Source organism: Diceros bicornis, chromosome 27 (genome assembly GCF_020826845.1).
Source record: "Diceros bicornis minor isolate mBicDic1 chromosome 27, mDicBic1.mat.cur, whole genome shotgun sequence".
Lineage (NCBI taxonomy): Eukaryota > Metazoa > Chordata > Mammalia > Perissodactyla > Rhinocerotidae > Diceros > Diceros bicornis.
In genome coordinates this window covers 42,664,064-42,735,174 of record NC_080766.1, presented here as the reverse complement: position 1 = coordinate 42,735,174, position 71,111 = coordinate 42,664,064, and the positions used below count along the sequence as shown (strand labels likewise).

Sequence of the window (71,111 nt, the reverse complement as noted above, 5' to 3'; positions counted from 1 at the left end):
CTTCCTCAGCAAAAAGAGGAGGATTGGCATCAGATGTTAGCTCAAGGCTGATCTTCCTCACAAAAAAAAAAAAAAAGAAAAAATTCCTTTGCTTAAAAAATGTTAACTAACAAACATCAAATGGACAAGACATTTTGTAGTGAGAGCTGAAACTCAAAAGACACTTAAAGAGATGAGCCATGAGTTAAATCTGGGACCCTGCAGGGACAGGGACATGAGAGGCCATTACTTGCTGAAGTTACAAGTAAGGGAAAGCTATAAGATAGAAAAATGAGAAATAACACACCGGTGGGTAGTGCCTGGAGACAGTGCAGACCCATGGAGGTGACATCAGCCTCACTGATGGCAGAGCCTGACTGACGAGGTCCCTGAAGTGCCCTGGAGCTGTGCCTCGTGCTAGAGAAACAGCCGCTGTCACAGCTCCTCCCGTGGATTCCCAGGAGGCTCTACCACCTTTATTCCTCTATCTTATCTTTAAAATAAGCCCCCATCTCTTGAGCTAATTTGCATCCAAAGACACCTAACACAGAACAAAATGATCACTGTCTTTTGCAGGGATGCTAAGACCGAACATGAGTGGACTGGCAAAATATGAATTAATTGTTGCCTAATTTGGCAAAGCAGAGAGCCAGGAAGGCTTTGGCAGAAGTCTCAAACCAAAGAGGTTTGAGCTGTGGCCAAAGGGCTGTATCTGCTTTACAGACGTATTTTGTTTGATTTGCACAGATTTTTTTTAATAGAAGCTAATAAATCCTGATATCTTACTTCTCTTGAAAAATCAGAGGGTGCCATGAGACTGGGCTTCATTATCTGTGACAACAGGCTTCTGGAGCTGAGAGGCAGCTCCCACTTTAGATGTCACCCCACGTCCCCACGTTCCCACCACTCACACAGAGATCCCCATACGAGCACCAGACACATGACCCCAAGGGAATCCCTTCCCCACCCCTCATTGGCTCTTTTGTTCTAGCAGCAAAATTCCTGAGCTGATCTCGCAGAAAGAGACCTGAATGGGGAATCAGAGACGGTGGGTCCTCCTGCCAGCTCTGCCTCCAGCTGCTGTGTGACCTCAGTAGTCACCTGCCTCTCCAGGCCAGGCTGAGCTGGACCTCTCCCTGGTTGTTTAGTGCTGGGGATACAGAGCCTGTGACGATCTTGAACTTGATCCCAGCCCTGGGATCCTGGGAAACAACCATGGTTAAAGAAATCCCCCCACGATTTGTGTTCCGGAAACAGCTCACTGCAAGGACCCTCTCTACCCCACATGATTCAGACAAGACTCACTGATGCCCCCTTCTTTACCGAGGACAAGGCCAGACACAGACCCTAAATCCCCATTCTTTGCCTCCTACACGATGAAACAAACTTGGTTGAGCTTTTCCTCCACTCCAGGCCCCTGAACTTAGACCTACTCTCAGTCAAGTCCAAGATGAGCTGGCCTCGGGGCAACGCCTCTCTGCTCTACTGCCCCGTTACCCATGCTTCTTCCCACTTCCACCCCGCTCTTTCTGGCTGTTTACTCTTCCTTGGAAAGGAAAGGCCCTTTTCTGCCTGACCTCCCAGAGGCCTGCTGATCCTGCATGGGAGCTGGCCCCGTGGCGCCATAGTGCCCCCCCCCATTGCAATATCCTCCCCAACAAAGTCTCTCCTTACTGAAGTCCACAATTGTTTTCTATGTAACACCTGTCCCTTCTCCCTGGGTCTTCTATCCAAGGGGACACAAAGCAACATTGGGGCGTTTCCTCCTCCTCCCGGAAGAGCCACTCCAACCCGAGCCAGGACGCCTGGCCTCTGGCCACCTCCATGACACACCTCCTGGTTGCCCGGATGTCCCACTTCTCCAGCATGCAAGCATCTTCAGGAGGAGAGGAGCCTCCTGCCTTTCCTTGAGAGGGAACCAGGGTTTCAGAGAGGGACCACGGCACATCTGAGCTCCCACTAGAAGTCAAGTCCATTTCCACCATCACTGAGTTGCGACCCATCCCTTTCCCTTGTACGTGGAGGTTAAACCAAGGCTTGCCTCCAAGTGAACCCAACAGAAGAGTGCTCTAGTGCTGCCACCGCAGAGGCCTGGGCCGCCAGCAACACTGACTCACCCAGGACAGATAGGCCATGGCACAGAGTCCGTTTCAAGACATTTTATTGGTATCCAGTTTCCTGCTCTAACGAGGCCACACCCAGGAGCCAGCCAGAGCCTGTCCCAGGGACGGTCCTCTCCCCTCCCCTAAAACCACATGCGGTGGACCTGCGAGAGAGGGGTGGAAACACCTGTTACAGCAGCTGAGAGCCAGGGAGTTAGCCACGGGGGGAAAGCCATCTGAAAACAGTAACCAGAACCAAGTCGGAGGAATGCTTACCCTGCACAAACACAGAAATGCAGGGTGACGTGCCCTCCTCCGCTGGTGGTGTGTGAAGCAGAAACTAAAGGCCACCCCACACCTGCCATCTGCCCCTCTGCCTGGCCTGACTCTGCTGCTGTTCATGAAGGGGCCAACCTGGTCCTCGGGCATCTGGACAGGTTCCCTGTTCTCCTTTCATCTTATCCGTAGCAAGAGTGTACCCCAAATTCTCCCCATGGTCCTTCAGCCTCAGGCTCCTTCTGAGACCCGAATGTCACTTTACCGTCACATGCAGCTTGGTAATGTAGCTAGTTGGTCCTCAGGACCCCACCACGAGCCAGGTGATGGGGCCTGAGAAGTGGGGTGGGGGTCCGGGGTGCAGGAGAGTCCATCTGACTTCCGGGGGTGCAGGTGTCTGTGTGGAATGCAAGGTCCCAGGAATGTCCTCAGGGCCCTCTTTCTTGTCCCCAACTCATCCCCCCACTGCCATAGGGAATTCCACCATCCACCGTTGTAGACCACTCTCTTGGGAAATCCCAAGTCTTGCCCCTCCTCCATGTTTCTAAATGCACAGGGACACATCAGTCCCCTGACTCCTTTGGGTGGCCTGGCTGACCCTGACAAGGGTCGGCTCTGCATCACGTGGAACAGGGGTCCCAGGGACAGGAGAAGCCCTGTGACAGGTGTCACATGGAAAATAAATGTGGACTTAGGTGAGGAGAGATTTACTCAAGGGATATTGCATCATCTGCAAGAGTAGACAGAGGAAGGCGGCCTGAGCAAGGCTGGGAAGGACCAGGTGTGCCGTGGGTGCAGCGGAGAGACCTCAGGCCAGGTGTGCGGTTGGGTTTGGGTTTGGGTTAATTTGGGCCCAGCCCTCGGGGCCAAATGGTTCTGAGATTTGCTGCTAGGAGGGACCGAGACTTATACAAATCTGAGAAATTGAGCAAAATGCAGGGAGCCTGGGAGATCATTGCCCCTAAGTAGCAAAGCTCAAGGTCCCAAGATCCGGATTCGAAAGCAGCCAGGTGAGGATGGAGGTCCCTCTGCCGCGGGGCAAACGCTATAGACTGAACTGTGTCCCCCCAAATTCATGCGCTGAAGCCCTACCCGCCATGTGACTGTGTGTGGAGACAGGGCCTGTGAGGAGGGGGTAAAGGTTAAATGGGGCCCTGGTCCAACAGGGCTGGAGCCCTTATGGGAAGAGGAAGAGACCAGAGCTCTCTCTCTCAGCCATGTGAGGACACAGCAAGCCAGGAAGTGGTTTCTCACCAGAAACAGAAACCGAATCAGTGGGCCCCTCAATCTCGGACTTCCAGGCTCCAGACCTGAGAAATCAATGTCTGTTGTCTAAACCGCCATATTTTGTTAACGGCAACCCCAGCTGACTAAGACAGCTGGGGATGGGGGCAGGAGGGAGGGTCCCCGGCTGGTGATGGCTCCTCTCAGAACACTGCAGCCCTCCTGGACAAGGGTCCACACCCCACATCCCTGCCCACACCTCTCACTGTCACCGCTGTTCCTGCAGGAGCCCCAGAGCCAAGAGGTGGCACTGGCCGTTGCAGGAAGGGGCACAGTACATCTCCACAGCCCGGGCTCAGTACAGTCCCTTATCCCAGGTGCCCTGGACAATTCTCAGGAGACAGAGCTGTGAGCTCGGGGTGGGTGGAGAGATGCTGGAGCTCCCCCAGGCCCAGTGCCCCCGGCCGGATGACTGATGGAGACAGACCCCAGGAAGACAAGCCCGAGGCAGGAGTCACTCCAGAAACGAAGGACCAGTGCTCAGTCCTGCCGTCTGTTTTTACCCATTTGCATAAAATTGAATTGTGTGGCAGCTTTATACAGTACAAAAATCAGCACTTCTTACATTAGCATAGAACTAATTGCTGTTGGGAGGAAATTTATGGCTAATGACTCAAAGGTGTAAAAGAAAACACTTAAGGCATTGCTAACATTTTGAAAATGCACAGTTCACTCCAGGCCCCTGCTGGCCTCCCTTCCCTGCTTGTAATTAGGGGCTGGAGCCCAGGAAGTGGGGGTCGAGGATGCTCCCTGTAATGGAGATGAGGGCACCTTCCCCGGGGCACCAGAAGCCCTCCCACACCCCCACGGCTGGACCAGCACATGGTGTCTCCCTCTTGGGGTACCGGAAGCCCTCCCCTCCCACCAGCACACGGGGGTCCCTGTGCTGACCACCACCTGTTCTCCCTCCTGCCAATCCTGCTCCTTCCTGCCCCCACACCCCCGTACACCACGACTCTCATTGGACTTGATGCCCATGGTCCTGCCCTGTCCCCTCCCCCTCATTCCTCATTGACTGCTAGCAGGTAAACTCTACTGTAAGCAAAATGACATCAAGAAATCCATGTTTTAATGAAAACTTCTCTCATCTAACAAAAGGTCTGTGCCAGGATGCCTCTAAGTGGTGAGCTCCCTCATCTCATTTCGAATATGGTTTGATTGACAGGAGTGGGTTTGGACTACAGCCCCCTCCCCCACGTAGCATCTCTGAACCAAAGCCTCAATCACCTCCCGCCACGGGGGTCTGGGCAGTAACGGGGAGTCAAATCGTGTTTTACAGGGCCCTGCCTATGTTAGCTATTCAGTGTTCCCAAACCCTTGGGGAGGTGGCATTGGCAACACAACCCCCATCCACAGGTAAGCCAGCACAGGTATGCCAACATTCCCAGAGGGGCCAAACATGACTTTCTGGCCTGAGAAGCTGCCAGCCTTCCCTTGGGGGGTGGGCATGGTAGGTCACAGTGGGTCAGACCCCTTTGTTGGGGAGGAGTGCCAGTGTGTGAGCAGTGACAGCTGGGCAGGTTCTCACTGCTCCGAGGGAAGGAGGAACAAGAGGACAGGTGGCCTGGCAGAAGCTGCCTCTCCCAGACCCTGTGCAGGCTGAGCTGATCTGAGAAGGGCAGAAGGACACTTGCACGTGGCAGTGGCCCCAGCCCCTCCCTCTGCAGTTGAGGGTAAGAACCCAGCCCAAGGAAAGCATGAGAAGGAGGAACCCTGGGCAGCGCTGACCCAGGGCCAGCCGCGCAGCTTGGACGCCCACAGGGAAGGGCTGTCTGGAGCCAGCTGCACACCCAGCAGCCACTCCTGCGGGTAATGGCTGGATGTGTAAGTGTTCACGGGAACAGCTGCAGCCTGGGAGGCCCAGACAGGGACCCCAACCAGCAGGAACTGCTCTACCAAATGTCCCCTGGAGGACATGATAGAAAGGATGCCTAGAAGTCAAAGAAAAAGACCAAAAACCAGAAGACATGGGCAAAGACTTCAAAAAGAATCGATGGGAAAGGACAACAGCCTCTGAAAAAAGGCTTAGCCTCACTAATAATCAGAGACACACAGACCAGCAGACAGGACTGTAAATCTTGGTGCTCCAGGTTGAGCTCGGTGCGCCCCATGACTCAGCAACTCCGTTCCCAGCATCTGTTACCAAACCAGGTTGATTTTGCCTGCCGCATGATTATACCAGTCACCAAGACCACGAGTTTGCAGCAGAGAAAGTGTTTATTCACAAGGCAGTCAAGCGAGGAGATGGGAGAACAGATCTCAAATCTACCTCCCTGAAAAATGGGGATTAGAGATATTTATGGGATAAAGGGACAGGGTGGTCTGAAGTGGGAATAGATGATTGGAGGTGAGAAGTGAGGTGATTGAGGATCTGCACAAGCGCAGTCAAGCCTCATGGCTCTTCATAGGACCCATGTTCACAAAATGGCGGCCTTCTCATGATCTGAGGGTGGAGTTTTCAGCTCCTTGATGTCAAAGGGTCACCTATTGTCATCCGTGCAGGCCCAGTTGATGGTGGTCTTAACCAGCCTGAACTGGAAAAGAGTTGGCTCTCAGTTCCTGAAAAACTTAAGCACCTGTTACCATGGTGACCCAAGCATCAGAGATGTTATCTATAGGGTGGGTTTTAGTAACGCATTATCTAACTACTTTTGCAAACAACTGAGTTTAGTTAAGGCAAGTTGGCCCCCGGTTTCACAGGCAGGAGACCAGAGTCAGGTTCACAGCAGCTTTTCCGTAACAGCCACAAATCAGACACCACCCATGTGTCCATCATCCATAGACTGGGGAAATGGATCTGGGGGGGTTTTAGTCACACCACGGAATACCACACAGACATGAACACGAGTGAGCGACAGCCACACACAATGACAGGGGCGAATCTCACAGACAAGGCGAGGGAGGGAAGCGAGACCATCAGGATGCGCACCGCAATCCTGTTGCCCTGACCTTCCCAAACGGCACCCTGTGCTGTTTAGGTGCACGCAGACCCAGAAACACGAAGGTGAATCGAGGGGATGATCATCACAAACGTCAGAATGCCTTTACCTGGAGGGGTGGCGTCAGGGCCACGGGCAGGGGGCTATGTTTTGTTCACCACGTACCCCAGACACTCAGAACGATGCCTGGCACACAGCAAGCACTCAAAGAGGTGCTGAATGAGTGAGTGAATGAATGAGCAAATGAATGAATGAATGGGATGTGACCACAGAAGGCGCACAGGCAGCTTCTCAGTTTCTGGCCAATGCTCTATTTCTCAATCCGGGAAGAGGCTGCACAGTCTTTAAAGAGTACCTACATATGGTATGTACTCCTCTGTATGGACTGTATATTTCACAATAAAAATGTAAAATTGTTTTAAATCACAAAAACGTTTGAAAAAACCAGTGGTGAAGGGAGAACTTGCATTTATACACCACAGATGTAGGATAACTAAAGCACTGTGGTTTTAGGGCAGAAATAGACAAATACATCAGGAGAAAATGAGTGCAGAAAGTTGGGGGGGAGATACAGAATTGCCGTTTTTTCTTTCCTGAGTCCTAGAAGAGCTCAAGAAACCGAGCTGGATGTCACTACATTTTTTGGCAGAAGTGGAAACACGCCAGGGGCTTGCTGAGGGAGTTGGCACGTGCCCTCTGCAAAATGCGAGATCCTCCCAGACCAGCGTGGGGAGGAGGAGGTTCTGCTAAAAGGTTCCGGCGGCCAAGCTCCCCACAGCGATGGAAGCAAGTTTGCTAATTAGTGTGATTAGCAGATAGGCTGGGAGGGGCCCCTCTGGCTAACATTTCTGCCGGGAGGGGAGGGGAGGGGAGGGGAGGGGAGACACTCTGACAAACCTCAAAAGTAGCCTCATCGAAAAAAAACTAAGATAAAAAAGGAACAAGGAAAGATTATGTCTTAAACATCAGGAAATGAAAATAGCTTTCCTCTTTATTTGGTTCCTCGCCCCAGGCCATGAGGAGAGCCACCCCCAGCCCACTGCTCAGCCCTAAGGGAGGCATGAGTGCCAGAGCCCAGTGGCCGCCCCATGAGGGACTCGGAGGAAACTGATGGATGGCTTGGCTCCGTGTCTGCCAAACTCTAGGATCATGACCCACAGGGAGAAATGCATTTACACTACGATCCAGTTGGCATCGTATGAGCGTTTGTGTGCACGCGTTATGTGACGCTGAAATAAAAGGGTCACGGAACAGTACCACTTTCACACCACTCTGTTCGGTTCCTTTTTTAAAAGGATGCTGGTGGCCACCCACTAAATTAATTTCATAATCCACAAATAGCATGTGACCACAGCTTGGCAAGTATGGTCTATCTAAAGGTTTTCAACCTGGGATCCATGGACGGGCTTCTCGGAGTCCTTGAGCCCCCTGGAGTGTGTGTGTGTGAGTGTGTGTGTGTGTGTGTGTGTGTGTGTGTGCACGCGCACTTTTCCTGGAAACAAGTCTGTACTTTCTGATCACATTTTCAAAGGCACCCGGGATCCTCTGAGCCCACCCAAGTCCATATGTCACAGATGAGGAAACCGAGGTCCAGGGAGGCCCACAGTGACTCAGGGCCAAGCAGAGGCAGAAGTGCCACTTCCCGGCTGAGCCCATCCCTTCTGAGGTGCCCAGTGAGTCTGAGGTCACCCGTGTAACCAGAGAGGGAGGCAGGCCTGTTTGTCTGCCCCTAGAAACCTGAGCTTTGCCTGCACTGCCCCGAGGGTCGGTCACTTGCTGACCACATCTGCCAGGCTGCACCCACCCTAGGACCCTGTGCAGCAGCAAGGGCAACAGCCCAGGTGGACCTCGGGCTAGGGAGGGTCTTGCAAGTGGGCCGTGGGCTCATGAAAGAGCTGAGAAGCCAGCCCTGGGCCAACACCCTCCTTGAAACTTTAACCCTCACCCAGCAACCGTGCACACTGCATAGACCCACGGCAACAGGATACACTGCACCCCCTCCCAGGGGTGGTCTGGGGCGGGAAATGGAGCTGCGGGCTGATGGCACAAAGGACTAAACCAATAAACCACGAGGGCACACACGGCCCGAGGATGATAACGTGATCGCAGTTCAGAGGCGAAAGCGCCTGGGCATGGGAGGCCCCAGTAAAGAACCCCACACGGGGAGAGTCCACCAAGCATGAATATTTTAACAGGTCTTCACAGACAACAGTGCTGGTCACCTGAGCCCTGAGTACCGCTTGCTGGAGGGGCTGATTAATGACTCACAGGCCACGGAGGATGGGCCCTAGTCCCAGAAGAACTGCTGGCTCCTGGCTGCGGACTCGGAAGCTGAGCGGAGTTCCAGCTCTGCCCTGGCCCGGTGGCCTCAGCCTCTGGGATCACATTTCCTGGGGTTTGGAATGGTGACAGGGGCACCTATCTCCCACTGTTCGCCGGGCAGCACTCAGTGGGATCACTCTGTCAGCCCCCTTTCCCCCTCCCTGCTCCTCCTCCATGCGGGGCACCCACGAGTCCTATGGCAAGGCCAGGGGGCCCCAGGGCCCAGCAGTGATGGACCTGCCCCGTCGCTGATCCAGTTTAGTTATTTTGATCACAATTACTGGACGACACAATGGGAGATCCCTCATAGAACCTCAGGCCAGGCCGTCCTAAGCACGGAGTTGCATCTACCGTTGGCCAACGTGAGCAACTACTTCCTTTTCACACCCGTGCGCCAGAGGAGAAGCGTTCAGCTGCAAGTAACAGGAGAGCCAGCCCCACTGGCCCACCCAGGACAGGAAAATCCAGAAGGAGGGAGGAGGCCAGGCACGGTTCCGTCAAGGCCAGGCTCCATTTCTCCAAGGTGCCCCCAGCTCTACCCTCTTCCGCGCGTGGGCTTTGTCCTCACGCTGGCAGCCAGGCAGTGGCAGCAAGCCGGGTCCATCTGCGATGATGTCCGAGAAGGAGGGAGAAAGGTCACTGCTGGACTCGCTCTTCCAAGGGCGAGGAGGAGCCCCCGCACACTCCCCCTGCAGCTCACAGGTCTGGACCGATTACTCGGTCCTGAAACACCAGGCGCTGGCTGCTCATGGCACCCAGCCCTGAACCATAATCAGAGCATAGGGGCTAGGACCCCAAAACCACACAACTACCCTACCATGGGGGAAATGGTGAGATGGAGGGTCCCGCGGACACAATGCCACAATGTCAGAGGAGCATGGACCAAATGATGGTTTCTCACGTTCCTGGATCCCAGATGTCCCAGGCATCCCCAACCTGCAAGACCCTCTGCCCTCTGATGTCCAAATCTCACAATACGGAGGCTACTCATTGACAGACGCCCTGTGGCCCTTGGGAAAGGCTCCCTCTTTCCACGAAGTAGTGCCACAGCCTTCCTGGCCCGTGACACTGCTGCCTCTTGTGTAGGTCACCTCTCAGCATCTGGGGGTCGGCCTCCCTCCTCTCTCCCAGATCACTCTGCACCCCCTGAGGGCACAGCCCCTCGCTGGGTTCCCCTCAGGGGTATGGTGGCTGGAGGAAGCTATGACAGGCCACAGGACCTCACTGAGGCTTGGGTTCTTGGAGGAAAGCTCCACTCGGGGTCTTCAAATCTGACGTGAGGTACCTCTGCCTTCCAGGGGGGCCTTAGCCTCCATCTGCACTGGCAGTCACACGACCACACCAGTGAGAGCTCCTGGCCCGCCTCCCCCTTCCCAATCCAGGCTCCAGCTGCTCAAGGTTCAGACACCTGCTGCTCCCTCACTGCAGGCCAGACCTGCCTCTGAAGTCCTCATTCCCACCCAAAATGTACCCCTTCAGAGGATGATTGGTGGGGCAAAATCAGAGAACATGTGTGAGAACCTCACTCCCCTCCATGGGGGGTGGGGGTGGGTCTTCCCTTGGACTCCCCTAAGATTGCAAAGGTGGAAGTTCAAAACTAGTGCATTTCCCAATGTCTGGTTTACTTATTTGCCCTCTTTTCCTATTTTTTTAATTCTCCTCTCCTATGTCATTTTGGATTGATTAAAAGTACAATAAAATCCCTTATTCCATCTACTATTTTGAGTTATCTCTTTTAATTTCAGCATGCAGGCCTAACCCTCTTCCCTGCTCCGGAGTAACACAAAACCTGGCCCACTTCTTTCCCTTCTGACTGATGCTTTAGATCTGTCTTTTTAAAAACCATCAAATACCAGTCCTGTGTGAGAGTCTGCTGTTAGTCAGCTCTTGGTTTTTTGTAACTGAAATGTCTTATTTTGCTATCATTTTTTCAGTGATGGTTTAGCTGGGTATATAGTTCTAGGTTAACAGTTTTTTCTCTCAGCAGTTCAAATACACTATTCTTCTGTCTTCTGATTGTATAAATTAACAGTCATTTTACTTCAGCACATAGATTTCATTCCATTTCAGGGCTTTCGGTAAAAAGCCCATGGTCTTTACCAAGTTCCTCCAACCTGGTGAGACACAAACTCCGAACCCAGTCTTCCCAGCCCCCGGCCAGATGCTAAAATCTCTGCTCAACTCTTTCCACCATCCATCCGTCGAATTTTCCTGGGCTTTCTGGGGTCCTGCTCTGCATATGCACATTTTGGGGATCAGCCAAGGATTTGAGGGGAGATTGCTCCAGGTTTAGGGGTATCTCCTTATGTGGCTTTTCTGGGATTTCTCCCTACATTTCCAGATGTTCTGGCAGCCCCAAACTCAAGCCTCAGACCTCTCAGCCCAACAAGACTGTTCCTCTGCTGTGGGGTCTGGAGAGGGACCTCAGGAAAAAAGCAGTCGACATGGGGCTCCCTCCTGTGAGTTCATACCCCGCTAAGGTTTTCCTCCTGCTGTATGTCACTTTCTAATGCCTTCAAATAACTATTGTTTCTATTTTGTCCAGAGTTCATAATCAGCAGGAAGATTGGTGAAACAAAACTCCTCCAGAAGCTGTTCTTGGTCAAGTTTATTCAACCTGAAGGGGTAGCACGTGCTCTTCATCAGAGCTGAAGTGGACTCTGCATTTCAGGGCAGTGCCCCACACAGCACGGGCTCAAGGCTGGCACGAAGGCTCCCCCAGGTCTTTTCTCCCAGCCCTTGTCATTCCCCTCTTGATGCCCAGTGCTTGGCAAGGACCAGCTTCTCTCCGGGAAATGACGAAGGAGGAAAGGAACATTTTATGTAAAGGAAACATAACCTGCAGAGACAGATCTGCTAAAACACACCCCCAGTTCACACCGCCGAAAGCTTCAGGGTCTTCCAAGATTAAAACATGGCGCCTGGCTACATGTTTGCAGAGCCACGAGGGGCCCAGAGCAGGTGAACAGTCATCCCCAAACGCAAATGCGAGTCTGTTCTGCGCAGAAGACACTGCCAACAGCTCTGCAGCGATGGTTTCTCGCCTCTCCTCATCAAGGATTTGAGATGTCTGGGGTCCAGTCTCCGCCGGGGCCCCAGGTTTCCCAATTTGTCTATTTCAGCTGCACAGATGATACAGTGGATCTCTCCAACCATGGCAGTAACCTTGGAAGACAACTTAAAAACGTCAAGCTCTTAAGACAGGGTGCATTTCTCCACAGGGTCTGTGTTGTGTGTTGTTATCGCTGCTGTTGTTGTTTTAACCTCTACTTACCCACTGCAGGACAATAGACATTGGAAATTGTTCAACGTACACTTGTTAATTAGCTACATTAATTTTTATGTGAATTTTTCCACCTCCAAATTCCAGCCCGGGAAATAAACATTTCTTGGAGTCAGTCCAACCCTCCACTAGCGAGATGGTTAACATGGCCAACCCCCACAGCCCTGCTTGTGGCAGGTGCACACAGGTGCAGGCCCAGCCACAGGGAGGTCACTACCTGATGGCTGCATCTCCCCAAAGGCACCTGCTCTGGCGGCCCCTCCAGCCACAGGTGTGCACACCCTCGGGGACTCAGGAAGGCTGCTTGTTGGGGTGTCCGGAAACAAGTGTGAGCCACGGAGCTTAGGCAAGTTCTGAGATCAGAGGACAAATAGATAGTGATGCCATCACAGGCAGACTGCCCATGGGTCAGCCAGGCCTCCCGTCCCTGTGTCTCCCCCGATGGGGGTGTGCTGAGGATGCCTTCCTGCCACTCTCAGATCCAGAGAGAGCAACAGATGCCTCACCTGGGAGAGCATCTGGACTGCACAAGGGCAAGCCCATCCCTCCAGCACTGCAGGAGGAGAGACGGGAGAGTCCAAACACAAAGGGGCCCCATGAGTGATGGGAATGGAGTGACCTGGACATCCCGAAGAAAGCAGGGTCACAGAGGACGGGGGTAACGTGGGAAGGTTCCTCACTCTGCCTCAAATGACTGTTGCCATGTCCACTGTTCCCACTGGGCATCCCAGACATGCTTTTAGTCTTGACCGTGACCCTAGGTCATAATACATAGGAAAGGAACTAGATGCCAACTGCCTGCAGGCCCATTCCACATGAGTGCCAGTGTCATGTTACCACTGGGTCCTCTTGATGGTGGGTCCCCACTGTGTAGTCTCTCATGGATGGCTAACACCGACAGCACTGTCTGGGTGCAATTTATGTCTTTAAAACATCATCCAGGGGCCGGCCCGGTGGTACAGCGGTTAAGTGCGCACGCTCCACTTCTGCGGCCTGGGGTTCGCGGGTTCGGATCCCGGGCGCACACCGATGCACGGCTTGTCAAGCCATGCTGTGGCGGCATCCCATATAAAGTAGAGGAAGATAGGCAGGATGTTAGCCCCGGCCCAATCTTCCTCCGAAAAAAGAGGAGGATTGGCATCAGATGTTAGCTCAGGGCTAGTCTTCCTCACACACACACACAAAAAAACATCACCCAGCGTGGCACCACGTGCAAACTGAGCCCAACAATTGCTTCTTGACCATGGATGACCACAGATGACCAAGGGCCTTGACTGCCCCATCTTCAGCAAGTGTAGCCAAAATAACCCGCCTCTCCTGGTTTAAAAACGTTGGTGAACATGATGTAGTCCATGCAGAAATAGAAGTACAATGATGTACACCTGAAATTTTTACAATGTTATAAACCAATAAAAAAAAAAAAAAAAAAAAAACATTGGGATTCTATGTTGCGTGATCAGTCAAGGGCTCACCAGGAAAATCTCCAGGCTGTCAGTGTGGAAAAGCTTTCCAACTTTCATTCGATGTGGAAAAAACCAGCAGGGAAGTATCTTTTCTTGGCTTTTTCAGGCAACCTCAGAAAATGTAGCTGAAATAATTCCCCCTTTAAAACATGCACCATGGAGAGCCCGCTGTCTTAATTTGGCTGCCTCAATGATTAGTCAAACCGTGCGAGCGCTCGCCCTTCCCAAGCCGTCCTCACCTCCGCCTGTTTGCATGCTAATTTGCCAAAAGGCTCCAATCGTATTTGCATGTTTTTCCATCTAATTTAGCGTGATCACAATTTAGAGCAGGTGCAGCTCCTGCAGGCGACTTGAGTGCTCTGCCAGGTCCCTCGGTGGGGTGCACAGGAATCCATGCAAAGGGCCTTTGCCTGTCTGTGGTGGGCACGAAGCGTGCAGTGAGCTCATCCATGTGGACACATGAGAGTGAGGAACAAGGACGCACACCCACCACTGTTATCCCCATCATCACTTCCGCTTAGCGGGCACTGGGCACTGAAGACCCCTGAGGAACTATGAGTGAACCAGGGGACACCCTCTGCCTACCATGAGCTCAGGCCCGGAGTTCCAGTTGCCACCGCTGGCAACGAAGCCACGGTACTCATGCGCTGAGCTGTCCCCAGAGCCCCGGGGCCGCTGCCCTGGCCTGGCACTAGAGAGCCACCAGCAAGGCCTTGGAAGCAGCTGCCAGCCCACCCAACATCCCACCAGGGCCCAAGGAGACCCTGTCAGTACCAAAGGAGAGCTAGATTGAGCTGGAAGTTCAACCAACACCTGAAAGCAGGACGGAGGCCACAGTCAAAGTCAGTGCTGGCACCTGGGAACCGATCGGCAGGACAGCCATGGCCCCTGCTCACGCCCACCTTGGGTTTAATCTTCACGAGCGTTGCTCAGACTGCACGCATCACTGCCCTGGAACCAGCCACAGAGAGAGGCTGTCCACGGGGCCCCACGCGTCACAGGGCCCCAGCGGCCTCCTGCTGCTCTGTTCCCACCTGCCAGAGAAGACAGCTCCTGACAGCCCACGGAGGACCCTGGAAGGAGTCTGCACCGCCCAGCAAACCTGCAGGTTCAAGTGGCCACCGGGGGGGGGGGCAAAGCCAGACCTCCCAGGCTGACACAGAGATGGGGGATCTGCAGGCAGCACAGCCCAGAGGTGGCCAGCTGCTCCACCGAGGCGTGAGGCCAACCCCTGGACGCATCCTACAAGGAAAGGGACCCACTGTGGGCGGCCCCCTAAAAAACCTTCCCAGATGGCTCCGGGCACAGCTTGCCTTATTTGATGTCAGATATTCGCCACCCGAGGGCCCACGAACACGGTGGCTTCCCTACAGAGACCAAGAGCCTAGATGCGGGACAGGTCCCCACTTTCTACTCTGCAGTCAACTCACGGGTATACACACACTTAAGCTCACACTCACACACACCTTCACATGATTGTGGACACGTGCACACACTCACATACAATCACACTCCTGCTCTCACACACACAATCACACAACCACATACACACATTCACATATACCTGCACACAAACCCACACTCACACACTCATGGACACACTCACACGTTAGTGGACACACACACTTGCACACCCGCTCTCACATACACAATCACGTTCTCACACACACTCACACACCCACATACACTACATTAAGGTGCACGGCTAATCTTAACTTTGCTGTGAGGGAATCTCAGCGCCAGGTTGAGGCAATGCACAAACGCAGCCTCATGTCACACAGGCAGCGCGGGCCGCAGGGAGGGGGAGCTGAGCTGGACGACAGACCAGCACTGCACTGACCACAAAGCACGGCCTCTGGGGCCCGCCCCTCAGGGAAACTGTCATCCGGCTCCCTCTTCACTCTCCCAGGTTCTTACCCATCCCGGCTCTGGCCATTCCTTCTGTCCTTGGGCCAGCCTTCCTCCTGCGGAGGACCCACGGCCCCGACCCGGCCACCCCCCTGGATCAGCCTCCTCATCCCCAGACTGCCTCGCCTGCATCGTAACCCCTCTCTCCTGGCTCTGTGGACATAACCTGAGACCCCATCCTTGAGACACACACACATACCACACAGATACACACACATACACACACCACACGGATACACTCACATGCCACCACACACAGAGATACACACTCACATATACACACACTGAGATACACATTCACACACATACATACATACACGCCACACACATACATACACTCACACACACCACACAGATACACACACATACACACCACACACAGATATACACTCACACATACACACACTGAGATACAACATTCATACATACACACATACGTATCACACACATACACGTACTTACACACACACACACACACACACACGTGGCCAGTTCACTGTGCTCCAGGTCTGACCCCCTCTGAACTGAGAACTTCATCACAAAGGACTCATAGCTTTTAATAATCATCTTTCCCACCTGCAGTGTCCCCGGGCAGCCAGTCCTCCCTGACCCTCCTGTCTCGCTGTGTCCCAGCGCAGGGAGCCACGACTCTGATGGGCCTGCCCAGCATGCTGTATTCAGCAACGTAACCTTCTAAAGGCCCATCACGGATCCCCGCTCAGTGATGGAATTCAGAATCCACTCTAGATGTCGTCCCTACCACCACCTCCCCCTTCCTCATCTCCCCCCACCCCATGCCCTAGCCCATGATCAATCTGTGGTCAGATTTTGTGGAGGTCAATCTTTGCTCCAACCCCCTCTTTTGCACTCTCCTTTTTGCACCCTGGACTAGACCAACAAAGCAGTATTAAGCACTAAGGCAGTCTGACTCAGCAATGATGGTGATGGTGGTGGTGATGGTGATGACGGTAATGATGATAGTGACAATGGTAATGATGGTGTTGGTGATGATGATGACGACGGTGGTGATGGTGATGATGATGGTGGTAATGATGGGGATGATGGGGATGATGGTGGAGATGATAGTGGTGATGGTGATGATGATGATCATGGTGATGATGGTAGTGATGATGATGATTGTGGTGATAGGGATGATGGTGGTGATGATGATGACGGTAATAATGGTGATGATGGTAACGGAGTGATGATGATGGTGATGGTAACGATGATGAGGATGACAGTAATAATAGTGATGATGTTGTTACAAGTCATTGAGAACTTACTCTGGGCCGAGTAGTAAGTATGCTAAGTGTTTTATATCATCTTCTTTTAATCTTTAAAACAATTATATGAGATAGACATAATTAGTCCCATTTTACAGAAAAGGAAATCGAGACTTAGAGAGCTTCAACAACCCGCCAATGTCCCATAACTAGCTATGCTGGAACCAGGCTTGTCTGCCCCAAAGCGCATGCTCAGACCACCACCCCCACTCGCTGGATGGAAAGAAGCCGGGACAGTGCCTTTAGGATCCAAAAGCGGAGTAGCCCTGCAGGCATTCCTGGGGAAAACGTGGATGGTGCGAGGAGGCCCCTCTCTCAGTGCCCCCCAGTGCCCTGACTTCAGGACAGGTCCTTACTCTCTATACTGCAGTCCACGTACAGATACACACACACTCAAGCTCACAATCACACACACATTCACACGATCGTGGACATGTGCACACACTTCCAGACTTCTCTGCAAGGAAACCCCCTCCTGAGGTTCCCCTGGCTCTTCATCTGCCAGCTGCCATGGAATCGTTTTATCCAGAGACCCTGTCCCACCTACCCCTGCCCCAACCCCATTCCAAGGTGCACTCAGCTTTCTTGTTTTTTCAATTGAGATATAATCATCATATAACATTGTATAAGTTTAAGGTGTACCCCGTGTTGATTTGATACATTTATATACTGCAATATGATTACCACCGTAGTATTAGCTAACACCTCTGTCTAAGAGCTAGTCTCTTAGCAACTTTGAAGTTGATAATACAGAATAGTTGACTGTAATCACCACGCTGTGGACTAGGCCTCCAGGACTTATTTATCTACTAGCTGCAAGTTTGTACCTTTAAACAACACATGCACCGCTTTCAACGGCTGCAGCTCTGGGACCGCATCCTCTCCTGGGCTGTTCAGCTCCTGTGGAACGTGGTGAGCTCAGAGCTGCCAAGATGGAATATGAGTGCCCTCGCCTTCTCCCTCACAGCTGGTTTTCCGGGCTCTCTCTCTCCTTTATCATTTCTTTGTCCATTCTTTTATCTGAAGAGGACCCGGAAGACTTCAGGGGGCTCTGGCCCAGAAGCCCCACCCCTTCACCAGGTTCTGGGGTGTCAGAGCCCAGCTGTAGAGTCCTACTCTCAGCCCTCCAGGCAGGGGTCCTGGAGAACCACGGCCTTCCCCACACCCTGCTGTGCATCCAGTGGGTCATGAAGGGGGTCTGGCTGGTTAGATTCGGGGGAGGGGCCTGGAGGAGTTCACGCTGCCCCCATAGGGGCTGGGGATGAGTAGTGTCTATGTGAAGGTGTGATGGGGAAACCCACACAACAGAACATCCGCCACAAACTCCTCACCAACCCCCAATACTGAGGGACCCGCACCCATAATCCTCTTCAAAAGCAAAGAAGCTAGCCAGTTGCAGAACCTGAGGGTACTGCCCACCCCCAGCAGCCAGTTCAGCGCACCCCAGGCCCCCACTGCTAGGTACCTGGGGGCTGCCCCATCATCCGCCCTGCCAGACATCTCATGCAGTGGTCTCACAGAGAGGGGCAGGTCCAGGCGGCTGAGCCTGGGGGGCGGTGGAGGGACCAGGTACTCTCTCATCAGAGAGCACACATGTAGACATGCACACATGTAGAGATGCATGCCATGCATGCACACATGTATAAACCAAGCATGATCATGCACGTATGTGCATGCATAGAGGTGGTACATGCATAGAGGTGGTACACGGATGCATGCAGGCACATGACGCAGATACATGCATGCACACACATACACCCATGCACACGCACACACAGTCAGAATCCCAGGCTCCATGGACGGTGCCTCAGTAGAGGTGAAGGTACCCCATCTTCCTTCTAAATGCTGCATGGGTTGGCGGCCTGTGCGTCTCCGCCAGCCCCTGCTTCATTGAACCAAAGGCGGATCTGTAACAACTTTGCTGAGCAACAATCAGCGTGATCTCGGCAACCTGGGGCTCAGGTGGCTGTATCGGATGACTTCACTCTTTCGGAGGAGAGCCCTCCTCCTTCTGGTTTTCAACATCCGGTGTGTGCCCGCGTCTCCAGGACCAACAGACCCTCCTCTGGGCCAGGCTGACAGGAGACAGAGGATAGGGCACAAAGAAGGATAAGGCACGAATGTCCTGAGTTTGCAGGACCTGCAGCAGTGGCGTCCTGCCCACAGCACTGTCTCCTCAGTCATGGATCACACGTATCTACACTTGCAGGGACTGGGGGGTCCTGGGACAAGAAAGCACAGGAGAGCCCTGGAAGCTATGCCAGCTCTGTCTCTGTGGCAGCGGAGGGCACAAGTGAGCCCAAGACCAAGCCTGGTCCCCAGAACTTCCTACCCCAGCATTGCCTGCAGATCTGTGTCCCTCCCTCCCTGGCCCTGGGAATCCCTCCATCCTAATCCATCACCATCAACCTGCAGAGTTCTAGCTGGTCCCCCAACACCCCCACGAGTGGGTATTGGGGTTCCCACTGGTCAGATGAAGAGACTGAGGTCCAGGGAGCCCTGACAACTTGGCCATGTGCCAGCGCCGGGGTGGGCCCAGGCTGGGCTGGTTTCGAGGTCACCCTGCCTCTAACCACGGTTATCATGTCGGTACCACAGGGACACTCAATGGCACGTGCCTGAGTCACCGCGCAGGCGGAAGAGATGTGAGCGCGGTGGGGAGGGCCCTTCCTCAGGGCGGAGTCACGACCTAGCCCGGGAGTGGGGACCCAGGCGTTCGGGGACGAGGCTGCGGCCACCGGCCCGGCTCCAGGAGCGGCGACCAGATGCGGGAAATCCGCCCGTGGAGGGGGACGCTGGGGGGCGCTAGGGTGGGGGCGCGCCTCCGCCCCGGGGCGGGGTTTGGGGGCCCTGGAGGGAGCTGGGGCCCGGCGCGCCGGTGCCAGGAGCGCGGCGACAGGGCAGGTGACCGCCCCCAGCCCCGCCACCTGTCCCCGCGGCGGGGTGGCGGCTCGGAAGCCCGGCGGCCTCCGCCCGGCGCGGCCCGCGGACGTGCGTAACCGGAGCGTGGCTGACGACGCCGCCCGCGCAGCCTGCCCGCCGGGGAGGGAGCCGGAGGGACCGCGGGCGGGGAGTGGCCCCACCCTGACCTTGCCCCTCTCAGGGCTGCCTGAAAAGCCGGTCTGGGCACGGGCAGAAGAGGTCGTGCGTCCTTGCCGAGTCCCCGCCCCTTCCAGGCCGCGCCCCCTCCCGGCCTTCCCTTGACCCCAGTGCTGCCTGGTTCCCGTGGTGCCTCGGTTTCCCCGGGCTGTAAAATGGGTCCATCAGTCCAGCTTCTCGGAGATGGAGCATCACAGCTCCGGGCTCGCGTGAACTGGAAGCGTTATTCCCTCCTGACCCCAGCGCCTCGTTCCCGCTGTGGGCTCAGCGCCGTCTCCTGTCCTGCACACCCCCTGCCCCGCACACCCCCTGCCCCAGACGGTGACGATCTTTGAAGGTGTCCAGGTGCCCTGTGGCCCACCCTCTTGGTCTCCACACCCGGCATCTGCCCCATCCCGCGCCGAAGCTCCTCCTGGACCCCAGCCCTGCCTTCACCTGCACTGGCCTGGGCGCCCTGGAACCTGGAGGCCGGCTGCAGGAAGGAGTTGTAGAACCTTAGAGATCCCGGAAGCCTGGGGTTTCTGGCCCCGAAGCCCGACACCCGTGCTCACCTGTGGAATAGGCGGGGTCCCGACTCTGCCTGCAGCAGCATACTCACCCCTCCAGGCCCGATTCATTTCGGTGGCTTTGACAGGCAGAGGATCTTTCTGATACCCAGTCCAGGTGCTGGACCCCTGGCCTCACCGCTTTCTCCCCAGCGGGCCAGGCTCAGGACCCAGCCCCTCCACCCAGGCTGACCCACCCCAGCCGTACAGGAGAGGGCCCCCCACACTGGCAGTTGTGATACCAAACCAGGTTCATTTTGCCCAATGATTACGACAATCACCAAGGGGGTAAGTTTGCAAAGAGAGAGGATTTAATCACAAGGCAGCCAAGCGAGGAGGTGGGAGAATGAATCTCAGATCCCCTTCCCTGAAAATGGGGACTTTATGGGGTATTTACGGGGTGGGGGCAGGGAGATCTGAAGTGTGGAGACATGGTTGGAGGTGAGGAGAGGTGAGGTAATTGATGATCTGCACAAGCAGAGTCCAGCTTCATGGCTCTTCTTAGGACGCGTGTTCACAAAATGGCCGTGTTACCATGATCTGAGGGTGCAGTTTTTAGCTCCTTGATGTCAAAAGGTCACTTGTCGAGCATTTGCACAGGCCCAGTTGATGAGTTAGTGGTGTCAGTGGGCCTGAACTGGACGAGGGGTCTCAGTTCCTGGAAAACCACTCTGAATTACTCTGTAGATAAGACAGGGTCAGTTGAGCTGGTCCTGGAGGGCCACAGTTACGGCTGTGTGCCAACTGCCAGGGTCTGCGAACACCAAGAGAAAGAACACGTTCATTAAAGAGCATCTTATTGAATTTTGGAATGGTAAAATTCACTAAACTCACTGCTTTTGATTTACCACATTCAAACCCAATTTGTGTTGTCACCCTTCCTCCTCCCGAAGGGCAGATCAAGTTCTCCTTGATCAAGAACTGCTGAACGGGTTCTCTCCAGACTCTCGGTGGGTCTCAGCTCCAGTCTTCCTCCTGACAGTCACCTTGGCCTTGCTCAAGGTCACTCTCTTCTAAGGGATGTGATCCACAGACCCCAGGGCTCTGAGATGGGCGTGTGGCTGGCCTGTTCCCCGGGACCACCTGGGGAGGGCGGCCACCTGCAGGAGGCTTCACCTGGGCAGCAGGTGTGGAGTGACCAGGAGGGCCTGGGAGCATCTCTGAGCACTCGGGACCATCCGCTGTGCGGCCCAGGCGTCTCTTCAGCCCTCATCTTCCTCTTCTGTGAAACGGAGTAGTAACGCCCGTTTCCCGGGCAGAATTCTGAGACCAGAGGGCACAGAGTCACCCGGAGGGTTTGTTACAACCCAGCCCCAGCCAACAGTTTGGGGGCCCCTGCCTCAGATTCAGAAACTGCTGCCGGTGGGGCAGGGATCCACCATGAGGGACCACAGCTGTAGGTTAGTGGGAAAGTCAAATCACGCGTGAGCGAGGGCGTTGTAGACAGAGCTGCACGTGGGGGGATCACCGAGGGTCCCATGGGTTGCAACGAGCACGCAGGGGCCATAATGGGAAGCTGACAAGACCCTGTCATCAGCCCGACTATCATCAAGTGGTCGTCAGCCTCGGCCCAGAGTACCTCAGGTTCTGCGTGCTGGGCAGGGGGCTGGAAAATCCAGCCCTACCCTCGGGGGAGGGGGCACCATCCTAAGTCTGGCCCTGGGAAACATCTGGAAAGCAGGAACACCCTTCCTCCATCCCCTAAATATTGCCTCCTTTCCTTCCCGCCTCCAAGTCCTCAAATCATCCTTCCCCCAATTCAAACATGCCCCCCAAGTGCTTTCTGTCCTCAAACTACCTTTCTTTTTTCTCTCCCACCCAGAAAATGTTCTCTCCCTCAGACCTGCCTAACTCAGCAAAAGTGTTACCAAACAAATCAGCTCCTCTGCTAATTCATACTCAAGAGTGAATGGCTGGGGCCGGCCCGGTGGCATACCGGTTATTAAGTTCACACGTTCAGCTTCGGCGGCCCGGGGTTTGCTGGTTCGGATCCTGGGCGTGGACCTACTCACTGCTCATCGAGCCATGCTGAGGTGGCGTCCCACGTAGAAGAACTAGAAGGACCTACAACCAGGATATACAACTATGTACTGGGGGCTTTAGGGAGAAAAATGAAAAAGAGGAAGATTGGCAACAGATGTTAGCTCAGGGCCAATTTTCCTCAAAAAAAAAAAGAGTGAATGGCTGATGAGATCTGCCGGAACCTGCCAATTAACCTAAATGCCCTTAATTGGTAGAGAATTGGAATAAAGCCAAACCATGGTCCTTGTGCCTGCCGCACACTAGAATCGCTTGAGGGCTTGACAGCGTGTCTGTGGAGGCCCACCCAGCCTATATCCAAATGCGGGTGGAGGGTGGCCCTGAAGCAGTAGTTTTAAAAGCTCCCCAAGTGTTTGATGTGCAACCAGGACTGAGAGCCACTGAGTTAGGGGAAAGGCGTGTGCAGTGGAGGGGAAGGGGGAGCCCTGGGAGAGCCGTTCTTTCAGGGCTAATTAGCAGGACCTGCTCAGCTTCATGCACCAGTCGTCACACTCTCTCTGATTGTCACCACATTAATCCGTTCACGCATTCATTCATTCATTCCACGGTATTTGTGGGCACCTGCTCAGTATCAGGCTCTGTCTGAGGCCCTGGAAGAGGCAGCAGCGAATGAGACAGACCCAACCACCACCCTCATGGGGCGTATGTCCTGCTGGGAGGGGCCTGAGAGGCAGCTAGGCCTCGGCATAGGATCTGTCAGAGCCCGTGAGTGCCGTGAAGGCCACTGGGAGGGGAGCTGCCTTACATAGGACGTTCAGGGAGGGCCCCTCCAAGCAAGGCTGGGGGCTCAGGGCAGGAGGAAGTGAGCCTTGCACAGGAACACTCCAGTCAGAGGCAGCTGCATGTGCAAAGGCCCTGGGGCAGGCGCCTGAAAGGGGCAGGATAGCTGGGGCAGAGTGCAAATGGTCCAGCTGAGGATGGGGAGAACTTGGGGACCTCTTAGGCCCAAGAACCAGCTTTCTTTCTCCTCAGAATCAGATGGGGCCACTGGAAGATGCTGGGCCCACTCGTGTTTCTCAGGACTTGATGTTTCCTTGAACAAACCATTTCATGGCATTCGCCGTGTTCTGGGGACTCTTCCAGGCGCTCGGATCTGTTCCCGGGTCTTCCAAGCACTTCTGTTGGACCTGTCCCGGCCCTGAGTTCTGACAGTGAGGCCATGGAGGACGAGTTTGGGGAGCAAGGCTTAGCTCACGGTGCAATGTGGGTACGCAAGTGTCAGCGGAGCGTTTCCAGTGTGGATGGCGAGGGACCCTTCTTAGCTGTTGGGGAATCACTCCAGCTGCTGGGTGGAGACTGGGTGCTGGGAGGACCAGCGGGCAGGAGGCTCCCTGAGGTCTGTGTCAGCATCCCATCTGACAGATGCAGAAACTGAGGCAAGAAGCCCAAAGCTCCAAGCTGGGACTTTGCCCAGACCCGCTGTCCCCAAAACCAGGGACCCCTGCTCTCCTGCTCCCCTGTTCCCCCCACAATCTCACTGCGGGTGCCCCAGTCCCTGCCCCCAGCCCCCACCTCTCCTCCCACCAGGGTCAAGGGCACAGACTGACCCAGCAACTAACCACCCACGGTCCCCTGGGTGACAGAGGCCACAGACAAGGGCCCTGTGACAACTGCTGGCCAAGGGGCCAGGCTTCCGCACCCCCACTCCCACCCCCCACCCCCCTGCACAAAGCTCTGCTCTGGGGCCGCCTCCCAGGAGGGGAAGCCACAGTGGGCGAGGCTGCCCAGGCAGGAAATGTGGGGGCTGCGGTGTGGCTGCTATCTCCCAGGCCACAGGGACCACGAGAACTCACTGCTTCTGCCAGCTTCCTTCTTGGGATTCCCTCAGGGACAGGCCAGGGGAGGGGGCCAGAGGGGCCGCTCTGTGAAGCCCCCAGGCCTCTCTTAGTGGGGGCTTTCCTAGCTGGCAGCTTTGTGGGGCGGCAATTCCCACCCTGTGGTCAGGCCCTGCCGGCCACCCCCACTGGGAGGGGCCGCGGGGATTTCTCTGCAAGCCCAGGCTGAGGTCATCCCGCTGCTCCACGTTCAGAGGAGGAAAGACCCAGCCGAACAAACTGGCCCACTCAGATGGAGCCCCAGGAGCCCAGCGGGGGCAGCAAGGGCCCCCACACAACCCCCTCTGCCTCTCAGCAGCCAGATATGGCCTAGAAAGTTCCTTGACCTCTCCAAACCCCCACCAGTGTCTGTAAGGGGAGACTGGTAAGGGGACCCGCCTCCTAGGCCGAGACATGGGGAGTCGATGCGTTTGAAGAGCTGGCCTCGCTGGGGATGAGCCAGAAGCCAGGTCACTCCCCGTCCCTGGCACCCTCGCTCCCTGTCCTGCCCCACCCCTGCCTCCCGCAGGAGGATCATCAGTGTGGGGGGGGCGGTTCCAGGTCCCATGGCGGGGTGTGTGTGAGCCCCATACTTCCACAGCACCCCCAGGGCTGCCCCAGTGCTGCCCGGGAACCGGCACAGTAGACGCCCCCACACTGGTCCCCACTGCGTGGTCTGAGAAAACAAGCACAGGACGATTGGGGGCTGGAGGGAGGGGAGCCGACCACAGCGCCACTTCCCAAAGGCCGTCCCGCCGCCCTAACACAACAGGCCAATCCTGGAGACCGTCCTAGCCCCTAGAGCGCCATCCGCTGCAGTATCGCATCCCTGGTAGCTGGTTAGGAACGCGGGTCGCAACCCCCTACACTGGGTCAGAACCTGCCTTATAGGAGATCCCCGGTGACCTGCACGCACATTCACGTCGGAGAAGCCGAGAAGCGCTGCTCTAGCACGCAGTCTGAACCGAGGGTTGGCAGCTTCAATTCAGAAGTGCAAGCCGGGGGCGGTGAGGGTGAGCAAGGGAATTGAGGCAGAGATGCTGCGAGGCCATGCGGTGCAGTCACGACACGCTGCCACGCCGCACGGCGGTCACCGCGGGCTCGCTGGCTCTGCACGCAGGGCTTCTGTGGAAGCAGGTCCCAGACGGGGAGAGGGTGCAGAATCCGTCTCCCCCGGGTCCAGGTTTGCCCCCTGGAGCCCCAACTCCCCAGCACTTGTTGCCCCTGTAGGCCACTCAGAGAGGCAGATCCACCCCAGTGTGGCCTCTTGTCCAAGTCTGGCTCAAGCGGTGTGACACCAAGGCAGGAAGTAGCCATGGGGTCTATGGACGTGCTGGCCATAAGACTGCCCTAGTCCATTGACACCCACCTCTCAACCCCCACAGCTGTTCTCCCGCCCTGCAGGGGGAAGATGGGGCTCAGAGCAGGTGAGCTGCGCGTGAGAGCCACCTGGACCGTGTCTCTTTCTCAGCACCACCTCGGAACCTGGCTCGTCTCGTTCCCTCCACCCAGGACAGCACACGGGCACAGGCTGTTCCCCACCACTGTCGTCAGCGAGCACCCGGAGGAGGGAGTCTGTGTCCCTGCTCCCTCGTGGGGGTGGGCAGGTGGGGTGGAGGGCATGCTTCCTTGGCCTTCGATCTTTCAGCACCCTGTTCCCGCCAGACCTGGGGGGACTCATCCTTGGTTCACTTTCCCGCCCCCGGGAATCTCCACCAGCTGTGGAGAAGGCCCAGCTCTGGGTGAGGATTGGCAGCTCCCTGTTTTCTATGATGGAAATCCTCCTACTCCGTGAGCTATTGACACCTGCAGGGGTAAGTTTATCAGTTTGCACTAAATCGCGTTAATTAGCCAGGGGAGAGAAAGGTGTGCGAGGTCGAGGTCACCTGGTGTGGGCGGACAGAGGGGGCTTAGCGAGTTAGGTGGGGGTCCGGGTGATCTCGGGGAGAGGACCCCTCAGTGCCCAGCAGGGGCACTCAAGAGGAAGGTCCCTGGGGGGCTGTGACTCGGTGTCCCCAGGTCCCCCACATTCGGTGTCAGGAGAGAAGTCACCCCAGCCTCATGGAGACTCACCTGGGGGCTCGTCCAGCTCCCCCAGCCCACTGCACCCCGGGCTCTGGGGCGGGCTCCAGACACGGACATCTGGACGCTCCCGGGTGGTCGCGGGTGCAGCAGGGGCAGGAAGTGCTGAGGTACGCTGAGCCCAGCCTTGGAGAAGGATAGATGCCAGGCAGGGCCAGGGGGGAACAGGAGGGCAGCCCCAACCCCTCACCAAAGGGGGCTGTGGGCACCCCCCTTCCCATCTTTTCACTTCTACTGGCAGAGCCGCCACTGCTGCCCTCCCAGGGCCTCCTCGAACCACAGCCCAGCCACCACATCAACAGGGTCCCCATGGCCATCATCCAGGGTGCAGGCCCCTCGAGCCCCGCTGATGTGGCCCAGGCAAAAGGCAGGGACGGCCCCTCTCTGGTCCTCCATGGAGATGGGCCACGGCCCGGGCCCTGGAGGGCATGTTCTCCTCTCTCCTGTGGCAGGTCGCCACCTGTGTCCTGAGCCGCCCACTCACCCTGTCGGCAGATCCACCCCCCGCAACGCATCCAACCCTGTGACACCCCTGTCCTCCCGTCACAGGGAGCGGGCAGGCTCCATAAACCCTTGCCCGACTCGCCTTGACTCAGACCCCACATTCACACGTGGACTTGCACAGAAACCACACACCACTGCTTCCCTCTCCTCCATTCTCCCCAGAAGCGTGGGGGTCGAGCCCGCGTGACCCGCGTCCCCGCTCGGAGGCGCCTGGCTCTGCTCTCTGAGCCACGAAGGTGGAGGTTGGAGGCGTTTCACGAAGCTGGCTGCGTGTGCCCCACCCCGGGGTCGGGGGGGAGCCTGGCCTCCGTGTCCCCTTCCCCTCCCCCTCCCCTGGTGCCCAGGGCGAGGACAACACCTCCTTTGCACATGGCCTCGGGGTCTGAGAGCCCTGAGCGAGGTTCGAGGTCTAGGACCGTCCTGCTGGCAGGGCGGGAGCCTGAACCGGTGACGGCGCCACCCCTGCTGGCCCCCGCAGCGTCTCCGGGCTCCAGAGGGGAGTGTTTGGGGCCCCGTGGGCAGCAGGGCCTGGCCCTGGTCAGCGGCTGCCCCACGGGTCTGTTAATAGGTGAATCATTGAGGGACACCGGACAGCAGGTCATCCATGGGCAGGGGACCATGGGTTGCCATAGAAACGCCTGAAACAGAAACACAGGCCTCCGAGTGTCAGAACACAGGCTCGGCTCTGGGGGAGCCAGAAATGGGCCCCCCAACCACCTGAAATGGACACACCCAAACCCAGCCCCTAGAGCAGAGGCCCTGCTGCTGAGAAGGAGCACGTGGGCACAGCCTGCTCTTGTGCGGGGTCAATCAAATGCAGCGCAAGCCACTCACTGTCATTTGTCATGAAATCAAGGACTCACAAAGGGACCTTAGGAACCTTGCCTTCCAGCTCATGGGTGGTAACATCAACCGGGGTTTACCCGGCCAGTGGCCAAGCCACGGCTCCCACCCAGGCCTCCTGCCCTCTGGCTCTACGTCTCTGAGCCTCAGTTTCTTCATCTTTAAAATGGGCTGGTGTCTGTCCTGCCAACCTCAGAGGCTTCCTTCGAGGAACAAGCACAGTGGTGTACGTGTAACTGTCCCAGAGGGTGAGGGTTGTGTAACTCAGGGGTGTCAGTACTAGCCGGGGGTAAAATAGTGGCCCCCAAATTAGATATGTCAGAGTTCCAAACCCCAGAACCTGCAAATGTGACCTTAGTTGGAAAAGGGTCTTTGCAGATGTAATTAAGGGAAGGATCAACATGAGATGATCCTGGATTATCTGGGTAGGCCCTAAATCCACGACTGCTGTCCTTACGAGGAGAGAAGAGACACAGAGTCACACGCAGGGAGAATAAGGCCACGTGACCAGAGAGGCAGAGACAGGAGTGATGCGGCCACAAGCGGAGGATGCTGGCAGCACTGGGAGCTGGAAGAGGCGGGAAGGACCCTCCCCAGAGCCTTCAGAAGAAACGCGGCCCCGTGGACACCTTGATCTCAGGCTTCTGGCCTCTGAATAAATTTCTGCTGCTTGAAGCTACCCAATTTGTGGTCATCCGTCACGGCAGCCCCCGGAAACCAACACGGCTGTGAGGAAAGCAGGCTGCCCGCCCCAGGAAACACGTTTTACTCCAGCTGCAAGAACAGCCAGCGAAGACAGTGATGACAGGACGCAGGAGGGGATAGCTGGGTGTCACATCCCGGCACCCCCACAGAGCCACATGTCTGCAGACCACTCATTTAACTCGGTTTTTACAGGAAACGGGCAGAAGAGCAGCAGCCCCCCAGTGGGTCCCCACGAGGGAGCCCAGGCCTGGGCACTCACACAGACCGTCGCAGTGAACCCCACACATCACCTTGCTCAGCTTCCGAGAGAAATCAGCCTGGAGCCCCGCCATCACCGTCGGAAAGCTGTTGCCAGCCAGCACCGGCCTCCAGGTTCTTGCAGCCGTGTGGATGGAATTTGGGGGTGTCCTGTCTCCCACCTCGGTCCTCCGGGTCTGACTGGTCTCCCCTTGATGGTGCCCCGTGCCCCCCAATAGTTAGTAATCTGCACACCCACTCTGAAATGCCAGCAGGTTCTGTTTGCAGACCCTGGGCTGGCTTGGAAAGCTGTGCTTTTGAGCCAGATTATTATTATTTTTGATTGATTTCTCGCTCCTGGTGGGGGTCAAGGCAAAGTGCTCACCGGCTCCGTCAGGGTACCTGACAGCTCTGCGGAATAATAACGAGCCGCCACTGCTCCTCACTGCTCCTTCCCGGTGACCTTGGGGTGCCCTTGAGCACGCCGCCCCACCCTCTCTCTTGCCATTCTCGAGAATCAGAAGGTGCTTCCAGCAGCACAAAGAATGTCAGGTCTCCCTGGAAGCACCTCGATATGAAAGGGTCTGCTGCCCGCCACACGAGGGGGAGGGTTTTCCTCAAGGCGGAGAAACGCGTAGGAAATGTCTTTGTGTGATTGTGTCTTTCAAGTTCAAGTACAAAATCCGACACAGAGGGAAGCCAGTGCAATGAGCGGCAGGACAAAGAGCCTGGAGCTTGCCTGTGGCCGTTGCAGGCGTGTGTGTGCACAAACACCCGTCTATATGTGTACACGTGTGTATGTGTGTGGTGTGTTCGTGTGTGTGGATATTGTGCACATGTGCATACATGCGTGCATGTGTTGTGTTGCTGCATTGTGTGAGTGTACCTGTATGTGTGTGTGTGCATTGTGTGTGCACACGTGTGTGTGTATATTTTGCTCTGTGCACGTGTGTGTGCCTGTGTGTTTGAGTGTGCACGTGAGTTGCACTGTGTGTTTGTGCGTATGCAGATGTGTATGTGTGCGTACACATCTTCCATTCTGTTCTGTCTTCATGACAGCAGCCTGCACACCCAGGTGTGGGGCCTGCCTGCACCCCCTGCCCCTGCCAGCTCAATCCCATGATCTCGGAGGAAATCCTGCAGCAGCAGAGCCTTCCAGCCTGGCCACCCTGGCAGCCAGGGAGCTGGCCCAGACAGGGGCCTCGAGGAGGCCGCCGCAGCCTTTGGCCAGGCCACACCCTCACTCAGCCCCAGCCTGAGCGCCCCGCATCTGTCCTGAAGCCCAGTGGGTGTTGGGTGGCAGGCTCCTACCCTGCAGAGAGACGGCTGCTCTGCCCCGGGAAGCAGATCCCACCTCATCCCTCAGCTCCCAGGCTCCGTTGGGGCCTTTTCCTTTCACACTCTGTCTGACACGTGTGCATAAGCCTCTGTGTCTCAGCCCGCTCCCAGGCAGCCACAGGCAGCATCTGGCTGCCAGGACCTTTAACCCTAGACCCTGCCATTTGTGTCAGGCTCTCCGGGAGCCTGACACAGCAGGCTTCCCTGCTGGGGAAGAGCTGGAGGAGGCCAGCAGAAGGGTGGGGGCTGGTATGCTAGTCATTCTGCACAAGAGGAAACCCCGCCAGGGCCGTGGGGGACCCCAGCACAGTGCTGACCTGCCAGGCAGTGATTTCTTCTTTTTGAAATGATTTTACAAACGAGCAAATGAAACAAAAACTGCTCATTAAAAAGAAATACCACTGGCTTTTTGAATCCCCCCGTTCCAGTCTCCAGTGCCGGATGCTGGCCCCCTGGGGTCAGGGTGGGGTCTCCCGGAGCTCCGCATCGCCAGCCCAGACCGCAGAAGCCCAGCCCCCTGCAGATGTGTGTTGCGGCTGCTTCCTGCGGTCTGGCCCGGTGAAGGTGACCTTGGAGAGAGGCTCACTCACCGCGGCCACGGCAATGCCTCTGCTGCCACCTGGTGGTAAAGCTTGGAATTGCAGGTGGTCATCTGTGGGCTGCACGCCCCTGGGGAGAATTCAGTCCACCGCCCTGAACTGGCCAGGGCGGGAATCTAACCTTCAGAGGAGCTGATGAATCTGCCTGAGGTCACACAGCGAGTCGCCATCAGAACAGGACCAGCCTGGCTTCCTCAGTGCCTCCAGACGTACAGGTTGGGGGTGACACTGTAATACCCCCATAGGGGTTCAGAGTCTGTATTTGAGGTCAGGCAGATGGGGGGGTCCTGGCCAGGCCGTCACTCACAGGGAACGCTGGGCAAATGACTCAGCTCCACACCTGGATCTCCTCCCTAACAGAGGAGCCCACTGCAGGCTGCTGGGCAGGCCACACGGGAGTCGCCAGGTGCCAGTGTGGTTGGCAGAGCACTGGTGTACAGTATGTGCTCAGTTCGTGCTTTCCCTGCTGCTGCTGCTGCTGCTGTTGCTGCTCAAGTGAAAACAGAGTCCCAGGAGAGGGATGAGGATCATTCTTGCTCCAGAACCACGTAACTACACTCAAGTCTCATGTTGGGTGGGATGAGAGGGACCCACATAGAGACCTAGAAGCAAGACCCTGAGATGGGAGAGGTGGCTTTGGGAGACCTGGCCCACCATGGAGGAGGCCACTGTTGTTCCAGCGTCTCCCAAGTCTGCCTGGTGTTGGCATCACCTGGAGAATTACCGAGAGTGCAGACACCTGGACTCCAGCCCTGCACACTCCGACTCGGTGAGTCTGGGGTGGGGCCTGGGAATCTGTATTTGCACTGTTCCTCTGGGGGAGGTCCCACAGGCCAGCAGGTTGGGGGGATGCTGGCCAACCCCATCTTTTTGGTTTCTGTAGTGGGGACAGCCATGTGTCCTAGAGTGGGCGGGGCTAGGCAGTGCTTGTCCAGGACCGTCTGGGGAGTGCCCCCAAGGAGAGATGCGACCAGAGGCAGAGGAGGCAAGGGTGAGGGAGGGCCGGCCGGCAGAGACACAGCAGCAGGCTGGTGGAGGCCGTGCAGCCGCACAGGTGAGGAGCCCCAGGCCCTGCGCCAGGTAGATGGAGGTGAGCTTGAAAGGAGGAGCGGGAGGGGAGCAGACAGTCCTCTGGGCTCAGAAGTTCTTCCTGCAAGAGCCCGTGGGATTGACATTGGCAGGGGCGCCCCCGTCAGGAGCCTCTGATGGCCCGCAGACCCCGGGAGCAGGAAGAGCCAATGCGTGGAGCGGAGGAAGTCAGGAAGCCTTCCACAGGGGGCGGTGGGGAGGCAGGCTCTCTGGCACTGCCTCCCAGCTCCCTTGCCTGGGCTGGGCCCCAGCACTCCCCACAAACCCCCAGGGAGCGTGATCCAGGATTCCATGAGCTACCACCGCACAGACGCACACTCCTCTCTAGAGGGCCCAGCCAGCCAAAGGCCGTGTCTTCAGGACTGTCTTCGTATGCTTGGACGGCCGTAACAAATACCAGACTGGGTGGCTTAAACAATAGACATTTGTTCTCTCACAGTCTGAGATCCAGGTGTGGGCAGGGCTGGTTTCTCCTGAGGCCTCTCTCCTTGGTACGTAGATGCCGTCCTCTCCCCACGTCCTCACACGTCATCCCTCTGTGTGTGTCTGTGTCCTGATCTCTTCTTCTTATAGGGACACAAGTCATAGTGGATTAGGGCCCACCCTAGTGACCTTCGTTTTCCTTAATCAGCCTTTAAAGACCTCGTCTCCAAATACAGTCACATTCTGAGGTGCTGGGGGTTAGGGCTTCAGTTTTGGGGGGGACCCAGCTCAGCCCATTAGGAGGCCTGAGCAAGGACTACGGTGAACACCAGATCATCAGCGTCTAAGGACGGCTCAGTTCTGGCTGCAGCCAGACCCCACAGGACCCCAGTCCACCAGACTTGCAGTGCAATGACACGCCAGGCTGTGCAGAGGCGAGGGCATCTGCTAAGGACAGCCGGTCTGGGGCAGACCCGAGAGGAGCCAGGAGCCTCAGAGACTGATTTTCCAAACTATCTGGCCCCAGCTCCCTAGTGCAGGGGCCATCCTTGCCACCCGCCACAGAGAACCAACACTCTATCGTGTGGATTAAATGGCAGGACAGCCCCGGGGCGGCTTCCTGCTGGAAGGAGGAAGTGTGTGTGTGGGGGGGGAACCTCCCACAGAGCGAGGACCCTTCTTTAGATGGGGGCCACACCCAGAGTGATGAAAAGGGATGCAACAGGTGTGTGTGTGTGTGTGCACGCGCACTCGCGCATTGCTTTGCACTTAAATTAAAACGACTGCGCACAGTTCCACTGCGTGGCGAGCAGGGGTCACTGCTGGAAACTCTTCTCTCATGTGTCCTCCCTTCTTGGTGTCCAGTTTCACTCGGGAGGAGGAGCATGGCCGCCACCCTGAGGGCTGTCTGCTGGGCTCCCTCAGGGTCCCCAGTGCCCTGGCCTCTGCTCCCCAGGAGAGGGCCCTTTACACAGCCTGACCACACCGGCAGTACCCGTCTAGCTGCTCCCGGAGGCCACCTCGCCCTCTCTGTGTCTCTGTGCAGCTGGCAGAGCCCCTGGCTGAGCCACCTGCCCGCCCCCCCACGGAGGCTGCGGGCCTCCCGGCCCTGTCTCCTCCCTCTCTTGGGGAGTGGGGGCAGACAGCGAGAGGGCCTGGTCTCCAGAAGCCCCCGAGGGCCCCGTGCCTTTCCAGGGAGGGTGAGGTGTGGCGGGGGCAGGGGGACACCTCCCTGATGTGGAGCCCAGGGCGTGGTGCCCAAATGGACGTGGATACATTCTGCCCACACTCCACTGCCCTTCCTCATCCCTTAGGGAGCGATGGGGCAGGATCCTTAGAGGGCAACCCCCGGGGAGCCAAGAGAGAAACCCCCCGAGGGAAGCCAGGGGTCAGGATGGCGGGGCCCGCCTGGCACCCCAGTTCCCATGCAGGGCTAGAGAAGGGAGCCCCGATCCTCTCCCTCCCAATTCCTTCCCTCCTCCTCCCCTCCTCCTTCCCTCCTCTCTCCATCCCTCGGAGTTCTCCAAGAAAAGCCTCTCCTTCCTGCAAAGCTGAGTCCAGAGGGGCACTGGGGTGTGGGAGCAAGGAAGTGACCCAGTCATGAGGGTGGAACAGGGACAGGTGCACCCCATTGTCCCTCCCTCCCCTCGCCGCTGCCCCCCGCACCCCCACTATGAGTCACATTGCCCCTTCTCCATTGTTCTCCAAACTCCCCTGACAGACACAGCATGGCCACCAGACAGCAAGTTGCTTTTGTCACCTGCTCTTTATTGACTGCCACGGGCTGCATTCTTCTGAGTGACCAGACGCCCCAAGAGCACTACTACATGGAGGAAGGTGGGAGGGAAGGTGGTCTGAGCGGAGCAGGCTGCCGAGAACCCAGGCGCACGGAGCCTCCGCCAGACGGACCTCAGGGCACCCAGGACACGTGGGTGGGGTGCTCGGTGCAGCCTCAATGCAGGTGCCCACTGCCAAGGGTCAGGATGCACCTGGCTGCCCTGGAGACCCAGGGCTCATCCAGAGATGCTCAGCAAGGGGCTGTTCTTCTTCTGACCCCGCCGTAGATCCAAGACCGGCCTGCATCCCCCGGGAGGACGGGGCTGTGGTCTAAAGAGGCTAGGATGGCGATCACTTCCACCAACTGGCCTGTGTTGGGATCCGGGTCCCCCTGAGGTCGAAGCACCTCAGGCCAAGGCCCCAGGCTCTCCAGGCTACTCTCGCAAACCCTCGTTCCCTCAGAGAAGAGGAAAAGGAAATGAAAAAGAAGAAAACAAAGGAAGACAGACGACCCACTTCCTGGGGTCTCCCCGGTCAACGGGTCAAGGGGGCAGCAGTGGGTGGCAGCCGAGGCCGAGGCCGAGCTTAGGACGAGGGCGCAGAGCTGGGCTTCTCCTCCCGCGACACGGGGATGGCTCGCTCGCTGTGGCCGGCGTCCATGCCAGACGGGATCTTGGGGCCGGAGAAGGTGAGCATGCCGTCCGCGGACAGGGAGCAGGAGAGCGCCGTCTGGTCCACGTTGGAAGGCAGACGGTAGCGGCGGTGGAACTCGCGGGAGATGTAGCCGTGGTCGTCCTGGGGAGGGGACAGGTCAGAGACGCCACTGCAGCAGGTGGCCTCTGACCACAGGCGGAGAAGGCCCTCCTGGACCCCACGAGGGTCAAAGCCGTGGGCTCTCAAGGGCGAGGTGAGGGGACTGGAGCTCCGTGTCAAGGGTTCCTGCTGAGATTTACCCCGGCCTCCAGGCCTGGCCTCCTCGCCTTCCTGCACAGCGGGTCCAGGCCTGCCTGGCGCCATCGCTGCCATGGAGTTGGCTCCTCAGACAAATTTCACTCCAAATCCCACGGATGGTTTGACCTGGCCCTGCTTGTGTGTCTGGTGTTCCCTTTACCTGTGACCTGCACAGACTACTCAGGCTCAGGGTCCCTGCGATCCATCTAACAGGGTCAAAAAGCCACGCCTGAGCAAAAGAGCGTTCCCCTCTCCTAGATAGCCGCATTCCCAGCTTCAGCCCCTGGGCCCAACTAACTCCGCCTCCAGGTGGAAAGACCCAGAACTGAGACTGAGAGGGGTGTTGCGGGGGCTGTGCTGGCTGAAACAATAGCCTTGGCTCCAAGGGGCCAGGAAGGGAGGGGCAGCAGACACGGAGCTGGGGTTTCACTCCCAACACTGACAACTTCTCCAGCTATTAAAAGAAAATGCTGGTCTCTGACTGCTGGCTGAGAAGCCACCCTGCCCTGTCCTAGCTGTGGGACCTCCCTGAGCCCAGCTGTGCCACCTGCCAACTGGAGATAAAGGGGACCCTGGTCACAAAGGGCTGCTGAGAGCCAACTGTCAGCACACGCAAAGCGTTTGGGGCGTTGATAAATGCCAGCCACACCGTCATCACGGCTCACCGTCTGAGTTAGGTTTACGTGAAAACCTACATTGGCTTGGAGCTCACCGCCTTGGTGGTCGGCACTTGCTGGGGTCATTGCTAATCCCACCCTGTCCCCTGGGCAATTTGGACACAGCCGGAGAGAGCCCGAGGAGTGCCCGAGTGGAGGTCCCAGCAGGCCCCCACTAGCCATTGGCCCTGCTGCCAGGCCTGCAGAGGGCTCAGGAGTGACCTCTCCAGTCCCTGGGAGGTGGCTTTGCTTTAGTTGATGTGGCTCCTCCCTCCAAGGAGAAGGGGCCGGATCCAGGGACCCAAGAGCTTCCCTAGGCCCCACTCAGCGGGGGGCTCCGTCTGGGACTCACCTGCCTCTCATTGTGCTTGCCATGGATCTCCACGAAGTCCTCCTGCACCTTCACGGTGAGGTCCTCAGGAGAGAAGTGCTTCACGTCCAGGAAGATGACGAACTTGTCCCGGTCAGATCGGACCTGAAACCCAAGGCTCGTGTGGGTCCCCCCAGGGGCCATAGCTCGGGGAAGGAGCTTGCCACGGCCCCTGCAGTGCTGGCCAGAGTGGCTGATGTGGAGTGGCCTGTGGCTCCATCTCCAGTTATCGGAACAGAAACTGCGGGTCACCTCTCTATCCTCTCCTTCCACGCACCCGGGGAACAGAGGGACCTGTGACTTAGGACTGTGTGGACTTGGCTGACAGCGAGAATCTTGGGGTTCAAGGCAGTGGTGTCTGTTGACTGCCTGGTTATGGTTGGCTGGCTGGTTATGGGTTGGTTGGCTGGCTGGTTATGGTTGGGGGACGGGTTATGGGTTGGCTGACTGGTTGGACTGAGCACTTGGAGTAATGTTGTTGCCCTTGGCTTCACCTCGTCTCTCCAAAAACAGCCCCGGGCCCCATCCTTCCACATCGACATGACGTGCCTGACAGCCCGCTCAGCGCTGCCCGGCTGCACTGCACACAAAGTGCTTTTGTGCTCCTCTCCACTCACTTCTCTCGCTCAGAACATTCCTTTAGCCTCCTTGCTCCCTGGAGGTGGTTGGTGTTGCATCAGATCTGGGCAGGTCTCGGGTTTTTAGGCAGTAGTGAGACCTGGCACCTCCAGAACTCTGTCCCAGAGTGGCTCAGGGAGGGAAGGCCTGGGGGCCTCATGGCCTTCCCTTTGGGCCTGGCCTTGGGCACTTGGGCAAACTTGGGACGAGCCCATTCTCTGCAGCTCTGCTGGCCCCAGAAGGGCTTCAGGCGGGAGGCCCTCCTCTCGGGACCTCGGGCAGCACAGCCCACTCCCCAGGCTTCCTGACGGGGGGAAGCACGGACAGCCGCGGTACACAAAGCTCTCGCGCCCGCCGTCACCTGCCTTGACGGGGTTGTTCTCGGGGCTTCCAGCACGTGGCTGGTGCACTGCAGACCACATGTGGGTCATGAGCTGATGGGAGGGAAAGACAGTGGCTGGTCTCAGGCTGCTGTGGGGACAGCCGCCCGGCCTCCGTGTTGAGGCAGAACGAGGTGGGCAAGGTGGGAAAGTGGCCTCGCAGCCATCGCCCTCCGCTCCGTGAAACAGGGGGAGAGCACGCAGAGCCCGGTGCCGCCTCTGCCCAGGGCCGGCCCTCAGGGGTCCCTGCGCCTCCTCCAGCCTCGCCCAGGCCCTCCCTCCGAGCAGCAGCCGGGCCTTACCTCGGAGACGCCGGAGTCCAGCACGGAGCGGAAGAGGGACTGGCGGTAGTAGGGGCTGATAGTGGAGGACAGGAAGGGCAGCAGGTCATACTCGAAGAGGCCCTCCCCGAAAAACTGGTCGAAGAGCCGGCTGGGGTAGAAGGGGCCCAGCGTGCGCTTGAACCAGGGGTGCTGGATAGCGATGTCCATGCTGGGCGTCGGCTGCAGGGACCCGGGGCTGGCGGGCAGTCAGGACGGGGCCTCTGGGCAGCGCAGTGCGGAGCCAGATGCCAGCCCTCGCTATATACGCCGGCCACAGAATGGAGGCATTAGGGGGATTTCTCTGGAAAGCGCGAGCTCAGGACGGAGGCTGCCCAGTCAGCAGAAACGTGGGCTGGGCTGAGCACCAGCCACTCCCAGCCCCAGGCAGCGGCCCTGATCAGTACGGAGCCCTGGACGCCGGGAGGACAGACGTCCCCAAGGAGCTTCTCTCTGCTGGCTCTGCCCCCCACACTTGCCTGGGGGGTGGCGAAGACTCTTATCTGCCCGTTACTGGGTGAGGGTGCTACATGCCAGCTCCCTGCATACACGGTCCTGTGTGACCCCATGGCCACCCCATGAGTGGGCACTCAGACCCCTGATTCACAGAAGAGGAAATGAGGCACAGAGGCTGGACAAGTGGTCCCAAATCTCACCGCTACTAGGTGAGGGTGCATCGTTTTTCAGAACAGAATTCCTTTTTCCTGATTACAAAAATCACACATACTCATTGTAAAAATCTCAGGAAAGACAGAAAGTACCGAGAAGAAACTAAAAAGTGCTGTAATTCTGGCCCCGGGGGAGCCCCATCTCGGGGTCTGCATGCGTCCAGACAGGGAGCAGATTTGCTTTGACAAACTGTATCCCGGCCTCTCCTCCGTGCGGCTCACCCTGGGCATCGTCCCTGCGAACGTCATCCTCTCCTCCGTAGACGACGCTGTGGTCCTTAAACCAGGTGCTCCTATCAGGCCTCAGGTTCGCCCCTGTCATCACTGTTAATGGCGAGGCCTGGTGACTTTTCTCCTCTCTCTGTGGCCCCATCCAGTTATTGCTCAGGATGCGCTTCCAGAGGGGACCTGCCACTGGTCAGGGCGTTGCCAGTTTTAAGGTTTGTGATATTTTTCTGTAGCTTGGCATCCAGGGAGTATTATACTAAAACCCAGGAAAATGCCTTTTCCCAGACTGCTTATGAGATAGCTTTTGTAATGCACAATCCAGACAGCAAGAAGTTTCTTATTCATCTTTGCACCTCCCCTGTTCCTAGAAGCACAGCTTCTAGTTGGTGTCCGCTTCATGTTTGTGGAATAAACGCATCCTCAAAGCACTCAGGGATCTTTGCAAATTTATCTCCAACCCCTGGACTTAGCTAGTCAGGAATGTGCAGACTTCTCTGGATTTAAGACTGTATCTGACACATCTAAGGTGGAATCAGTGTCAAAAATGGGAATTTCAGACCATCCCTCCCACTTCTCCTCCCTTACTAGCAGTGCTGGGTACCAAGTCCTTCCTCCTTGCATTTCTGGGCACCTGCTCTGGGCAGAGCACCAGCCAGTTGGTAAAGAGCCCTGAGAAATTTGGAAACACCACCATTTGTCCTGTGAGTGTACACTTTCAGGGAGTAGTTCCCCGGGGTGTCAGGCAATATAGACCGAATTAGGGTGCAGATAATCAACACTGAGGGGGGCAGAGGGCCCCTTCCCCACCCAGGCCTGTGCCAGGCCATGCTCTGCTGGTTTCCTCGCAGCCACCCTATAGGGGATGTAGGTCCCAGCATCCCCCTACTTCATAGACCAGGAAAGTGGGGTTCGAAGAGTTTAAGCTGCATGCCCAGGTCACTCGACTTGGAGGAACGGACGGGGGCTTCAATGCAGGCGGCCCGCCCAGGCGGGGGGTCAACATGGGAGCCAGGGTGGGGTGTGGGCAGGGCGGTGGGCGGCCCTACACAGCGCTGGCTGCCTGCTTCTGGGCCAGGAAGCGGGGGAAGGGGAGCAAGCGCCCAGCTGGCTGGGTCCTCCGTGGAGAGGGTCCAGCAGGATCTGTGCTGGGGAGAGCCACACTAGAGCTTGGGACAGAAGGAATAGTTAGTAGTACTGATCCCTTCTTTATTTAAAACTTTGATATTTTGTTCATCACAGATTTTTTGCACTCATTTTGATTTTTTAAAACATTGCATTAAGGCATGATTTATTCTGATGACTGTGGTTTGGGGCGCCCTCTGACATTTGACACTGAGGGGAGTGCCTCGCTCTCCTCACCCTATGCCTGGCCCTCCATGTGGTCGTTCCAGCAGGCTGGGACTGCAGGCAGCGATGAGGCTGAGGTGCCCACCTGGGGCTGGGCACAACCTCATCCTATGGGCCACACGCCCCAGGGTGACCAAGGGTCCACTGAGGCCCTTCAGTCAGGCAAGGGTGCCCAGGCACTCACTCATACCCCTTACATGCCCACCCTTCTCGGGGCTGGGAAGCCCACGTGCTGCAGCCAGTAGGAGCAGAGGCCTCCGTGGGGCGTGACAGCACTTGCTGAGGGCTGGCCGGGCCTGCAGGGGTGGCCTTCAGAGTGAGCCAGCACCAAGGCTGCAGGGATGGGAAATGATGGGGGACCAGCTGTTTCCAATACGTGTATGCAAATTAACCCTCGCCTCAAACCCCCACCTCAGCACAGCCCAGACCCTCACCGCCCTGGATTCTGGGAAAACAAGACCCTTTTGCTCTGGGCCTGGATTCCTCTTTGAATTCACTTTGAAGATGTCACTTCAAAGCCATGGTGGTGCAGAAGGCGCTGTTGGCCGTGCACTGAGGGGGCGCAGTGTCTGCAGAGATTCAAAAACAATAAAACCAGAGACCGGCCCTGTGGCATAGTGGTGACGTTCGGCGCACTCTGCTTTGGCAGCCCTAGTTCACAAGTCCAGATTCTGAGTGCAGACCTATACCACTCGACAGCCATGCTGTGGTAGTGACCCACATACGAAACAGAGGAAGATTGGCACAGATGTTAGCTCAGGGCTAATCTTCCTCAGCACACAAAAAAGAAACAATAAGACCACCTAGAAGTTCGTGTACTTTTCATTATCCCCAGGTACTGTCAGTTCTAAGTAACAGTGCAAAATACACCCCACCTTTCGTTGGTCTAAGTTCTAAGCAATCGCTACACAAACAGTATAGTCGATTCTCCTTATTTGCAGTAATGCACTACAAAGTTGCTGTGGAGAAAGAATCAGTGAATACTGAACCGTCACTCCTGGGGGAAACACGGGTCAGGTTCCTGGGAGCCTCTGGTCACAACATTTTTGTCAACCCATCAATAGATAAGCTTGTGTGATGGGTGTTTCTGTTTAAAGACCTGGTTTCACACACGTTGTTGATTCATTAACATGGAACTCACGGCCAATAGCCCTGTAACTCACGTCTGAACAGAGCTTATCCAGCACACGTATTTTTTCCCTAATGCACATTGCAGCCTTCTTATGCTTAGAACATGAGACAGCCCTTTAGCATCGCACTTGGGGGCCATTTTAAACAGTGAAATCACTGACAAAAAGCATAAAAATGAGAAAAGTACGGCACTATGTAGACTGCAAAAAGGACCCTTGTTGACAGCATGAGCTGAAACAAGAAGACAGAAGAGCACTGTCTTATTCCACCTCGGCTGGGAACGAGCACGTCAGTGACTCAAATTCCTCACCTCTCAGCCACGCTGGTCCATGAATGACTGTGGAAGGGCTACGAGGACCGATGCTGGGTTTACAAATAAATTTTAGAGAGTGGGTGTTATGGGCTGAATTATATCTACCCAAAATTCATATGTTGAAGCCCCGACCACCAGCACCTCAAAATGTGACTGTATTTGGAGATGGATCCTTTAAAGAGGTGACGAAGGTAAAATGAGGCTGTAAAGACCATGTGAGAACACAGGGAGAAGACGGCGTCTACAGGCCAAGGCCTCAGAGGAACCAACCCTGCCAACACCTGGATCTTGGACTTCCAGCATCCAGAACCGCGAGAAATAAATTTCTGTTGTTGAAGTCGCTCCGTCTGTGGCATGTTACGGCAGCCTGAGCCGACCAACACAGTAGGCAAATTCTTAGATACAGAGTGCACACATAACGAGGAGTGACTGTGTTTATGTAGTCTTCAGATAAGCAGAGCTTCCTTTCTTATCCTTCTATAAACGTTTGCCATGTGGAACCCATCCAGAGAACTCCCGGTCCACAGCCACCCCTACGCCAGCAGACTCGGCTCTGTGCATTTCGGAGCTGGTTTCCGAGGCTGGGAACAGTCAGGCTCACCAGGTGCTGGTTCTCGCCTCCAGCTCCTGTGGCTAGACACCTTTCTGTGCTTAAACAGCAGATTTCAAATCAATAATGACAGCCCACAGGAAGACTCAGAACTGGAGTTGTTTCTGTTCTGTCACCCTGTGTGACTTCTTGGGGCTTTTACTGCGTGTTTAAAATTTAAAACTGTGAAACCAAGTACAAACTGTGAAGTGTAACATTTCAGTGCCAATGTTAGTTCGTACATGAAATATTTCACTGAATTTGAATATCTTTGAGATTTAAATATATTCTTCTTTTGTTGTTAATTGTTTGTTTTAAAGATTATTCCGTGATTATACTGGAAATAATTTTGTCATGCAGAGGAGGGAGTGTGCAAATATGATCTGCTCTGAGTGTCAAATGCACCAGCTACACCACTGGGTTGGGTTCCTCTGGGCTGCTTGTTGGTGTTCCAGAAGCTTCTTGCAGCTTAGCTCTGCAGGAGTGAATTGGAGCCCATGGCTGTCCAAGGCAGACCTCAAGCCACCCCACGCCCGCACCCCTCAGAAGCTCTCCAGAAAGGCCTTGGGTGGATGGTGCTCACAGAGCCCCACAGCTCGGACCTCAGCCCTGCCTCTGTAAGGCCCAGGCTGCCACCTGCCTGGTCACCAGCAGCTTTCGTACCCAGGGCAGAGATGGTACAGGGGGCAAGTGTCCACTCCAGGATGTCGGAAGAGAGGGGTACCATTCCTCCGGTGCCTCCCAGTGGGGGTAAATTGACCTGAGGCAGCAGCTCTGGCCCCAGAGTCCTTAATATTCTGCACTGACTTGAACTCTGAGGACCGCCCATTCCATGAGAGTCCCTCAGTGCCCGCAACCCTCTGTACTGTCGTTTTCATTATTTACACACACACAAGCTGACTTTTCACAAGGAGATGCTTTTGCAAGAGAGTCTTTGTGAAATAAGTTTTTAAAAGAGGTGATGGGGGGGCCAGCCTGGTGGCGTAGTGGTTAAGTTTGCGCATTCCGCTTCTGCGGTGGCCCAGGTTTTGCAGGTTGGGATCCCGGGCGTGGACATAACACACCGCTCACCAAGCCATGCTGTGGCAGTGTCCCACATATAAAAAATAGAGGAAGATTGGCACAGATGTTAACTCAGGGCCAATCTTCCTCGCCAAAAAAAAGAAAAAAAAAGGAGATGGGACCATTTGACCCTGTGGATTTTATTTTCTTTTAAATAACATTTTTATTATAAAAGTGATACTTTGCCATTGTTCAGATTTGGACAAAGCAAATAAATCTAAAAGTGGGAGAAAAATACCCATAATCCTACCAAATCCTGCATATTTATTAAAGGCTGTCTCAGAGGAGATGTGGAGTCTTTCCCATTTTGTTTATCGGGCTATTTTTTAAGGTCTTCGGAGCTGACCAAAAGGTGTACTCGAAAGAAGATAGAGCCGCAAAATTCCAACAGGGTACTCATCGGATGCGGAGGAGGGGCCTGGCTGAGGATGCACCGGGAGGCTGGGGCCCCGGGTGCCAGGCGTCAGGCACAGCCACCAGTCCTCTCTGTGACAAAGATGCCACATCTCTGATCGGTGCAGAGAGCCCCATGCCTTCTCGCTGAGCGATGTCACACCGCCCCAGGCCGTGCCCAGACACCAAGCCTTGACCAGGACCGGCTGTGTTTCTGTCTGTGTTTCCATCCCTCTAGCCTGTCCTGGAGACCCTCACAAAGGTCTTCCCACCTGGCCCAGTCATTGCATCTATCAGGCCACAGCGCTGATCCCAAGGCCACCCCCAGGACAGGTGAGGGAGCAGAGGTGGGAGCGCAGGTGTGTGTCTCTGACTTCTGGGCCACGTCTGTGCAGGGCAAAGGCCAGAGCCGCCCTGGAGCTCCCACCCGGGGTGGCAGGGAGGATGGGAGGACCAGGCCCCAGGCAGGCGGGGGCAGGAGGCCACCCCTCTGCAGGCTCCCAAGTGAGGATGGATGCTCATTCACCGGGTGGCTCTGAGCCTCGCTTTCCTCCCCCGGGGGTCTGTGTGAAGACGGCATGTGGGCATCTTCACTCACCGTCTCTTGGCCCCCGGCCACAGCTCTCCTGCCCTCCACCTGTGCCCCAAACCGAGGCTCTGGAGGGAGCATGGCTGACCCCAAGACAGGCCCCCCACTGGCCTGCGAGGGAGGCGAAGCTGGTGTGGGAAGGGGAGGGGCCTGCAGAGCCAGCTGCCCCTGCAGAGAAGAGACCAGGAGGTGACGGTGCGGTGTCCCCAGGAGCCGGCACCGCCTGGGGCTTTGCGAGGCGGTGAAAGCCGGGCTCCACACGGGCGGCTCTGTGCACATGGTTAATCCTCTGCACACCCTTGGGCAGCCTCTGCTCTGCCACCCCCCTCAGCAAGGAGGCCGAGGCCACGTAGATGCCCCGGCTGCAAGGATGGACACAGCGGCTAGAGCAGCCCGGCTCCCAGCGAGGGCCCAGGCCCAGTGAGCAGCCCCGGCGCCCCTGCCCCCGAGAGGCCGGCAGCCCAGCACATTGGCGGCCGCAGGCTTGACCCACAGTGCAGGTTGAAGACATAAAAGGTATAAATTGCCTAAAAACCAACAGAGCGAAGAAAAGGAACTGAATCCATAGATGATTCCGTTTATTTTAAGACATCTGCTGAGGTCCTGCCATGCCTGTTTGCCACTGAGGCCACCCACGAATTCGAGGGGAACTGCTGCGGCACGAAACCTGTGTCCTGGGGGCATTTGGGCCTGTCACACGGGGGTAGAACCCAAGGCAGAGCGAGGAGGGGCTCCCCAGGGGAGACAACGAACCGGGGAGGCCAAGGGGCCTTGAGTGTAGGCTGACAGGGGGCGCTGGGGTGGGGAGGGCGAGAGGGTGAAGGAAGCAGGGGCTGTGAGGGCAGGCCCCCTGGCCGGGCTCGGGCGTGTGCGTGTGCGTGTGTGCGTGTGTGTGTGTGTGTGTGAGATGTACGTGTGTGGTGTGTTTGTGTATGATGTACATGTGTGGCTGTATGTGTGTGTGTGTGCAATGTACATGTGTGTGATGTATGTGTCTCTGTGGGCGGGGTGAGTGTTTGACGAAGCGTGACATAGTCCCTGACATCGTCTTTTTCTAATATCTAAGCAAATCGGGACCTGTCAGGAATTTTTTGTCAAACTCTTGCAAAGCCCTGCGGGAGGCAGGAACTGCAGCCTTGAGGATGATCCCTCCGAGGTGCGCTGTCCCCTCCGCATTGTTCCCGGGCCCCGCGTAAGCCTGCCCTCAGCAATTTGCCATTCCGCTGCACACGAGCTGAATGCCAGCGCTTCTCACACAAAGGCTGGTATTTGCTTTATCTGCAGGATTCCCATGATGCCAGCAGTTTGCCAGCACACTCACAAAGCCCCAGCACCCCGATTTTCCACTCCAAGACCCCGTGGGGCTCACCCGCAAATCCACACTGTGTAGGCAGACAGGCATTGTCGTGAGTCAGCAGGAATGCGCCTGGGCTGACTCTCCATCTCCATGAGGTCAGCAGGCTGACTAGATGGCCCGCTGCCGCCCCCACCACGGCCCTCCGGAAGGGCAAGGGGCTGGCCGTGCTCCACCAGCCCCTTCCAGGACAAAGCCTTGGGGAGACCCCACCGAGGCCCTCCACTGTTCGACAGGGGCACAAGTTAAGTTGGACACTTAGAGATGGTTCTGTTCCACCACACACCAGGTCACGTTAGGCATGGACAATGGCAACCCCCACTTCTGCTCACCAACGCTTGGTATTTTCAGTAACTTTCATACATTCTCAAAAGTAGAGAAAATGGTACAATGAACCTCCCTATACTCATCAGGCAGTTTCAACAGTTATGAAGACTTTGGCCCCTTTGGCTTCATCTGTCTTATTTTTCTTTCATGACGGATTTTAGAGCAAAGCCTAGACTTCATGTCACTTCACCCCTACGTACTTTAGTACTTAAAAATAGGAACATTTCCTTACATAAGCACAAGTTGCATTTCATCTTTGACAGCATTAATCATCATTTCTTGGCATCATCTAAAATCTAGTCCCTAACCAATATTCCTGATTGTCTCAAATGTAACCTTTTACAGTGGATTTGTTCAAATCAAGATCCGAACCACATCCACTCATTGCTTTGCTTGTTATGTAGATATCTTTTTTCTATAGCTTTTTCTGCATTATTAAAACGATCATGTGTGTTTTTCTCTTTTGAGCTGTCAAATGGTGAACCATACGACTTCACTGTCTAATGTTAGCCAATCTCCCATTGCTGCAATAAACCAGCTAGTCTTAGCCCAGGCTCCCAAGAAAACCGAGCTTGGGGTGAAGCGTGGGTGTTCACACTTTGCTGGGAGGTGAAACTCCAGGGAGGCAAAAGTGAGGGGAAAAGGAAAGTGAGGAAGGGAAGGACACAAAGAGAATATAGTATAATATAATGTAATGTAATGTGATATAACATAATATAACAGAATGTAATGTAATATGATGTAATATAATATAATAAAATGTAACAATGTAATATAATATAATGGAACATAATGTAATGTAATATATTATAACATAAGATAATGTAACATAATGTCTAAAACAATATAGTATAATGTGATGCTTTGTGGAGCTGGCCACAGCCCCCCACAAGCACAGCTGGTGGAACCAGAGCATCTCAGAACAGCGGTTTAACTGCTGGTTCCTTCCCATTTCCTGGCTCTCATTGGCCAAATCCGTTCCAAAGGGCATTAACTCCCTCTCATTCCTGACCTGCCTTTCCTGGGCCCCTCTGGGCAGCCAGTGGGGAGGCATGGCCCCATAGGAGCCGGGCAGGTCATCCTCAGAGCCGGAGCTCCGACAGCTCCCACCATGTTGGGGTGGGGCCCCGAGCCTTGCCTCCCGGGGGTGTTAGGAGACGGCCAGTGGGTTCCGTTTGCTCAGTTATATTTAGGATTCTGTATCTATGCTCTGAACGTGACCGGCCTGTAACTGTTCTTTCTTGAACCGTCCTGATCTGGTTTTGATATTAAGGTTATGATTGCCTCATAAAATGGGAGGGCATGTTTTCTATTTTTCTTTTCTCTGGAAGTTTCAATGAAATTGAAACTATTCCTTAAACATTGGTGAAAGTCGCCTGTAAAAGTCTGGTCCTGAGGTTTTCTACTGGGGGACATTTTTTCTACCATTTCAACTTTTTTAATGGTTATAAGACTTCCAGTTTTCTATTTTTTTCCTGAGTCACTTATGACAAGTTGTAGTTTTCCTTATTTTTGTAAATCCTGTTTTGCATAGGTGTTCAAATTTATCAGCAGACAGTTGCTCCTGTATACCCAGATGAATCTCTGCTGAGCGTCACAAGCATGTGTGGTTAGCTCTCTTTTTCATTCCTATTATTGCTTATTTATATCTCCTCACCTTTTTCCTTGATTAATTTGGAGAAATTTATCAATTTTATTAGATTTTTCAAGAATCAACTTTTGGCTTTGTTGATCCTCTCTAGGGTATGTTGTTTTCTATTTCATTAAATTCTGCTCATATTATTATGTTCTTATGAATAGATACATATGTAGATACACAGACAGATAGCTAGAGCATGAGATTTATTTTAAGGAATTGGCTCATGCAATTGTGGGAGGTGCCAAGTCGGAAATCTGTACTGCAGGCCAGCAGGCTGGAAATTCAGGTAAGAGTTGACGTTGCACTCTGGGGTCCAAATTCCACAGGGCAGCAGGCTAGAAACTCAGGCAGGGTTTCCACGTTGCTGTCTTGAGGTAGACAGAATTCCTTCTTCTTTGAGAAACTCAGTCTTTGCTCTTAAGGCCTTCAACTGATTGAGTGAGGCCCACCCACATTAAGGAGGGTCATCTGCTCACCTCCGAGTCCACTGACTTAAATGTTAACCTCATCGACAAAACACCTTCACAGCAGCATCTAGACTGGTGTTTGACCGCACAGTCAGGCACCACGGCCCAGCCAGGTTGACACATAGCATTAACCATCACACCTGGGGGGACCTTCCTGCTGTTCTCAAAGCCATGGGGAAAGGCAGCATTTGGGCTGAGGACAGACTCCTCTGAGGTTACCACCACTAATAGAGCACCACGACCCCACAGCAATATGCAAAGGGTTAACAGTGGTCTTCAGAGTCAGTGTCAATCCGTTCTGACTGGGAAAACTGTCAGAGACTCATTTGTGACGAGAAAGAACACAAGTGGCCCCAGGAGTCTGGAACCTATCTGACCCTCATGAACAAGCTGTGAGCTTCTCCTCATGGACATAACCTCCCAGAACGCCAAGCCCATGCAAGAGGCTCTGGACCATGATGGGACAAGACAAATCAGGGCCACTGGAAATTGTGTCTGAGCCCGGAAGCAAGGTCACTGTGCACCTCCAAAACCCAGCCGCCTCCTCTCTTGCAGGTCAGTGACACTCATCACTCAGGCAGAGACGCCCCTGCTTTCAACAGCATCCCATCCGGCACGGCCCCGCCGCCTTCGGCCCGCCTCATCTTCCGCCGGAGCCCAAGCCCTGTGACGGGGCCCTTCCGACTCCCTCTCACCAAGACGCCCCATGGTTCCCCACAGACAACGAGTCATAGACCCAACCTATTCCCCTCCAGGTGTTTCCCCTGTCTCCTGTGGAGGGCCCTGTCAGTGGTCAGCCAGCGGCACTACACACTGAGTGACCATGAGCCAAGTCCGCGCTGGGTGGACACATGGTGAACAGTGACTCAGCCTTTGTCCTCAAATACCAGAGATAAGGGGATGCCAGAAGACTCCGGCTCGTCCCAAGTTTCCCTCCAGTCAGGTTCTGCCCCTAGGACTCCACCAAAACTTCTCTCCGCGTTGCCGAGTCCAGTGGTCTGTTCCTAAAATAAAATAAAATAAATAAAACAAAATAAAATAAAATAAAATACCATGACAGGCTCTGAGCGGGGTGAATGCTGATGGCTGGAGACCGCCCAGGAGGTGTGATGAACTTCACCGGAGGCCCAGAAGACACCCCTCCCCCCGTGATGACCACGGCCAAAGTGGGTTCCAATTAGCAAACTGCGCTTTGCAGCAACGTCTGAGCTGTTCTTCAGGCTGAATCTCGGCTCCTGGTGCACAGTGACGACGCAGCGTCCCCCGCTCTGCCCCGGGCGTGCTCCTGCCTCTCTTCGGCAGCATAGCAACAGCAGCCACTGGCTGCGGAAACTAAAAGAATCCTACTGGTGGCAGTTCCGGTTCTCCTTCCCTTTGTTCTTAATTAGGTGTTGTGGTCGGCAGAATAATGCCTCCCCAAGATGTCTGAGTCCTAATCCCCAGAACCTGCAAATATGCTACCTTGAATGGCAAAAGGGCCTCAGAGGTGTGATTAAGTTAAGCATCCTGAGCTGGGGAAAGGATCCTGGATTATCCGGGGTGGGGGCTAAGATCGTCACAGGGTCCTTATGAGGGAAAGAGGGAGGTAGGAGGGTCAGAGAAGGAAATGCAATGAGGAAAATAGAGGCTGGAGCAATGCGGGGCTGGGAGTTAAGGGCTGTGGGCGGCCTCTAGAAGCTGAAAAATGTGAGGATTGTCCCCCGGAGTCTTCCGAAGGAATGCAACCCTGTAAACCCCTGGATCTGAACCCAGTGAGACCCATAATGGTCATCCGACCTCCCATGTAAGCAATAAATTTGTGTTATTTTAACCCACTAAGCTTGTGTAATTTTTTACAGCGGCGACAGGAAAGTGATGTAGTTGTGGACGACAGAATGTGAGTTCAGACCCCGCTCCAGCTCCATCTGCAATGACTTGCAAAACACAGCAATGAGATCCAAGGTGTGGATCCTGATTTAAATAAACTTGCTGTAAAAAGACATTTCTGAGACAGTGGGGAAATTTGGACACAGACTAGCATATGTTATCGAGAAGTTATTGCTAATTCTGTTAGGTTCGACAACAGTGTAATGGTTCTGTAAGAAATTTTCTGTACTTGGAGGACTCTGCTGAAGCAGATGGAGAGTGAGAGGGTGCGATATCCAGATTTGGTTTAAAAAACATTGGGGGGGGGGACTAAGGGAATGGGGCAGACGAAGGGAATATACACATTTTGACAAGCTTTGAATGTGCGTGAGGCTGCAGGGGCTTCATCACACTGGTCTCACGGGGACGGGACGGCTGTACACAGAGCATTTGCAGCCACTTCTTCACCACTAGGCATTTGGATGTGCCTCCCTCTAAGAGCGGATCCAATCTCCACTCCTCAAATGTCTATGACTGTGCCCAAGCATTGCCTTGTGAGCCACGCTTGTGTGCCTCCAGTTGGGCTTATTATAAATCATGTCCCAGTCACTATCTTTGCATGCACGTTTCTGTGTATTTCTGTAAGTCAAATTCCCAGAAGTGAAACTGCTGAATCAAATAATCAAATTTCAGTCGAGATGAGAACTACAGCTCCCTCCTAACCCTCCCTATAATTCATAAAAATGGATGTAAAATGAACAAGCATAATATTTATATTCTCTTGCTTCCTTGGAGAAATTGTACAAGTGAATTTCTCTAAATCCAGTTAGATACACAGTGGAGTCTTTCACATGTTGAAATAGATGAGATTATCTGCAATGCTTTTTGTGTGTTTATCCAAGATGCTCCCCCTATTAGAAGGAAAAAAAGAAAAACACCCCCTAAGTGGCCAGCAGCACAGAGCTGGCACGATCATTCTGCCCTGGCAGGTCCCCTGAGATGGATCCCGGCTGGTGGGGGGGATCCTTGTCATTGAGTCCCCGTGGGCACAGTTTAGGGCTATGTGAACGGACAAGGCATTTTCTCCCTGTAACTTGAGCCTCTCTCAAAAACCAAGGGTTGACCACCAAGGTGGGGGAGCCCAAGGGAGCTGACCATGGGGCAGGGTCTTCTCTGCTCCAGGCAACCAGTGGAGCAGGTGGTCCCACATTAGAATATGTGTATTTTATGAGTTTGGGTGGAGAAATTCAAGGACCACCATCTTATCCATGTCTCCAGCCCCAGGGACAGGCACACAGCAGGTGTTCAGTAAATCCATTCACTGGTGAATGAATGAATGTTTCTTTAATTCCCCTCTGAGTCCACACTGACGAGTGAGCATCTTCCCACAAAACCTGGACGAGGAAGAGAAAGTTCTGGTCAGATGGACACGGGCAGGTGACCACTTGGTGGGCAATCCAGAAGCATTATCCCATTTTTACCCGTCTCCCCCACGTCTGCCCGAGGCTCACCAGGTTCAACCAGAGCCACCAGAACCTGTCAGTCTAACCAGCCAGAGGCTTCGGGAAGCCCAAGCTCGCAGCACCTTCTTCTTTCTAACTTCCAAGCCCGCCAGTGCCCCTCCCTCCAAAATGAGTTATTCCCTGAGCCGTCCTCCCCCTGCTGTGCCAGGCGGGTAGCGCCTGAGGAACGCTCCCCTTCCCTCCCCTCCCACCTGCCAGCGTCAGCCTCCTTCCCATTCATGTCCGACACAGATGATCACAGGCTCCTCCAGGCCCCTCATCTTCTCCAAACCCTTCTGAGAACCTACAAAGGCGTCTCAGAGAACGATCACCCTGAAATTTCCAAAAAGCTACCCTTTCTGTGTTCCTGGCGTGGCAGCTCTCTAGAGCCCCTGTCTACACCGCCAGCTCATTCACACCTGACAGTTCATGGAGGCCCAGTGCTGGGGTGAATCGTGTCCCCCAAAAAGATATGTTCACGTCCTGACCTCCAGAACCCGTGGATGTTGAAAATAGGGTGTTTGAGATGTAATCATGTTAAGATGAGGTCCTACTGGATGAGGGTGTGCCCTAATCTAATGGCTGGTGTCCTTCCAAAAAGAGAGAAATTGGGGGCCAGCCCAGTAGCGTAGTCGTTAAGTTTGCATGCTCCGCTTCAGCAGCCCAGGTTTGTGGGTTCGAATCCCAGGCGCAGACCTACACGCCACTCCTCAGCCATGCTATATGCAAAATAGAGGAGGATTGGCACAGATGTTAACTCAGGAACAATCTTCCTCACCAAAAAAAGAGACAGAAATTTGGACACTGAGACACGCAGAGGGAAGAAGCCATGTGAGGATGGAGGCAGAGATTGGAACGATGTGTCACAAACCAGTGAATTCCAAGGTTTGCCAGCAACCACCAGAAGCTGTAAGAGACACGGACGGATGCTCCCCTAGAGTATTCAGAGGGAGTGTGGCCCTACTAACACCTTGAATTTGGACTTCTGGCCTCCAGAATTGTGGGAGAGTAAACGTCTGTTGTTTCAAGGCCCCCGTCTGTGGCACTTGGTTACGGCAGCCACAGGACACCCACACAGGCCCCTCTGCTCTCCCCTGCATCCTCCTCAAGGCCTGGGAGAGAAGCCCTGAGAGGTGGTCCAGCACGGTGAGAGGACGGCTCTGCCAGGAAGACCAAGTCCACACCCAGCTCCCCCTCACAGCTGGCTGGCCTGGGCAGGTTCCATCTCCATTTCTGGGTCTCTGTTTCCTCATCCATGAAACAAGGGGCTGGACCACCAGGTAGAAGGTCCCCTCCACACCAGCATCCCCGGTTCTGAGCAGATCCTGCACCTCGTGGGCTCAGAGCGCAGCGTTGCTAGCCCACCTTCCCTGAGAGGCACGAGGACGTGCATCCTTCCCAGACAGCGCCCACTTCACAACATGGGTTAGGCAGAAAGACGCATGCGGCCCGGCCCTGCCCTGTCAGGGTGGCAGATGCCCACGAGCACAGCGCGGACCCTGGCCCAGCACAGCCCCAGCATCTGGGGCGGCTTCCCAAAAGCAGCGAGGCGGGAACTGGAGGCAGAGTGGCTGGGTGGGCGCACATGGACTTGCAGCCAGAGCCGGCGAGCTGCGTGTCCTGCCGGGCCCAGCTGCTGTGCAGCCTGGGGTGGGCCGCACACCTGCAGGGCTTGGGCCAGCGCCCAGCACGTGGCGAGGGCTGAGAGTGACGGGGACTGCGGCCACCAGGCAGGCAGGCCTATTCGACAGAGGGCCCTCGCTGGGGGTAGGGGGATCCAAGCACACCTGCTTTGTTGTCATCACCAAATGCAGACCTGCTGGAAGTCAGACGGTCCAGTTACAGTGACCGAGGCTCTGGTTTACCTGAACCGTGGGGAGTCCTGGGAAGGAGGAGTGGGAAGCCCACTCTTGCTGGGGGCTAGGGGGTCAGAGAGGCAGGGTGCTCAGGGCTGGGGACCCGCCCAGAGGTGGCACAATGGGTGGGGAACTGTCCAGTGATGGCTGGGTGAGGGCACTGAGGAGGGCCTCCCTCCAAGCACAGCCCACGAGCCCTGCAGGGTGGGAGCCCTGCCAACTTCATTGCTGCCCCCACCTCTTTGCCACTCGGCCCCCAGCCAGCCTCCCCCAGGAGGCAGCCCAGCTCTGTACCAGCATCTCTCCAGCTGGCAGCCCCCCGGCCCCTCTGGGCTCCTTCAAACACCCTGAAACCTCGGAGACCTGGACACCCAGAGCACTTGTGTTGGCAGGCAGAGGTGGAGGGGAGCCTGCACTGGCAGCAGAGACCCCATCACGGACCCCCACTGACCGCAGGAGGAAGGACTGGACCTGCCCCTCCTGCAGCCTCCCCGCAAGGCTGTGGCCCGCAGCAGCATCTGCGGCAGGTGGTTCCAGAGCGCATTTCTGACCCCGCAGCCAGGCGGGGCCGTGTGGCCAGTCCTGGTCAACGGACGAGAAGGAGGTGGTGTGTGTCCAGCAGTAGGGCCACCGTGAACTGAAGGCCAGGGCCACTGGACGCAGACAAAGAAAGAAATACGCCATTATCTGTTTAAAAGAACTTACACGTAGCAACCCTTGGGCCCCGTTTCCATGGAGACCTAATACACGATGCCCAGGGAGAGCCGGGGCTAAAGAGCGGGTGCTGGACTGAGGCAGGACAGAGAAAGGAATCCCAAGTCGATTTCCATCCTCCAAACCTGTTCTCTACCCGAATTCTAAGCCACAAGTCCTGTGTGGCATCTTTAGGGAACACCAAAATTTTTTTCCCATTCAAGAGTCCTAAATGTCCTCTGAGCTGCTGCAGAAGGGGAGCGTTGGACAGAGCCTTCTCACAGCCTAGAAGCGGGAGACTCGCGCCCCCTAGTGTCCATTGTCACAGCAAAGGGGGAGTTTCTGCTTCCAGGGCCGAGAGTCTGGACTGGCAAAGCCCCAGTGCGGCCAAGAGTCTGAAATTTGCAGTCTGTCCATAGCTATTGCCTGGTAAACACCCGCCACCCTCACATCGTCTCCCATGAGATTTGGCACATCTGAAACCAGCTGCCAAACGGAAGTGATTAAAGACACAGGGTCACCGAATCACAAAAGCATCTTCTGTTTGATGCAGCGATTCCACCTGCAGAAATGTATCCTGCAAACATATAGGCACGTGTGTCGAATGGTCGTGCACGAGCGTAATTGGTGCAGCTGTGTTTGTGACAGCAAAAAAGGGACACTAGCTGAAGGTGCATCTGCAGAGGGCAGGTGCACTAAATTCTGCTGCATGGAATATTCTGCAACAATCTAAAAAACGAGGAAATTTGCACACCCATGTTCATAGCAGCATTAGTCACAAATCCAAAAGGTGGGAACAACCTAAGTGTCCATCAACAGATGAATGGATAAACAAAGTGTGGTATTGTTGGTTCACAACCTTGGGAGTGCCCAGTCGAAATTGGAAACTAGCCCCTGCACACAAAGGGCATAGAAAGACCAAAGAAAGAGGCAGACCACTCCAGACTGGTAGGAAGCAGGTTTAATAAGCAATTGTATTGAGGCTTGTCTTGGGCGGCCTCAAGACAAGTAGGTCTCTGCACTCGCCCGCCATTAGAATCTTAAGAGTTTATATAGAGGCCTTAACTGGGTTCAGTCACGTATACCGTCCAGATGGTCTTAATAATACGTACTCTTTCAAGGCTGCGTCCTTGAAATGGCTTCTAGTGCAGGAACGATGGGCAGAATGTACGTTCTAAGGACAGGGGAGGAGGTGAGGAGCCTCCAATTGCCTAGATCCAGCTCTCGGGTCAACTGGCAGTCACGTGCTCTCGAAGACCTCCTCCAACAGGTACAAACATACAGTGGAATATTACTCAGCCTTGAAAAGCAGTGAAATTCTGACACCTGCTACAACATGGATGAACCTTGAGGACATTATGCCAAGTGAAATAAGCCAGTCACAAAAGGACAAATACTGTATGAGTCCACTTATATGAGGTCCCTAAAGGAGTCAGATTCATAGGGACAGAAAGTAGAATGGTAGGTGACAGGGAATTAGTGTTTAATGGGGACAGAGTTTCAGTTTGTGAAAATGAAAAAGTTCTGGAGATGGATGGTGGTGATGGTTGGACAACAATGCAGATGTGCTTAATACTGTGGAACTGTACACTTAAAAATGGTTAAAATGGTAAATTTTATGTTATATGTATTTTAACACAATAAAAAATTGAGGAAACTTTTTATGTTGTGATATGGAAATATCTCCAAGTTATTTTTAAAAAATTAGCTAGTGAACAATGGGTGTTATATGCTAACACTTAAGTCAAAACAGAGGAAATCCACAGACAGTTACTGCATAGGCTATTTGTAGGACCCACAGGAAGCTGGTGACATGCCTGCTCTTGGTGAGGAATTGGGGGACTGGCACAGAGCCAGCAGGGGTGTCTCGCTTTTTAATTGTGAATCGTGAGAGTACATTATCCTCACCCAAAGTCATCAATTAAAGTGAAAATGCAAAGAATAAAGACATAGGGTGCACGTCGTGTGTGTGTGTGTGTGTGTGTGTGCTGATGGCCTTTACTCCACGGGAAACAAAGGTGTCCCGGGGCCAGGGCCTGGGTGCAGACCTTAAGCCTCCTTAAGGGTTTAACCACGTGGTCTGGTCGATCACACCTGCTTATAAAAGGAAACACAATCTATGCAGAAATAGAAGTATAATGATGTACACCTGAAATTTATACAATGTTATAAACCAATGTTACTGCAATAAACAAAAAATTAAAAAAAAAAAAAGGAAACACACACTCACTTTCTTTTGTTGAGACCAGGTGAACTGATTCCCCTCTGGACAGCTCAGAGTGACCGCTCACATGTCATTACCTCAGAAGCGGGTAGAAGCAAAGGGAGGGCAGGCCTGTCTAGAACCGCTGTGACGGAGGGCTGAGGGGCATCTGCTGTGGGTAGCTTACAGAACACCCTCAGGTGGGTTCAAGTCTTTTTAGAGATAAAAATCTTCATTAGGAAAAAAGAGGGCTGAGGATTCGGTTTCCTCGTCTAAAATGACCCAAAGGTCCCAGCATTTTGAAACCTGCCCCGGCCCCACTGCAGAGGTCTCGAGGGGGCTGCTGGAGCTTCCGTTGCTGGGCTTGCTGGAATCCGCGTGGGAGGGAGTCGTTACTACAGTCAGTCTTCCATCTGCTTAGAGAAGCCCGTGACTTCCCCAGCTATTCCTAGGAACTGAGCAAAGGGTGTTAGAGTCTCTAAAATAAAACTCTTGATGACCAAATTTTGACCTCATGACTAAAATAAGACATCCCCAGTAAAATCTGAAAACAAACCACTGGAGAAGCTTCTGAGACAAGCTTGAGTTCAGAGCTTCCATTAGTCAGTCTCTGGAGCGACCTCAAAGGCCTCCAGGCCCAGCAGCTGCGGCTCCAAGGAGAGACTGGCCTAAAGATACAGATTCGGGGTCTGCGACACAGAGATGGCGACTGGAGCCAAAGGATGGTCCAAGCTCTCCCGGGTCGCCAGGGACCCTGAAAGTCCTCCAACTCCGCCTTACCAGAATAAACCCAGACCCCTGGGTCTCAGAAGCTCCCTTCCAGCCACAGGCAGAGGCAGGGACCTCCCAGAGAAAGGCCATGAGAGCCCAGAGGGGTTGAGGGCTGTCTCTAAAGGTAACCCCAAGAGATCCTGGGGCCCTCGGACTTCTCTACTGATCCAACTAGGCCTCGTTCCAAGACCTTCCGGCCGACAAGCAACACGTGCAGTGGCTGCCCTTAACCCACTGGGCCCCAGTCTCCTGCTAGAGCTCTGGGGGGTGACAGCACTGACTGGTGACGAGGTTTAAGGTTCTTAAAAGAAGTGGGTCCCTCAGAGGACCCTGGCCCTTGTCTAGTCACTGCTCTCAGTATTTATTTTTTTCTCCTGCCGGAAACTGAACCACCAGAGTCTGAAGGAGAGCCATCTCCCTGGGCCCCAGAAGGAGCATGGTGCTATACAGGGTCCAGTCTCAGCTGAACCGAGGTTCCAAAATCCTCCTCCTTGGGACAAATCTTGCATCAAGTTCTCTGCACCTCTTTACCCGCCTCCCTACCCTCAGGCTCACGCAGCCTCCCCTCCTAAACCCCGGCCTCTTGTTTTCCTTCAACCAGGGCAACGGCTGGTGGCAGCGAAGGCCACTGTGTGACCACCGCCTCCAAGGAAGTGGACAGTGGTCTCAGGGGCCTTGGAGAGGCTGGCGCCAGGTGAGCCTTTGGGCTGCACTTGGTGTTTGCAGTCCTATTTCCATCAGAAATAATCACTCCAACTATCAGAACATAGCTCCTGTTCTGACATGAAAACCAGCCTTGGCTCAGAGTAAAAACAGAACTCCAGAGACACTTCAAACCTGGGCCATCAGGGTCCGATCAGGAGACAGAACCACACGGCCATTTGAGTAGGGAAGGTTCATTACAAAGAATTATTAACAGGGCATTGGAGTATGGAGAACTGGCAGTTACAGAGAGTTACGGAGAACACTGAGGAGTACAGGCATGGCAGACACAGGGAGCAGCCCTCAGGCTGACACAGAGCACCCGAGAAAGATGCCCCCACCCCAGATCTTGTTGGAGCAGGGGTGGTGTGGCCCCAGTATGGCTCGCTGCATGGCAGAGAAGTCACTGAAAGCCTCGCCAGTGGGATTGCTGGAGGTCTACCCTCTGGGTTGCTAGTGGAAGCCATCTGCAGGAGGTGGCGTGCCTCAGACCTCTCTGCAAAGCCACCCCACAGGTGCCAGGAGAAGCTGCTCATGGGAGGTGCCTCGCCAGGTCACTTCACTGCAAAGACACAGGAAGAGATGCTAGGGGCCCATGCTGGCCCCAGCACGCTGCTGGTGCTGTGCATTGCAGGAACCAGGAGCCGCAGGAGCCTGAACACTGGAACCAGGAAGAGAAAACCCTTCCCTTCACCATGCCCTGAACCCACAAGGCTGAACATGGCTCCAGCTGGCAAAGAAGAACCATTTGCAAAGCCCACCTCCATTACCCAGAGCAGGCAAAGCAGGGTGGATCTGAAGCTAAGAGGCAATAAACTCATAGTTGACATGAGCCCCTGCCCTGCCAAGTCCATCCCTATGCTCAGTGCTTCCACAGAATCTACCGAGTGTCTCCCTGTGCAGGCCCTGAGCTAGGGACCATCTGCAAAAGGGCCTGAGACCCTAGCAAGGGTTGCCAGATCTAGCACAAATTTCAGATAAATGACAGATAATTTTTTAGAATAAGTCCCATGTGATTTTTGGGACATCCTTACACTAAAAAATTATCTGTCGTTTATCTGAAATTCAAATTTAACTGGGTGTTCTGCATTTTATCTGGCACCTGACCCCAGCACCACCCTCAAGGACACAGAGTCTGGTAGACACAGAGTTCCATCAAGGCATTTTCCTTGGCATCCTCTGTTCACCAGATCAACCGTCACAGACAGTGGCTGACTCGCTGCTTATTCCCCACTCCGTTCCACTCGCTCCCTTGGGGCTGGCCCGGGCCATCTCTTCTTCTGTCAGAGTGTCTGTCACACTGCACGTGGTCACCCCTCACTACACTTGATCCGCTCACAAACATTTCCTGGGACCCTCTTGCTGAGCACCAGGGCTGAGTTCTCTGGGGCCAGCCGTGCTTTGAAATTCAAGTCATGCGGAGCTAAGAAATTAATAAGAGCATCTACTATATATTGCATAACCGCCATCAGGGGTCTGGGGCAGGACCGCAAAATGAAATACACTAACATTTCTGCAGCCAAATTCATCCCACTAGTGGGATAAATATCCCATAAATACTATCATAACTTGCTTCCAGCTGATTTATAGAGTAATAAAGTGGTTCATGAAATACTGAGCTAACTACAGACAATAAATTCTGATACTTCTTATTCCCAATGAAAATGCTCAGTAAAGCTTCAGATAAACGCCAGGTCAAATGAAGCTAAACGCCTATCCGTGTATGCACAATGAGTTGTCCCTACGTCCGGCTGCTAGCGGGTCTCAGGAAGAGGGCAGAGCGGTGTTGCACGGCTGTAGTCATCGGGCTGGAGGGGGACGTTGGAGGGCGGTGGCCCCGAGTCACGATACAGCACCATGAGCACTGTGCTTCTCAGCATGGCTTCCCGAGTCACCAGTCTCATAACAAAACCACCTCTGTAGCTCGGTGATCACCTGCTTGCTGAGCAATGTCCTTGAAGCCAGCACTTAGCAGGTCACACATTATGACCGCATAGTCTATGGGGGCTCCCCCAGTGTCCACAGAGTCTTAACCATCTTCACTCCTCCTTGTTCTTATCTGTCTTGAACCCGTTCCAGCAGTTTCTCCAACACTCGGGAAGGCATAGGAGGTGCTTCATTTCCACATTCAGCATTTTTCCAGGTTGATTTCCCCTGACTTATACCTATGACTTTTTGGTTGATAAGCTTTCAGGGTAAATAATGAGGTTTGCTATCACCTTCTTCTCCTACAGGCAGGTTTCATCTCCAGGTTCAGTTTCAAGCATCATTTTAGATCCAAGTCTGTGCCAAGCATGGGTGAGCGGCGCTATCTGTCCGAGCATTAGCGACAAAGTCAATGGCAGTCTTGCAACTGAACTTACTCAGCAAGCCCTGGTCTACATCAACTACAAGAAGCGTACATTCACACTCACCCCCTGAGAAAAGCATTTATATTCGCTCTTCATGGAGTGTAAAACTCCTTTCACAAATCGGGGAAAAGTAAATTTCAGAAACAGTACTTTTCAAAAGACATTCAGGAAGGGAATGTGTGCAGCAGTTGTGCAGAAACAATAAAATGTTAGTTTTCTTACAGTTCAGCTTATCTGCAGTGAATTCATGCCGATGATAGAAAGGGATGATCCGACCAGGCAGCAAACATTTCTTGGGTTACCAACATATGTTCGTTTGCATAACAGGGCCATTCACAACCTGTGGCTTTTTCCAGTCCCAGCCAGCTTCATCCTGAGTCAGCCTGCGCTTTGCATCCTGAAACCCCGCCCTGCACCCTCCTCGATGATTCTAATGCCTTTCTAGAAACAGAGCACAGGCCCCAGCTGCCACATCAGCACTGAAGGCCTGTTCAGACTAAGATTTTCATCCCATACGATCTTAGCAAATTCAACAGTGTAATTTTCAGATGTTTCCTGAACATCCACCAGATATTCAGGTTGGTTTACATCACGACACTTCTTCAATTTCCACAGCCAACCTTCTGAATATTCACGCTCACCTTTAAAGATCAATTCTTCCTGCTATATCCCAGCTGTTTCATGACCAGCAAACCACTCCTTGGCGTATGTTGGCTTCTTCATTGCCAACTCCACTCAGTCCACTTCTGCTCAACATCCCCTTCTCCCCTGCCCCCACGCAGTGTTTTCCATTTTTCTATGGTTCTTGGTCATCATTGATACTGTAAAACCACAACTGCTTGACCTTTAATTTCCTAAGTCATATGTCACGGTGGTTCCCAAATTGACTGACTTCCCGCTATTGACAAGGACGGCATTTCATTTTTTTTTTTTCCCCTCAAAGCCCCATTAGATAGTTGTATGTCATAGCTGCACATCCTTCTAGTTGCTGTATGTGGGATGCGGCCTCAGCATGGTTGGAGAAGCGGTGCGTTGGTGCGTGCCCGGGATCCGAACCCGGGCCGCCAGCAGCGGAGCGCGTGCACTTAACCACCAAGCCTGGGGCAGGCCCATGGACGGCATTCCTGTGTCCCTCCCACAGGAAGCAATGGGGTGCCTTTAACTCTTCCTTATGCATTCATAGTGCGATTGAACCCAAAGTCACAAAAGGAAAAATAAAATAAAATAAATTTTTTTCAAGGTTCCTAAGAATAAATTTAATCAAAGGAGTTGGATGCAGAAATTTATCAACTTGATTCAAAACATTAAACAACATTAAATAAAAGGAAAGCATGGGAGAGAATGTGGAGGACCAGCCATATCCCTGTCCATATCTCTCTCTAGCCCTTTTTGGGGGGGGCAGTGGTTTAGGATCACATCCTTGTTTCTCTGTTCGTTTTTTTTCTTATTGAAGTAACATTGGTTTATAACATATAATTTCAGGTGTACATCATTATATTTCGATTTCTGTGTAGATGACATCATGTTCACCACCCAAAGACCAATTACAATCCATCACCACACACATGTGCCTAATCATCCCTTTCACTCTCCTCCCTCCCCATTTCCCTCTGGTAACCACCAATCCAATCTCTATCTCTATGCGTTTGTTTGTTGTTGTTGTTATCTTCTACTTATGAGTGAGATCATATGATATTTGACCTTCTCCCTCTGACTTATTTTGCTTAGCATAATACCCTCGAGGTCCATCCATGCTGTCACAAATGGCCAGATTTCGTCGTTTCTTATGGCTGAGTAGTATTCCATTGTGTATATATACCATATCTTCTTTAGCCATTCGTCCCTTGATGGGCACCTAGGTTGCTTCCAAGTCTTGGCTATTGTGAATAACGCTGCAATGAACATAGAGGTGCATGTATCTTTATGCATTTGTTTTCATGTTCTTTGGATAAATACCCAGCAGTGGAATAGCTGGATTGTATGGTAGTTCTATTCTTAATTTTTTGAGGAATCTCCATACTGTTTTCCATAGCGGCTGCACCAGTTTGCACTCCCACCAGCAGTATATGAGGGTTCTCTTCTCTCCACATCCTCTCCAACACTTCTTGTTTCCTGTCTTGTTAATTATAGCCATTCTGATGGACATGAGGTGATATCTCATTGTAGTTTTGATTTGCATTTCCCTGATAGTTAATGATGTTGAACATCTTTTCATGGGCCCGGGGTTCGCTGCAGCGGCCCAGGGTTCGCCGGTTCGGATCCTGGGTGTGCACCGACGCACTGCTTGTCGAGCCATGCTGTGGTGGCATCCCATATAAAGTAGAGGAAGATGGGCATGGATGTTAGCTCAGGGCCAGTCTTCCTCAGAAAAAAAAGAGGAGGATTGGCATCAGATGTTAGCTCAGGGCTGATCTTCCTCACACAAAAAAAAAAAAGTAATCACACCAAAGGGACACATTTTGGGGTGGCCAATTCTGATCCCCCACAGCACCAAACTTACAGGAAAATAACTCTCGGTTTTCAGAACTTTTTGCATTTCGGAATTGCAGATAAGGGATTGTGGGTCTCTTCTACCAGGGCATCAAAGAAAAGATAGACCTGGGTCTTCAAAGATCCCACAGTCTAGTAGGAGAGAGACGTCAACATACAAGAAGAGCTCAGTGCAATGATGAAAGCGTTACCACACCAGGTCTGTTATTGCCCGCTGCCCAGAAAGCCAACCACAGAGACGACGAGATTGCAGAGACAGAGGGTTTAATCACAAGGCAGCCAAGTGAGGAAAACGGGAGAACAAGTCTCAAATCTGCCTCCCTGAAAAGAGAGACTCAGGGGTATTTGTGGAGAAGGGGGCAAGGTGGTCTGAGGATTGGAGCTAAGGGGAGATGAGGTAATTGATGATCCGCGCAAGCGTAGTCAGCCTTCGTGCCTCTTCGTAGGACACACATTCACAGAATGGCGGTATTAGCCTGCCCTGAGGGTGGAGTTCCAACCTCTTGACGTCAAAAGGGCCCAGTTAATGGGCTGGTGGTCTCAATCTGGCCTGAAGTGGACCAGGGATTCAGTTCCTGAACAAAATAGCTCAAACATCTATTACCATGGTGACCCAGGCTCCAGGGGGATGTCATCTATAGGAGCCGGCTGGGAGTCAGACGGCATACTGCCCAAACAGCACAGTTAACAATGGGTAAGTTTATCATGCAGATTTAAGTCCTCGCCTTCCATTCTGATAAATTTCTAGGTAAGGCCACCCCCGCTTCTTCCTGGTACAGAGAAGAAGATACCTTTACAGAGGGAGATTTTCTTTACAAATGTAAATGTCTCCTCTAAAAGGTAACCAGAACTAAGGATGGGCTTAGCACGGACCCACCCAGACACCAGAGACATCTATGGTGATGGCCTATTCTGGGGGTAGGCCTCCCATCCCAAATTCCTTTGGTCAGTTAGTGGGGGTGGGGGTCAAAATGTCATTCAGGCAGAGATATATTTTTGAGTTATAGTTACTAGCTGCTTAATCATCAATGGCCGTTTGCCGGTTTCAAAAGCAGCCATGGTGCAGTGAGCACCGACTGAATGAGTGCCAAGCTCTGGACCGCTCTCCACAGCAAGTGTCACCAATCCCATTAACAAACAGAAACTCTGATCCAGAGAAGTTCATGACCTAGTGCTAGAGACTGAATGTTTGCATCCCCCCAAGTTCATTGCTTATATCCTAACCCCCAATGTTACCGTGTTAGGAGGTGGGGCTTCTGAGAGGTGATTAGGTCGTGAGGGTGGAGCCCCCACGATGGGATCAGTGCCCTTATAAAAGGGACCCCAGAGAGCTCCCTTGCACCTTCCACCACGAGAGGACCCAGTGAGAAGATGGCCATCTATGAACCAGGACTCTCAGATGCTGGCTCTGCTGGCATCTTGATCTTGGACTTCCAGCCTCCAGAATTGTGAGAAATAAATTTCTGTTGTTTATAAACCACCAGTCTATGGTATTTTTGTTATAGCAGTCCGAATGGACTAAGACAGAAATTAGTACCGAGAAATGGAGTGCTGCTGTAACAGTTTCCTAGAAATGTGGAAGTGGCTTTGGAACTGGGCAGTGGATAAAGGCGGGAAGAGTTTTGAGGTCGATGCTAGAAAAAGCCCACATTGCCATGAACAGACCGTTCAGGGCGATTCTGGCGAGAGCTCAGAAAGAAAAGAAGAGAGCTGGAGAGAGAGCCCCAATCTTCTTAGAGAATAGTAAATAATCCTGAACAGAATGTTGGTAGAAATATGGACAGTAAAGGCCATTCTAGTGAAGTCTCAGATGGAAATAAGGAATGTGTTATTGGAATCCGGAGGAAAGGGGATCCGTGCTGTAAAGTGGCAAAGAGCTCAGCTGAATTGTGTTCATGTCCTAGTGCTTTGTGGAAGGTAGAAGCTGTGAGCCATGAAATTGGATGTTTGGGTGAGGCTATTTCTAAGCGAAGTGTTGAAGGTGTGACTTGGCTTCTCTTGATTGCTTACAGTAAAAAAGAAGAAGAGAGAAACGACTTAAAGACTGGGTTGTTAATCAAAAAGGAAGCAGAACTTAAAGATTCGGAAAATTATTTGGGGATATACATTGCAAACACTAAGGATGTGCTCAAGGGACCATTGATAAGGAGATTAATCGGGATCAGCCATCTCAACAGAAGCCAGGAGCTAGCCATTCTCCAGGACAAGGAAAGAAGGACCCTGACAGCGAATCAGAGATCATCAGAGCTGCCACTCCCAGCACAGGCCCAGAGTGCACGGGCCTGGGGGGCAGGGCGGTTTCAAAGGAGGGGCCACTGGTACCTGTGGGACCTTGCTAGGCTCCTGCTGTCCTCTGAAGCTCCAGGTTGGCTGGTGCAGTGGGGGCTTCTCCCAGCAGATCCATGGAGGCATGGCTGCCTCCACTTAGATTTCAAAAGCCAGAGCCTCCAGGCAGAGATGTGGTTTGGGACCCCAGCCCTAGAGACTCACTGTGGGGGTAGGGCCTGGGCACAGAGTTGTCACAGGGATGGGGCAGAGCTGCCCAGAGCCTTGAGGGACCAACCCCGGCCCAGCAAAGCTTGGGATAGCACCCACCTAGGAGTCCTGGAGGGCAGAGCGTCCAGCCAAAGAGGACTAGTCTCAAGCCTCCAACTCTCACGGACTTCACCTTGTAGCGTGGACTTGCTCAGGACCTGTTACCCTTCCTTCTTTCCGATTTCTCCCTTCAGGATGGGAATATCCATCCTTGCCTGTCCCACCGCTGTATCTGGAAGCCCATAACTTGCCTGATTTCACAGGTTCCCAGCTGGAGGGGAGTCTGCCTCAGGATGAACACACCTCCAGTCTCACCCTGATCTGATTCAGGCGATACTTAGATGAGACTTTAGATTTTAGACTTTAGAGTTGATGCTGGAACAAGTCAAGACTTTGGGGCTATTTGGATGGAATGGACGTATTTTGCATGTGAGAAGGACATGAATTTTGGGGAACCAGGGACAGAACACTATGGACTATTTGTGCCCCCTCAAAATTCATATGTTTAATTCTAACCCCCAGTGTGGTGGTACTAGGAGGTGGGGCCTTTGGGAGGTGATTAGGACATGAGGATGGAGTTCTCATGAATGGGATTAGTGCCCCTACCAAAGAGACCGCAGAGAGCTCCCTCACCCCTTCCACCAGGGCCCCTTCCACCAACTGAGGACAGAGCAAGCAGACACCGTCTATGAACCAGGAAGCGGGTCCTCACCAGACACCTGCTGGCACCTTGATCTTGGACTTCTAGTCTCCAGAACCGTGAGGAATAAATGTCTGTTGTTTACAAGCCCCCTAGTCTGTGGGTTCTTTTACAGCAGCCTGAGTGGACCGAGAAGCCAAGGGCCCACAGCTGGAAGTGGCAAAGCAGGGTTTCAAATCCAGGTCTGCCCAACCCTTAGGTGAGGATGGGAAGCTCTGAGAAGCCACAATGAGCCAGTCACCGGGCAGGGGAGACTGCCTGAGGAAGAGGACTCCTGAGGACAAGACTGAGGACAGTCTTGAAGGACAAATGGGTGTGTCGAAAGGGAAGGGGCAGTGGGCACAGCAGATGCGGCAGGTATGCCCACAAGACGAGCCTAGGTGCCTGGGAGCCACGGAGGGCTCCAGGCAGGAAGTGAAGGGATCAAATATGCATGTTCCACAGAGCCCTCTGTCAGAAGGATGGACTGTCACCCAGAAAAGGAGGAAATAGCTGTTATGGACTGAATGTTTCTGTCTCTCCAAAATTCATATGTTGAAACTGTGAAAGATGACATGAGCGGAGCCATATTATAATAGAGCAGGAGCAACCACTTCAGATGAATTGCCTTGCATGTCTTGTTTTTGTGTGTGTGTGAAGAAGATTAGCCCTGGGCTAACATCCGTGCCCATCTTCCTCTACTTTATATGAGAGGCCACCACAGCATGGCTTGATAAGCGGTGCGTAGGTCCGCGCCTGGGATCCAAACCTGTGAACCCCGGGCCGCCGAAACAGAGCACATGAGCTTAACTGCTACGCCACTGGGCCGGCCCCTCATGTCTTGTTTTCTTTTTCTTCCAAACTAGATCAAGCCACCAACATTCCAAGAAGTCAGTAATGACAAAAATATCCTGTTTGTAAGGACTGATGGAACTGGACTTTGCTGATGACTGAATTGCTAACTAATCAATGAAGTACAAGTCTAATCTTTTGCCTGATGACTGAACCTCAAGCCAACCTATGATGTACAAACCTAGCCTGACCTCACTGAGTACCAATGAACTCTTCCTCATCTTCCTCCCTTTCTCCCATAAAAACACTTAGCCCCTCTCCTGTAATCAGAGCACATTTTGAGTTTCTACTTGAATTTATGTCTCCTAAATTGTAATTCTTGAGACCCCAAATAAACTTTTTGCTTCTCTTGCAGTTTATGCCTCTTATTTGCTGACAAAACCCTAATCCCTAACGTGATGGTGAAACCTGTAAACAGTTAGCCACTGACGATTAGGCAGCTAATAACTAAAGCTTTTTTCCTTTTTGCAATTCCTGGTTATAGCTTTTAGTTGCTCACCTGCCCATTGTTAACTGTGCTGTTTGGGCAATACGCTATCTGACTCCCACCAGGTTCCTACAGATGACCTCCCTGGAGCCTGGGGCACCATGGTAATGGGTGTTTGAGCTGTTTTTCAGGAATTAGGACCCCTTGTCCAGTTCAGGCTGGTTGAGACCACCAACCCATCAACTGGGCCTGCACAGATGCGCAATACGTGACCCTTTGACGTCAAGAGGCTAAAAACTCCACCCTCACGTCATGCTAATGCCACCATTTTGTGAACATGCATCCTATGAAGAGACATGAAGCTTGACTACGCTTGTGCAGATCATCAATTATCTCACTTCTTCTTACCTCCAATCATCTATTCCCACACTTCAGACCACCTTGCCCCTTTATCCCATAAATATCTCTGAGTCCTCATTTTCAGGGAGGCAGACCTGAGATTGATTCTCCTGCCTCCTCACTTGGCTGCCTTGTGATTAAATTCTTTCTCTTTGCAAACTAGTCATCTCAGTTATTGCCATAATTGTGCAGTGGGCAAAACAAACCAAGTTCCGTAACAATGGTATCTGGAGATGGGTTTTAGGGGAGGTAATTAGGTCATGAGAGTGGAGCTCTCATGATAGGACTAGTGCCCTTATAAGAAGAGACATGAGAGAGCTTGCTTCCCCCCGACCCTCTGTCAGCCATGTGAGGACAAAGAAGAAGACAGCCATCTACAAACCAGGAAGCAGGCCCTCATCAGGAACCAAATCAGCCAGCATCTTGATCCTGGACTTCCCAGCCTCCAGAAATATGAGAAATAAATGTTTTTTGTCTAGGCCACCCAGTCCGTGGTATAGCAGCTTGAAAAAACTAAGACAATAGTATAGGTCCTGTTATGGTGATCCAGGAGCACCAAGACACGGCCAAGACAAGCAGAGATAGTTGAGAGAAGCCAAGGAATTAGAATGGATGTGAGAGTAATGGAACCAGAAAACCAAGGATGACGTATGTGGTGGGTGGGTGGGTGGGTGGGTGGATGGATGAATAGATGGATGAAAGGACAGATGGATGGAGGCATGAATGGATGCATAGACAAACAGGTGGATGGATGGGTTGATGGACGGATGGATGGATAGTTGGATGGGTGGATGGAGGAATGTGCTGGTGGCCCTGGTTCTAGTAACCACATTCATTCTTTGTGATGGGGTCTTGTATTTCAGTTCAGTTTCCATGCATAGACCTTACCCTCGCCTTCTACCACTTCTCCCAGGGACTCCACAGCTGACACCCTATTTCCAGCTTCCAACTCTCCACCAGCCATTCTTCCTATATTGTGTCCTGCTGCTGCACCCTCTGGATGCCATACCACCTGCTGGACTGGCTTCTGTCTTGTTACTTATCTGGCTTACCTCTGAGTTCCTGCTCTTCCTAAGAGACGTTTCTGGTTTGCTGGTCCAGCTCTTCCCTAGGTGGGGGATGCTCTGTTGTCAAGAGAGATGCTGTTCTAACAGGTGAATTCACATAAATGCTGGTGCTCAGCATACAGCCCCTCCCAGCCAAGATGACCTACAGTCCTGCCGCATGGCTCACTTCTCAGCCACATCTTGCCACCCTCTCTGCTGTGACAACTGTTGTTGAGACCACCTGGTCCCCTGGCTTCCTGACTCTGGCTCTCTTCCTCCAGATGTCACCACACAGGCTCCTCTGAGCGGTCCTGCTGCTGCCCCCCCAAACATTGCTGCCCTTTGGGGCTCTGGCCCTCAATCTTCTCTCTCAATATTTGGGGTTCTTAATCACCAGGCAACATCCAGGACCCTCGAGGGTGCAGGGTTCCTCTTAACTTTGGAGGCTAAAGACCCCTTTGGAAATCTGACAAAATTATGTACTATTCACCTCCAGGAAAACACATACATACTAAAATCTTGTATACATGTTCCAGGGTTCCATATATATTTATATACATTAACTCTATGGGACTCATATTAATGAGTCCCAATATGCCACTCTACCTGGCCTCTCCCCTGACCTTTAGATGCCATCCAATATAGCAGCCGTTAGTCATATATGGCTACCTAAGTTTAAATTTAAATTAAAATTAAATAAAATGTAAAATTCAGTACCTTATCATACTAGCCACATTGCAAGTGCTCAATAGCCACATATGGCTAGTAGCTACCATATTGGATAGCACAGATGTAGAGCATTTACATCATCACAGAGGATTCTATCAAACAGTCTATTGATATACACAAATGTTTGCTGGTCATTTCTACTTGAATACCTGATAGGCCATTCACACCCATGCTGCATTAGTCAGCAGTGCTACAATGATGCTGTGTAACAACTCTAAAATTTCAAGGCTTACAGAAACAAATATCTTCTCAGCTCCCTTGCCTGCAGGGCATCTGGGGAGATTGATTTGGGTGGCAGGGCCAGTCAGGCCAGCTCCACGTGCTTCTCACGCAGGCCCCAGACTGCAGGGGAGCAGACACTTGGAACCTGCTCTTTTCCCAAACCGAGGAATATTTAGAGCTTCTGTGGGATGTGGCTTACATTAGGTCCGCTCACACTCTGTGGCCCAAAGTGAGGTGCAGGGCCAAGCCCCAAAGCAGTGGGAGGGTCATAACCTGTGGCCCACCTGTGGTGACCCACGGGCAGGCAGAAAGGGAAGAAAAGCCATGAACAAATCTCACACAGAGGCCAGAACTACCCCCAATCCATTCCTCCTCAGCCGTTCCCTGTCTTAGCAGGCCTTGACTCTGCACTTGGCCACTCAAGGAGCAGTCTCGAGCACAGGCCACAAGCTTGCCAATCCATTCACTGCCTGGCTGGGAACACACAGGGGCAAGGATGGCAAGAACCTGCTAAGGCAGCAGAGGGTTGCAGCACCATGGAACTCCTGGTGTCACGAGAGGTGGCGGGGGCCGGGGTGGGGCTCAGAGCGCAGATGCAGCAGGACCAGCAGGCTCCTCCCCAGACCAGGGCACTGATGACATCTCAGAGCTTGGCTTTCCTGCCCTCCCAGCAACGTGATGAATTACCCAATTTCCTTATGAAATCCCTTTTAAACAACAGAAATGTATTTTCCTACAGTGCTGGAGGCTGGAGGTCTGTCAGCAGGGCTGGTTTTTCCTGAGGCCTCTCTCCTTGGCTTGTAGATGGCGTAGATTGTAACTTCTCCCTGTGTCTTCACATGGTCGTCCCTCTGTGTCCTGATCTCCTCTTCTCATAAGGACACCAGTCTGACTCAATTAGGGCCCACGCTAACAGCCTGCTTTTAACTTAATCACCTCTGTAAAGATCCCATCTCCAAATACACTCATTTTCTGATGTACTGGGGGTCAGGGCTTTGAGATATGAATTTGGCGGGGGACACAGCTCAGCCCATCACAGTATCCGTGGTCAGTTTCTATAGCTTGCAGGCCAAGACTCTGACCACCACACCTGCCACCCCAGATGTAATTCAGGCCCCATCATTTCTCACCAAGAAAACTCTTCTCACCACCGTCTCACCTCTGGTCTTGTTCCCCTCAAATCCAGGGAGGTCTCTAATGACATCCCAAGATTCTCGGCCCCTGGTTTTTCCATCAGACACTAAACTAAGGACTGCCTTGAAGAGCCTGCAGATGTAATTACTGCTGTGGACCTTCACATAGTGAGTATCCTGGATCATCCAGGTGGGCCCAGCCTAGTAACTGGAGCCCTTAAAAGCCGAAAGATTTCTCTGTCTAGAGGCAGAGGCAGAGAAGGCGAGATGAGGCAGAGAGGAAGCTGGCTGACAGGCAGCTACGAAACAGGGACCTCCGCCCTGCAACCACGTGGAACTGAATTCTACCAACAACCTGAGTGAGGCTGAAAACAGTTCTTCCCTGGAGCTCCCGATATGAGCCCAGGCTGGCCGACCCCTCGATTCAGTCTTGCGGGATCCAAAATGCAGAAACTGGAGAGGCTACCGGGCGTCTGAACTACAGAACTGTGAGATAATAAACCTCTGCTGTTTTAAGCCACTTAGTTTGCAGTAGCTTGTTACAGCAACAACAGGAAACTAATACACCATCCTTTATACAGCATTGAGTGACCTTTCTAAAGTACAAATAGGATCATAGCCCTTCTCTGTTTAAAATCCTCAACAGGTACCCACCATCCAAACAGGGGTTCTCAGAATTGTGTCCACAGGAAACCCGGGGCTCCTCACAGCTGCTTTAGGAGGCACACAAGCATCTGATTATCATTTCTTCTTACATGCAATCCATTCTCAAATGTGTTCAACACCAAATTTTAACACACTAGAGACTACCAAAATATTAAGCATTTCTGCCAGGATAACTTTTTTTTTTGTGAGGAAGATTAGCCCTGAGCTAACATGTGTTGCCAACCCTCCTCTTTTTGCTGAGGAAGATTGGCCCTGGGCTAACATCCGTGCCCATCTCCCTCTACTTCATGTGTCAGACGCCTGCCACAGCATGGCTTGATAAGCAGTGCATAGGTCCACGCCTGGCATCCGAACCTGTGAACCCCAGGCCACCCAAGCAGAGCGCGCAAACTCAACCACTATGCCACGAGGCCAGACCCCAGGATAACTCATTTTTGTGCAATCCTTGTCCCAGAATAAAACTTGTGTTGCTTTATCTAATTATGAAGGCCCTGAGATTGCAAAGCACGGGTGCAGTGTATTTGTCCCAAATACAAAAGGATGCACGCAGGGGGCTATTTGTTGCAGGACTACTAGTAAAAAGCCAGAGCCCGGAAACAACCCACATGTCCATCAACAGGGGACCCACTGGTTGAATAAGCAATTTGCCATCCACACAGTGAAGCGCTGGCAGCT

At 53.8% G+C, this 71,111-nt stretch overlaps 1 protein-coding gene across 1 annotated transcript; it reads right to left on the bottom strand.

Moving 5' to 3' along the window:
- Positions 1-34,413: 34,413 nt before the first annotated feature.
- On the bottom strand, positions 34,414-37,399 carry CRYAA (crystallin alpha A). Its single transcript, XM_058523413.1, has 3 exons — positions 37,211-37,399; positions 35,893-36,015; positions 34,414-34,728 (listed from the first exon to the last, which is right to left on the bottom strand). Exons 1-3 carry the CDS (start codon positions 37,397-37,399, stop codon positions 34,519-34,521), a joined length of 522 nt encoding a protein of 173 aa, XP_058379396.1. The 3' UTR covers positions 34,414-34,518.
- Between the last annotated feature and the right edge of the window lie 33,712 nt (positions 37,400-71,111).

Bases quoted from the DNA above. Each gene is read 5' to 3' on its own strand.
- CRYAA (XM_058523413.1), bottom strand. From the start codon at position 37,399: ATGGACATCGCTATCCAGCACCCCTGGTTCAAGCGCACGCTGGGCCCC. The intron at 36,016-37,210 runs GTAAGGCCCGGC...CTTGGGTTTCAG, and splicing joins TGGACTCCGGCGTCTCCGAG to GTCCGATCTGACCGGGACAA. The intron at 34,729-35,892 runs GTGAGTCCCAGA...TCCCCTCCCCAG, and splicing joins GCAAGCACAATGAGAGGCAG to GACGACCACGGCTACATCTC.